Below are 72,089 nucleotides of genomic sequence, written 5' to 3' on the forward strand. Positions count from 1 at the left end.
TGATGCACCTAACCCTCAAGAGACTGGAGGCCCCAGGGAGTTTAGAGGTCAGGTGGGGTGGGAGGTCAGGATATCCATGTGGAGACAAGGGGGAGGGGAGGAGTTATGGGATGCGGAACAGTTGAAGGGCAGATGGAGGTGGCGGGGTGGGGAATAAAATATGGAGCGTATAAAAATAGTTCATTAATTAAAAAAAGAATATATTGTTTGAACTGCTTGTCGACCTCATCCCATCTTCTTTGTTGTAATTTTTGGTCGTCCTGCCTGGGAGGAGCAGTCCCACTGGACTGCTGGGATTGCAGGTGTGAGTCAGTGTGCCTGGCTTTGCTTGGCTGAGCTCCATCTGAAATGTATGAATGAAAGGGAGGAGGGGCTCGAGGTAGAGCCATTGCCTCTTTTGTGTGAGGCTCTGGATTCAATCGCCAACAGAGCAACCCCATAAACTAAGATGAAACTTTAAAGGTGTGGCTAATAAGCTTGCTAACCCTGTTGCTATTCCCTGTGCCCGATCAGATGCCAGCCAGCCCTCCTTTTCTCAAGTCACAGTGTAAAGAACCTTGGCAGCCCTAACAGTAATAGCAAGTGCTTTTCAGAGGAAGATCAGTGTCTTTGGGCTGATTGGCTTTTAATTCTATCAGCAGCTCAGGCTAAATAAATTCAATACAGGTTCTATTGTCAGATCTCAGGTCCAAGAAGCCCTCTGCTAATATGGAGAAGCAGGCAGCTGTGGGGTTCAGCCATGTGGTTCTCATCAAAGACCTCAGGAGGGTGTTTTGCATTGTAATCTAAAGAGACGAGTCCAGATTAAATGCAGGCTCCACACACAGACGGTTCAGGATGCAGTCGATGTATTTCGATTGTGTAACACATGTAGTCATTTCTGGTACATAAATTGGATTTTTACAGGCCTGTACAGAATCCATAAAGAACTAGCCCTCTTTTTATCCCCTTCCTGGCAAGACTTTGTATGAAAGTTGACATTTACCCACTGAGTTGTAGGGACTGGCTGCTGTGGTATCTGATGGCCTATAGGATGGCTTGGAGGTACTAGGGTCAAGCCTCATTAGACAGTCTATTCCAGACTAGAAAGCTCTACCTTCACTGCCAGAGACCACCTACGCCTTGCCTACACAGCCCACAGAGAGCTCCCGAGAAACAGGCTATCTAACCCCAGGGCCAAGACACACGCCTCCTTGCATGGCAAAACAGACTTCTCAGACTGCGTTGAGAGGGGCTGATGACCCTAGATCAGCTTCTCGAGCCAGAGTAAGCCAAGGTGCAATAGGATCTTACTCAGAAAGAAAAACACTGACAGAGGAGGGAGGTGTGGGGAGAGGAGGGGCATCTCAAGGGTAAGCTTCTAGCTTTGAAGGCAGGTCCTCACCCAACAAAGAGTAAGGAAATAGCCTCTCTTAAAGGCGACCCTGCTGCTCCTTGTAAGAGGAGAGAGAACTCTGCTGTTTTAAGCCACCAAGTTTGCAGCAGTTTGTTACAGCAGATGAAAACTGATAATCACTCCCATAATGAAAAGTTCCTCCGCGCCTGTGGTTCTTAGTGTCCTCCCAACAACCCAAGTCCTCAGGGTTAGTATTTCAGTGACTAGCAGCTAGAGGACTCTAGGAAATCTTGTCAGGTTTTGCCTTGCTGAATGCATAGCTTTCTGAAGTAATTTTGAAACCTGATGCGAAAGTCTCTGGGAGGCAAAAGTCCTGAGGCTGTTGAGGAAGATGGCCTCACATCAGACAGAAGCATAGGGGTAACGGGAGCCCTGCACCATAAGACTTGGTAACCCAACCAGAGAGAGGAGGCCACCTTCATTGCACCCTTCATGTCAACCTGATGTCTGCCGCCTCCCCTCCCTCCCACCTCATGTGTCACCTCCTTCCCCTCTCCCTCCCCCCACCTCTGTCTTTTAAGACAGGGTCTCAGCCTCCCCTCCCTCCCACCTCATGTGTCACCTCCTTCCCCTCTCCCTCCCCCCACCTCTGTCTTTTAAGACAGGGTCTCATCCATCTCAGGGTAGCCTCCAGTTCACCTTGTACCTAGGATGACCTTGACCCTTCTGCTTCTACCTCTCAAGTGCTGGACCACAGGTGTGAGACACCATAGCTGGGATCTTCCTTGTCTTCCCTGAACCTACGTTCTCTTCCGAACTAGCTGATCAATCATTTTGAACTAGCTGAAAGATTTCACCCTTCACCCAAAAGTTCAAACACCCAGATAAAGACACATCCAGGAACTACAGGGTATCTGAGGAAAATCAAAGCAGGGAGGAGCATCCTAGGAAACAGTCTTCAAAGGAAACTAACATGACTTGGCTAATGCCTCAGATAAGTTCAGAGCCATGAGATTAGAAGACTTCACACCAAGTCCACAAGCTTCTATGGATGAGCTACAGGAAGGAAAAGGATATAAGTAGAGGGATCCCAGAGTCTACAACACAGCATAATGAACTGATGAGAATGAGTGAAGGGAGAAGGAATCAGATGAGTCTGCACTGAAAGCAGGGACTGCGGGGGAAGGCAGTGGACGTACATTTTAATGGCATTGTTTATGAATATTAAGTGATTCAAGTGTCAAAGAGGAAATGAAAAGGAAAGAAAAGGAACGGAACACGGGGGCAGATGGAGAAGTAAAGGAATTAAAGAGAAGAGACAGAGGGGGCTGGAGAGATGGCTCAGTAGTTAAGAGCAGTGGCTGCTCTTCCAGAGGTCCTAAGTTCAATTCCCAGTAACCACATGGTGGCTCACAGCCATCTGTCATGGGATCTGAGGCCCTCTTCTGGTGTGTCTGAAGAGAAAGACATTGTACTCATATACATAGGATAAATAAACAAATAAAACAGAGAAGATACAGAAGAAGGATGAAGTAGATTACATACTGCCTTTGTTAGCCTTTCTATTGCTGCAGTGAAACCCCATGGCCAAACGGAGGTTGGGAAAGAAAGGCTACCTTACATACCGCCTCAGAGCCCGTTACTGGTGGAAGTCAGGACAGAAACTCAAGCAGAGCAGGAAGGAGGTGATGCAGAGGCCCTGGAGGGGTTGTTACTGCTCAGCCTTCTTCTAGGACCTAGGACCACCAAGCCCAGGGGTGGCACCATCCATAATTATTCTGCCCTCCCTCACCAATCATTAATTAAGAAAATGCCTTTCAGCAAGATCTTAAGGAGGCATTTTCTCAATTGAGGTTCCTCCTCTCAGATAACTCTAGCTCATGTCACGTTGACATAAAGCTAGCCAGCAAAACTACACACGCCAGAGTGGACTAGCAGTGACTGTGCAGCCGTGAGAAACTGACTGCAGCAGGCTTCTCTCCCCCAGCAGAAAGAAGAATGCCGCCGGTGACGCGGCTCAGCAGGGAGGAGCCCTGCCTCCTCTTCTGGAGAACCTGGCTTCAACTCCCGTTGCCCACATGGCAGCCTATAGCCATGTGTAACTCCAGTCCTGGAGCACCCAACACCCCCTTCTGGCCTCCAGAGGCAGTAGGCATGCATGACGTACAGAGACAGACACACGGACAATACACCCATACATATACTGTTTAAAAAAGAAGTCAAATATAGAACCATACAATGGTGTAAGTTTTTACTCTCCGGGTAACAGTATGCTTGTGAGGACGGAGGACACCTTGCAGAACGGGTCCTCCCCTTCCACCAGGTCGAGTACCGGGGACTGAACTCGTACTCTTTCAGATTGTTGAGTTATGAGATAGGCGTGTAACAGAGGGTTTTCAATGTTCATGCAAAACACAAGCTTATTAGTTTCAAGGCTAGAAACAAGATATATAGCTTCCAAAGCCCAAAATTACTTTTTTTTTTTTAAAGACCAGAATCACCAGGAAGGGAAAAGAAATAAAAGGAGAAAATAAAAAACACTCCATAGATGAAGGAGAAAGCCCAGTTAGGAGAGCTCTGGGCACCACACTCCACTCCACACTCCAGTCAGCTGCTGCAACAATGGTAAGTGGGTGAAACCCAGAAAATAAGGCAGATTCTTACCAGGAGCTAAACAGAAACAGAAGTGAAATTCCATTCTATGTGGTTTACAGAACATATAAATCAAAACGACGCAAGAATCAATGTGGTAAAGTGGAAAGTGATAAACTTGAGAGATGTTAGCACTTGGGAACTATTAATGTCATGCATGATGTAATTAAAGCAGTGTGTATTTTGCTGGAAAAAATACGAAAGTGATTTCTTCAAAGCAGGGAGACACTTTAAAGTTCGGAGAACTCCAAAATGAAAACTTCATTCCATAAAATTTGCAAAAGGAGCAGTTATAAAGCCAGGCTATGGCACTTTCCAAGCTCTGAGATGGGTGGGGCATGACGGAAGGGGCTGAAGAAAAGACACTGCTAACCTGCCCCACCTGGAGGTTAGTCTAGGAAGCTTTAGGTAGGAAAGCATAGAATGCAGGGGTTTTTTTTTCTTTCTTTCTTTCTTTTTTTAAAAAGGGGGTCTTATTTTTCAGGTGTGTGTGTGTGTGTGTGTTCTTCCCCTAAGAAGCCATAACATGACATCACATCACATCCCCTGGAGCTGGAGCTGGAGGTGTAGATGGTTGTGAGCCACCTGACTTCAGTATTAGCACTCAGATTCCTGTCCTCTACAACAGCAGTCAAGCATTCTCAACAAGTCATGTCTCCATCCCAGGATGTAGTTTTTTATTGAGGTAAACTGTGTGGGGATGGACTGCACAGATCCTAAGAGGACAGTTTGACTGGTTTGGGAAATGTTTTCCTCTTAATCAATCCACAACCTCCTTAGATCATCAGTATACTAATGCCAATCATTTAGTTCCTGGTCTTTTATATAAATCACTCAAAGATAGAAGCCCAAGTTTGTTCATTCAACATGGTTTTTGAAATCTGCCATGTCCACGGTTCAGAAGCCCTTCCCTACCTTAATGCTGACCCATGATGCAGTGTAAGGCTGCGTCAAGTGTTTTGTCTGTTTTCCTGAAGAGCTGGGCTATTGCAAATGCCACTATGACTATTCGTGTGTAAGTGCTTCTTTGACCTTAGACTAGATGAATATTGAACTCTTTTAAAAGCACATTTTCTTTCATAGTGGCTGTATATCCAAGCACTATTTCCTGTGTGGCTTGGACTTGTCTTAACTTGGGAATAAAGAAAGGGCAGAGCTGCCCCCAGAAAGGCCAGGGTGAGGTGGGCTGTGATGAGTTGGGTGTGGAAGCTCGGCTCTTTCATTACTACAGCCCTGGGGCCGATCGCTAAGGCGAGTCCGATCGCCTCTAGAGGTGAGCAGTCTCACGCTGTAAACATCTGGGTGAGAAGGTACAGTTTCTAGTTTTTGCGCACACTGGGTTTGCATTTTAAATGTCCTGCTTGGAGCAGAGGAAGGCAGAGTCTGACCTGAGCAAGGCCTGGCCTTCTTCCCCTGGGTCTGGGGCAGTCTTCGCCGTGGCTGTGCGCATGTCAACTAGACACGTTCATTCACTCGTCACTCTTTACACCACTCAGTGGAGGTTTCCTCAGCTCCTACAGCACAGCTAAACGGACGTTACTTCCACCACACTCCAAGAAGCTTTTGCATTAACTTCAGATACTTCCATGAGTTCAAAGTGAGTTTAACTTTCACCTGTGTTAAATAAGGGACACTGTGTCCCTTCAAGTTTGTCGCCCATTTCACTGGCTGTCTTTAATTTCAAAGTTTGGAATTTCGAGATAGGAGAGTAAGTCTTTTGTGAGATCTATGTATCTCAGGTTCTCTCAGCCTGGGGTGTGTGTTTCTGTATTTGTGTGTGCCCCTCCATGTTTTTGTGTGTATCTCCCCACTTCGTGTGTGTGTGTTCTCACACACATATTCCTCACTCTACCTTACTTTCTGAGGCAGTCTTTCAGTGAGCTTTGAACTGACCGATTCAGCTAGACTACTTTTGACCAGTGAGCCCCAGGACTCCCACTGTCTTTCTGTCTGTCTGTCTGTCTGTCTGTCTCTCTCTCTCTCTTTCTCCAGGCTCCTGACTATTTAGTGAATATTTAGTGGCTGTTGGAGGGTCCAAACTTAAGTCTGACTAACAATCTCTCCAGCTCCACTTCTTCACAGCTGTGTCTCTTGTAGTTAACAGCTTTCATTTGGATGGCTATTTGTTTGTTTAGTAGTGTGGGGACTGTGTTTGCATGTGTGGATGGCAGAGGACAACCTCAAGATTTTTGCTTTGTGAGACAATCTCTCGGTCTCCTCAAGCTTACCTTGAGGTAAGTCATTCATTGTCCTCAAGGTGGCGCTGACTGGTCCACGAGAGGCGGGACCAGGGCTCTGCCTGTCCCAGCTTCCCAGAACTGTGATTTTAAGTGTGTAATACTACTACTAGGCCTGGGTTTTGTATTGTTTGTTTGGTTTTGTTTGTTTTGTTTTTTGTTTTGTTTTTGTTTTTTTTTTTGAGACAGGGTTTCTCTGTATAGCCCTGGCTGTCCTGGAACTCACTCTGTAGACCAGGCTGGCCTCGAACTCAGAAATCCGCCTGCCTCTGCCTCCCAGAGTGCTGGGATTATAGGCCTGCGCCACCACCGCCCGGCTTGTTTTGTTTTTTGAATGTGGGTTCTGGGGATTCAAGTTAGGGCTCCAAGCACTTACCAACTGAGTCATCTCCCCAACCCTGATGAGTCCTTTTTGGATCCTTTCTCAGAGATCTTAGACACCTAGAGTTTATAACAGTATTTTACATTTTCTAAAAGCTTTGGTTTTTGCTCTTCTGCTACTGATTAATCTATTTTGAGGTAACTATGAAAGCACATTTTACAAGTGACTGTGGAAAGCCTTCTTCTGTTCAGTACACGGTCATGGAGGCTTCCTACAAGGTGGTTTGGTGGCTTCCCTAGGCTTTCTATCTTGCCATGGAAGAGCATTCTCTCTCCTTACACAACATGTGCTCTTGACTTTGAGACTCTACGGCACAGCTTACATCCCTTTAGTAGCGGTCCCCTTATTTGTCAGCCTGTTTGTTTTGTTTTGTTTTTTTCCTTTTGCAATGTATTCATTTCATTTCATATAAATTTTATAATTAGCCTGTAAATGTTAGAAAAAAAGTAAAGTCATCAACCAACCAGACCACCCAGAGCTCCCAGGGATGAAGCCACCAACCAAGGAGTACACATTGCTCTGGCTACATTTGTAGCAGAAGATTGCCTTGTCAGGCATCAATGGGAGGAGAGGTCCTTGTTCCTGTGAAGGTTTGATAGATGCCCCAGTGTAGGAGAATAGAGGGTGGGGAAGTGGGTGGGTGGAGAAACACCCTCATAGAAGCAGGGGGAGGGAGGGATAGGAGAGGGGGTTTCTGGGAGCGGAGGAAACCAGGTAAGGGGATAACACTTGAAATGTAAATAAATTGGAATTGAAAAAAATAACTCAAAAAAAGTAGTCTGTTGAGATTTTTCTTTGGATAACTGTACCTGTACCTGTCCAGACCAAGTAAGGAGAATGGGCATTGTGGAAAATCCTGAGCTTCCCACAGTTGTTTTCTCTGTTCGTGAGGCTGACATCCATCTTTCTTACCTTGCTGTGCTCAGTTGCAAGGACTTGCATGTCTTTTGGATCATTTATCACTAATGCTTATTACGACTGCGGTTTATTAGAGATGCAACCTTATCACTTCAGTGCCCAATTGCTTCCTGCTAGTAAGATACAAATAAATTTTATTTCTACACACTGATAAGATCTTGCATTGGGTCTCAGTTTCATAGACAATCTACATAAATGCTATATGTAAATAAAAGCAGTTTTATTTCATCCCACACAATTTTTATGCCTATTTCCTATCAAAATCCCTAGTATGATGGTAAGTGTAAATGATGAGAGACTGTTAGCCCACTACTGATCTTAGGAGGAAGTGATTCTCATTGGTATTATTGAGACATCTCTGTATGTATCTCTTGAGCTCTCCTTCCTGACTTGACCTTTTCAGAGCTGGGATTAAAGGTGTGCCTCCCATGCTTGGCTACCCACACTTCGATGTGAAGGAGGCAGAGGCAAGCAAATCTCTTTGCATTCTATGCTAACCTGGTGGACGTAGTGAATTCCAAGTCAACACAAGCTACATGGTGAGTCTCTGTCTCAAGCTTAGCAAAAACCCTAAGTTTTCATATGTCCTAGTTTGCCTTACAGTGCTGGGATAAACCTCACAAGCAATAGCAGCCTGGGGGCTGGGGGAGTGTACTTCAGTTTACAGCTTATAGTCCATCACCAAGGGAAGCACAGGACAAAGTTATAGCCTCCACGTGTGTAAGTCTTGGCTCAGTTTTTGAGATCAGGATAGTGCAGATTCAAATGAAGTTTTTCGGAAAGCAATGGATTTTCCTCAACCTTCTAAAAGCATTTCATTATGTTGAGTTTAAAAAAAATTATTCTTTAAAGAGCTAACCTAAACCACTGAAATTATCTGACTGTAAGGTTTTCTTTATAGGAATATATTATCTTAATTTGTTTTTGTGAATACAAGGCATATAAGTACACATAATTAAAAATAAATATATCATTTATTTAAGTGAGGAGGAAGAGACTCTTCTGTATTTCCCATACGCCGACCACTTGAGTGTTCTTCATCCCTTCCCTAGCCCCAGATTTCCACCTGGCCTCAGGAATGTCTTTCAGGGCCACGGTGTAGGTGGTCGGACAGAAACATGCCTGCCTTCATTGATATCAAAACTCCTTCTTCTCAGACCACTCTGAATGTCAGTCTAGAGAGATATACGATGTGGAGTAGACATACTTTCCAGTTTTCTTCAGTGGCTCTTTTGCTACCTCTGGCATTTATCATTTTGATGAGAAATAAGATTTTATTCCTTATGTGCTTTTTCAATTTTTTTCTCTCCAGATTTTGCTTTTAGAGTTTGATTACTACACACACATATGTGGCTTTCTTTGTTTTACCTTAATAAATTCTCAGAACGTTCATCTTGAGCTTATGGACACTGAGTTGGGGTCTACACCTCTGGACCGGCTCGGTCATCGCGCTGTCTACCTTTCTCTCCATCCTCATTCTCCTCAGCTGAGACTCAGACCCCCATGCATATCACTCATGGTCAATGCTGTGGTCCTCACCATGTTGCTCAGTATAGGATTTTGTTCTTACTGGTCCTTAGGTCGAGTCCTTCCTACTTGCTTATCTCCCTCTTCTGTTTAGAAAACACCATTTCCCACTCTTCATTTCTGAAGCCCAATCTGATTCCTCTCTCATCATAATCCTCGGACATAGTGGTCATCTGCATTCTCATGATGGACATTTTTCCTTAAGTCTTTACGTATATTTACAATGGCCACTTTTGAATTCTTCTCTGCTAACACTGTGGTCCTCTCAGGGTAGGTTCTCTTGACTACAGACACATGTTCTTGAGTATCCACTTTCCTAGTAAATTTTAATTGTGTCAAAGAGGTGTTGAAAGCTGGGATCTTCAAAGGGTGTTTAAGTCATGTGGGCTTAGCATTAAGGAGTAACACAAGGCCATTATCACAGAAGAAACATTGCTCCACAAGCATGTGTTCCTTATAAAAGGATGATCTGAGGTTCTATTCTAGGTCACTCCCTGTCTCTCTCCTCCTATACCCTACCTCATGTTTATGAGGAAACAAGGTTCTTGTCAGATTACTGGTCATCCCAGCCTCCAGAACCATGGGCTAATACATTTCTATTCACTATAAATTACCCAAACTGTGGTATTCTGTTATAAATTAGATATCATTACTAAATGAAATTGATCCCAGATGTGCAAAGTAGGTTCAACATAAAGGTGGATTCAAAAATAAATAAATGTAACTCACCATGTCAGGAGGCTAAAAAAGAAAAATCGCATGATCATGTTAACAGGTATAGGAAAGCATTTTATAAAAATCTAACATTCATTCATAATCTAGGAATATAAAGACAACACACTGATTTAATAAAAACCATCTCCAAAAACATACAACAAATATGAGCCTCAATGGCAAGAAAATAGCTTTCCCCTGAGATCAGGAACAGTGCAAAGACATAGTGTTAACACAGTCAACCAGTCTACAAAGCCTGCTCAACTCAGCAAGGACAGGGGTATAAATCAAATGACAATGAATGAATGGATGGATGGATGGATGGATGGACTGACAAAAAGATGATAGGTAGATAGATAAACAGACAGACATAAAGATGACAGAGATACATGTAGGTAGCTAGATTATATGATTGTCTATATAGAAAATCTGAAAGAACTGATGAGTAAAAACTAAGTCCTAGAAGTGGTAAGGAATCTTAGCAAGGTTTCAGGATATAAAACTTACATACAAATGGCAATGTGGTCAGCCATTTAATGTAATGAATTTAATGTAATGTAATGTTATGTAATGAAGTCATCAAAATTTAAATTAAAATGTCACATGTATACTGGCACCCTCAAAAAACCTTAGACATAAATATAAAAAAAAATGTGTATGCTATCCATATGATATGAGCTACAAAGTTGATGAAGGAGAGCCCAGGTCTAAATAGAGCAGGAGACACTCCATTTTTTAAAATATAACCCTGCATCACACAGTTCTCCCAGCTTGATTTGGAGATTAAATACCATCCCAAACAATGTCTCATGTCTCAGAAAGTTATTTTGTGGACATTTTTAACAGTAAAGTTTGTGTGACTTGGCAAAACAAACAAAACTACAAAAACAACAAAGTCTGAGGGGTGGGTGTCTCAGTGGTTGACAGGGGGCAGGATGTCTCAGTGATGGGGTGGGTGTCTCAGTGGTTGACAGGGGGGCAGGATGTCTCAGTGATGGGGTGGGTGTCTCAGTGGTTGACAGGGGGGCAGGGTGACTCAGTAGGTAACAATGCATAATGTGCAGACCTGGTCATCTGAGTTCAATCCCCCCAAATCCACAGAAGGGGGGAAGGAGAAAACTGACACTTACAAGTTGTCCTGTGGCTTCCACATATGGGCTGTATCACACACACAATGATAGTAAATACTTTTAAAAAATGTATTATAAAGCTATAGTAATGAAGACAGTGCAACATCAGTGTGAGGTTACATCAATGGACCAGGATGAAGAAGTTAGAGATCCTCGTAGGCCAGGAGTGGTGGTGCACATCTTTAATGCCAGCAGTCAAATCTCTTGAGATTAAAGCCAGCTTGGTCTACATATCAAGTTCCAGAATAGCCAGGGCTATGAAGAAAAATACTGTGTCTCAGAAAAGAAGGGGGGAAGGAGAGGAAGGAAGGAAGGAAGGAAGAAGAAAAAAAATATGTATGATATGATGGTTTTTATATGCTCGTTCCAGAAGGTGTGGCCTTGTTGGAGGAAGTGTGTCACTGTGGGGATGGACTTGGAGATCTTTCTCCTAGATGCCTGAGGATATCCAGTCTGTTCCAGGCTTCCTTTGAATAAAGATGTAGAACCCTCAGCTCCTCCTGCACCACAACACAAATGATAGCATTCATGAAAGAAGAATATTCTAAACCTCATTAAAGTTCAATTTTTCTTCCTATAAAAGAAATGGTCAAAAAATGAAAAGACAAACTCCAGTAGGAGAAAAGTCACATAAAAAACACTCAGAGATAATGAACTGTTATGCAAAACCTGCAAAGAACAGTTACAGCTCAGTAATAAGCAGACAACACAACTGAAAAAAATGACTCATAGTAGCATACTTAAGGATACTACGCAAATAAGAATACGGTCAACATATGTTACTGAAAATGACAAATTAATAGGACACTAAGCCAGCACCACACACCCACTAGATTAGCCATTCTGCAAAGCACTGACAGCACTACATCCTGGCGAGGACGAGGAGCATTCTCTTTCATCCAGTGAGAAAACAAAAGACCCAGCCAGTAGAATGGCAGCTTGGTAGCGTCTGTCTAAGTGTTTCTCCAAATTAGAAGCACATGTTTATGCAAATGGCCCCATTCATGCTTCCTAGAATCTGGAAGCACCTGAGATGCCTTTTTGCAGGCAAGCAGATACGTAAGTTATGGTACAGCTTGAGGATGGAACACGTGTCAGTGCTTAAAAGTGCCAGCGTGACAGGCTGAAAGAAGATAAGAGAACTTACAAGCAGATTACCAGAGGAAAGAGGCCAACAGGAAAACATGATACTGCCATTATTTCAGGGAACAGTAACAATACCTGTGGCTGGCAGGTGTGAAGGCAGAGCGTGGAACAGAGACCTGCCAGGACAGTACAACTGTTCTGCATGATGTTTCAATGACAGAAAGATATCATTAAACACTCCTCAAAGCCCACAGGAGTGCAATACCAAAATCAAACTCTAACAGAAACTGTGGAATTTGATGGAGAAGAATTCTAACAAATACAACACATGCTGGGGGCAGGGGTGGAAAACTGCTCTTGCAGCTTGATTCTTCAGTGATGGGGGGGAAGGGGGAGATATAGGAGAGGGGTGAGAGGTGGGATGGGAGGTGGGGTGGGAGGGAGGGGGAAGGGGGTGGAATGGGGTAGGAGGTGGGAATAACTAGTCATTGCTAAAGAAAATTTAAAGTGGAAATATTGGCAATACAATATATTTTTCTATTTTTAAAATTATTTTTCATACAATATAGTTTAATCATATTCTTTGGCAAATGTGATAAAGAATACTAGTGAAGGGCAAAGAAAAAAGAGAGAGAAAGAAAGAAAAAAATAAGGTTTGGAATGGAATGTTAGCTGAAAAGACTTCTGAGCTTTCTACAGAGATTCTAACAGAGAGAGCTACTCACACCGAAGATGCCTGTCACTGCCCAGAAACAGTCATTAGCAGAGAAAGGAAGAGGAAGGGGGAAAGGAGGGGGAAGAGGAAGGGGGAGGGGAGGGAAGCACTGCCAAGCTCTGAGGAGGAGCACAAGGACAGAATTGTCTCCTAATCGGAAACATTTGGAGAAGGAGTCTGCTAGGATGAAATATATTCAACACACTGGAGTCCAAATCACCCAACAATTCCCTTTAAAAGATTGGTGGAATATGAAACACAATTTAAAAATATGCTTTAAGTGTTTCCAGAAAAGTTCTTTCCTTGAAAAAAGAAGCCTTGAATAATATAATTTTAAATCTTCAAAAATGAGTTTAATTGACATGTGAAAATTTTAAACCCCTAAAGTAATTTAGTTTTACAAAACACTTGTTTTTCCTGCTAACACTTCTTGATTTCCGCCAAACTCTTTATAAGTAGACCATGCTTCTCTAAGCCATCCTAAATAAACTCAGTGGCTTACCAAACCAAAACCTGGAGCCCTAAACAAACACACACTGATCACATACCACAGCAAGCAAGTCGTTCTCTCCTTCAAAATGCAAGATTATGCTTCCTTTCAGTCAGTCTCTTTACATACCTGCCTACTGCCTTCAGCACAGACAAGCCATTTCAGGACATAAAGGCCCAGTGCTGGCAAAAAGTTGAGTCACAGATGGACTTGGCCAAAAAGAAAACAAAATCATAGACTAAATCTGTCAGAAGCAAGCACGCACTTGTAAACATTCTTGGTTGGACAGTGTCTCGGGCTGCTTTGGACTTGGCCTTCGCCATGGACTCATTTGGGTTATGAACAGCTGTTGCCACCTCCTGGACAACATCAAGAGATCCTTTAGAAAGGATTCTGCCTCATGCTGGCCCCTTTTTTCATTATGTGTGGATGTGTGGGTGCATGGTGGCATTATGTTGCTGAGCACATGTGTGCATTGGGAGGCCAGAAGTCAACCACCCTTGTTTTTGAAACAGGGTCTCCCCCCAGCCTGGAACCTGGCAATTAGCCTAGGGGCTGGCCAGTAAGCCCAGGGTTGGATGCCCATCTACCTCACCACTGCTTCAGTTATAAGCAGGAGCCAACAGGCCCAGCTTTTTAAAGTGAGCTCTGGTACCAGACTCGGGTCTGCATGCTTCTATGGAAAGCTCTTTACCTACTGAGTGATACCCCTAGTCCCTGCCCTTGGTCTTTTACTGGAAAAATGAAGAGTTCACAACCATGACATGCGTTTCTTTAGAGAAGATCATCTCTTCCTGGCCTATAATTTCCCTTTAAAGTAACAAAGCCAAGCGTTGCATCTCTTCAATAGCAGTGATCTTGGTTTGTGCTATAGCTACATAAATTTAAACATTCATTCCACTCTTGACAGCCATATAGCACATTCACAGGAAAGGAATAAAACATGGTTTCATCTTGAGCAACGGAGGTAGGTGATCATTATATGGATTTAGACATGGCGTCAGCCAAACCCTGCTCCTGACTGTGCAGAAAACTATTGTGAGGGCAATGCTGCGGTTTGCCCTTAACACGTGCTTTACGGCGCTCATGGCTAAGCTTCACTGATGGAGAACACAAAACAGAATCTGAGGCTTCCTGACCATCTTCTCTGTAACATCTTGACAGCAAAAACATGGTCTTTCTCTGCAGAAGTGCCACAATATGGGGCAGGATCCAGAAGCAATGTCAGTTAGCAAGAAGGGCTTTTCACAGATGATACTCCCCTGTGGAGATCAGAGTGTGCCTTTGAACAGCTGCTCTGTGTCTTCTCTTTGAATCCTGTGACAAGATCCAATCCCCTGTCTACTCCATTACAAATCTGTAGTTTTCTTCCCTCCGATTGTTCCGTTTTACAAGAAACTCTGGAGAGCCTGCAAACACATCTAAATGCCTAGTCTCATATTTTGCTTCTCCTTCAAAAATGCTTCAAAAGGTGAGAAAGAAAAAAAATTACTTTAAAATTTATTATCAAGATTAATTTATACAGAAACTTGAGAAGACTTCAAAATTGAGTGGAGCCACCCACATGTGTAATACATATGCACACAGACCCACGCTCGAAGTAGGGTTTCAATAGTTTGTCTTCACATTGCACTTTATATTTGTGTTAGTTATACATTTTATAAAGATGAAAATTATCCTAACAAGCAAAGGAATAGCAAAGCAGCTCCATATACGGAGACCCAGAGGGATTAAACTAGATGGTGATGAAGATGAAAAGTAAAGGGGATTGTGTTTTCCGTGTCTTCAGCAACACGAAGCTGTCACAGTAAGCTGAAAGCAAACGTTACCTCTCTAAGTTGCTTTGGTCATGGTGTTCCTCATAGCAATAAGTACCCTAATTGAGACACGCACATCCACGTGTGCCAGGTGAACTACGCCTGACCTCGACTTCCCTGTGCAAAATAAGTAATGAAAAAGGTAAGCCAAGCCAGACACCAAGTCAAGTTCTTAGCCAAGAAATCCTTATTAGTTACCAAGAAGTTCAGAACTCTCACGTTTCCTATTCTGTTCCTATAACAACTATAAACTGTAAATTTACAGTTTGAAAAATAACTCTAAGGGAAACAAGTTCATACAATTCCCTCTTCAAGACAGTTCCCCACTCATAACTATAATTCAAAATGATACTATGATTAAAAGACTACTAGACACTAAAATGTTTAGAACTAGGTACAGAAACATGTACCTATAACCCCAACTCCTTGGGGAACTAACACAGGGTTCAAGTACACTCTGGGCCATTAGAAGACCTGTGTCGCAGGCAAACTATACACTGAAGAAAACATTGTTTAAATGCTACTATGCTCACAACTTATTCATTTCTATTAAAATGCTACTGCCCAGAAACATGCCCTAAAATAAGTGAATGAGTAAACATAACTGTGGTATGACAGTCACAAAACACTGCTAATATACACATCTGGGGTGGCACTCAAAGCCATGAGCTAAGTGGTAAGGTCTCATCTTGAAGTGTCACTTACATTCCTGTCACTGTGAGGATGCACTGTGAGAAAGGCAGTGTCAGAGAGGAAGGTGAATTAGCATCAGGAGTTGGAGGGAGACGAACATCAGCACAGGGAACGTGTGAGCACGTGCGTGGCAGAAGGTTTTCACATCTTGATGAACAGGTCCCAGAGAACCAGACTGAAACTGCCAGACTGTAACCCTCAAACGCCATAACCCAATAACCAGGCAGGCCCTTACCCCAGAGGATTCTGTTAACCTTCTCAAATTGTACCAACACCAATTGTTAGGGACCAACCATGTATGCAAATACACTAGCTTGTGGGAAGCATTTTATATCATGCCTCAAGGATCATATGACACATGATGCTCTAATCTCTTAGCACTGGTGACTTAGCCTAGTTCTGAGAGAAGGCTACTTGATCTACCATTCACCAATATCTCCAGCTGCTTCTAACCTTCTGAACATATTGTGTGTGTATACATATATATACATATATATATATATTTATATACATATATATGAGAGAGACAGAGAGAGAGAAAATCTAAGAATACATGTGTGCACCAGCACCAGTACCCTTGGAGACCAGAAGAGGGTACCAGATCACCTGGAGCTGGAGCTATAGGCAGTTGTGAGCTGCCCAGTGTGGATGCCAGGAGCTGAACTGAGGGCCTCTGCAAGGACAATAAGTATTCCAGCCCCTCTTAGCCCTTTTTGAGACAGGGTCTCACTAAGTTGCCTGGGCTGGTCTTGATCTTGCCATCTTCTGGTGTCAGCCTTCTGAGTAGTGAGATTACGGGCCGGTGACAAATATGCCAGCCTTTATATTAACATTCCTAAAATGGCAATATTACATAGATGGAAAACCAACGAGTTACTGCTATGAGGTAAGTTAATGGGGAAGGGCAAGTATAAAGGATGAAAAAAAGAGGGAATTTGTGAGAATGAAACTTCTCTGTATCAGATGCAATGGCAGTAAAGCTAATTAATCTACATGTGATAAAATAGCGTGCATGTGCGCATGCGCGCATACCCACACACCCACCCACAGACACACACACACACACACACACACACACACACACACACACACACGCATGCACCAAGCAACACTGACATCCTAGTTTCATTCATGTGCTCCACAGTGTCTCTGCAACCTTCTGTAAATCTATAATTACTTCAAAATAAGTCTACCCAAGTGGGAAGAAGATAAACAGTTATGAATAAGAAATGATAGAACCCCAGTTACAAAAGAAAGTCAAACAAATAACAGCAATGACATTTAAATTGTATTTAAATTGACTGGCTGAAGTCTGAACAGAGGATGCCTCTGGGTGGCCACAGTTCTGCCGACTTTCCATCAGACACCACTTGCACAGTCAGTCCATGTAACCCTTAAAAGTCTGCAGGGAGGACAGAGCCGGGAGCATGGGCCATCCTTATAAGATCCTGACCTCCACAGAGCTTGTAGACACAGAAACTATACAAAGCAGAAGAGCCAGCTCTCAGGGCCCACATCCCAGGCTAACACAGGACACACAGTCCTCACTTCTCTGCATAAGCAAAAGGGCAAGCTGGCCCACCAGGCCCTGAAGGGAAGGCGAGCTGGCCCACCAGGCCCTGAGGGGAAGGCGAGCTGGCCCACCAGGCCCTGAGGGGAAGGCGAGCTGGCCCACCAGGTACTGAGGGGAACAATGCAGACAGATGCACTTCAAGCTTGTAAATGAAAGTTGGTAAAATAATTCACCAAATTACACCAAGCAGCAAAATGACCTGACCATATTAACTGACGGGGAAAAAATTAGTTGTTACTCACTGAATGACTGAACATTATTAAAATAAATCTATTTTCTTTCTTGAAGTAAAACAAAAAGCAGACAGTATATCATAAAATGAACAGCAGATAATTCCTTCTCATGTTACGAGCCTAGAAGACAAGCTGGGTGTTGTGGTTCACACCTGTAAACCCACAACTCAGGGCTGAGATGGGAGGGGAGCTGAGGTCCAGCCTGGACTACATTAATTTGAGGCCACCTGAGCTATTTAGAGAGATTCTGTCTCAGAAAAAAAATCTAGAATACATTAAAAAGGGCTTAGTATTTATAGCAAATCTAGTAAAAGGTTTATAAGAAATATGAAAATGGCAGTTTTATTATAGGGAAAAATGGGGATAAGAGTGAACATAAAGGTTGATATACAAAAAAAGAAGATAAAATACACTAATAAATATAGATGGCCAATATGAAACCCTAAATTTTTATTAAAGGACATAAAAGCTAAATAAATGGAAAGGCACAGCATGTTTCTGGATGGGATGAGTTCTGAAATGTCACTTTAATAAAATAATGTATAAATTTAATAACAGCTCCTGTCAGAATTCCCTGGGTCTCTGTTATGGAACAGCAGGATAGTTGCCAGCATGGCTTAAAAAAGAAAAAGAAAGAAAAAAAGAAAAGAAAGAGAAAAAGGAGAGAATTGGGTTCTTAAAAAAAAAATCTTTAAATCAGAATACTTTTAGCAAAGAACTACATTGATGGATAGGAATATTCTAGAAAGTCAACTAATTTAAGAACTTTCCTTTGATCCTTACAGCACCTTGGACTCCTAACCATCAATGTCTTTCCTTCAGTTCACCTCAAACATATACATTTGGCCTGTCTCCCACACCTCAGAGTCACACAGCTATCTGACATCCTCTATCTTTCCAGTTCACTCAACTTGGAAAACCTTGCCAAAAGATCTCCCCCAAGAGAAACCCTGTCCTTTGTGTCACTGTATCTACTGGCCTTGCAGAATTCTCTCGTCTGCTTCATATCTGCTCCTAACACTGGCTTTTCAATACCTTCTACATCTATTACCATTTCAGGCCCTAAAGAAATCCCAGTATGGTCTGTTAAAGAGATGCCTAGTTCCCAGCTGGAGGCACTGTTTTAGAGGTGTTACAACTCTTAGACAGATCCTTGGAGGTATCTTGCCCTTGGCCCATCTCTCTCTGCTTCCTGCCCATGGTGTTCAGAGTCAGTAGAGTCTTCGACCAGCAATGGCTTCTACATACCTGACTCTGTCACTCTAGCAGATCCTTCCTATCAGTACACATTCTATAATAGCGCCCACGTTAATATCTACAACTCCCAAACTGTCTCCTACTAATGGCTTCAATATTCCCAAATCCAAACCTACATTTTCTTTTCTTGTGTTGTATCTGAGTAGCCAGGAATCTGTGGGCTCTGGAGCCACAGTGCGCTTGAGTCACCTGTGAAAGACGTGGGTGGGTTAGACTTCCTGGTGCCAGGGTTTCTTTTTAACAAGGAGAATGAGAACACTATTCTAATGTAATGCCAAAGGGCTCTGGAAGGGTTCCATGGTTCTTGTGGACAGCTCTTGGGAAATGTCTGCCAAGCTCCCAACCTTCATCCACTGTTGGCCACTGCCACCACTGATTTTCAGTCAAACACTCTTCTCTTGGACTATCGGAGCAACCCTTTCTCTGTCACCCTTGAGAAACTTTCTGTCAGGTCTTTGTTTACACCCCTGCTTCTAAAATTCAGTTAAGCAGGTTTTGAAACAAATACCAGATTACATTACTTCTACAACACAGTTGGTTAGTCATCTTCCCAATCACCTCATTCTTAACAAAACTTTTATATTTATTTCTTGTGTGGGGGCACATATGTCACTGCATCCACGGAGAAGGCAGAGGACACTTATAGGAGTCAATTCTTCCTTTCAACCATGGGAGTGCTAGGCACTGAGCTCAGGTCACCAGGCTTGGCAGTAAGTGCCTTTATCTAAGCACCAGCTCACTGGTCTCTTATAAAAAACTTCTGTGCCACGGAGATAGCAATGTGGCCAACCTAAACTTCCTAATGTTCTCTATAATTAGGTATGGCTAAGTGGCCACATTCCAGGTAGTGATACCCATGGGATATTTCACTTCTCTAAAGGACGTGAGCGCTGTCAGGCAGTGTGCTGGCCTCTCCTTCCTACTACATAGAATGCAGACACGAGCAATGGAGCGCCACTGTTTCGTAGCAGTATGAGCCACAGGTCTTCCTGAGGAAGAAAGTCTAAGGATGGAGATGGCCAATGCACATCACTGAATCACCATTCCTGGTCTGCACTTACAGACTAACTCTGCATGTTCAATGGATCTTCTTGAATCTTGTTAAGTGACAAAACCTTTCTGTGTGACATTAAACTCTACCAGGTTTATGAAGTCCATGTGATCTCATTCCCGTTCACTGCCATGCTCCATAAACACAGCCTTGTTATTTATTTCCTGGTACCCCAGGCTGAGCCTACCCTGACCTAAATGTTCCTCTCCCAGACTTGCATAGTAGGCCTTTCCCACTATCAGTCTCAGCTCAAATGCTGTTTGGCTAAATACCAACTGACTGTTGTGTGGTATTTTCTCCTACCCACTATTGTTTCCAGATAACACACGTTGTTTACTCTAAGTCATCCACTCTACTAAACTGTGCACAAGGTCTGCTTTATTCACTACTCTTCCTAGGACCAAGAAGAGTGTCAGGCAAACATGAAGGATGAAATAAACCACTGCTGAGTAAGTCAATGCATTATGGCATTTCAAGATAATATATTTCATGGTATATTTGTGATTAGCTTGGAAGAAAACAAAAACAACACAAATTTCAGGTACATTACATACTGTGAAATGGACACCAAAGCCAGTAAATAATTATGAAATAATAGGACCAACTTTATAGGTATTTATTTATATACTCTTGGGATGGGGTTGCCCTTTTAAAATTGTATTGATGTGTGGGTGCATGGGTATGTGCATTGCCACGGGGCCTGTGCAGAGGTCAGAGTTGGGGAAGCTGGTTCTCTCCCACTGTGTGGGTCCTGGGATCTGAACTTAGACTGGCATGCTTAGTGGGAACCACATTTACCCTGTTTGGAGGCAGGCTAGATCCCGTCTCAAAAACTAAACCACACCACTGCTTTACATCTCTCTAGCCCATGTTTGCCTTCTGTCCACAAAAATGAAAATGGATTTTTAAAATCACTGCTCTGAAACAGAAGACATGACTGTAGTGGCTATTCCTGGTTGTCAACTTGACCACATCTGGAATGAACTACAATCCAGAATTGGAAAGCTCACCTGTGTGATCCTAATATGGAAGCTGGAAGATACAAGTTTCTGACCCAGATCTTGGCATGGAGATCTTGAGGCATAGTGGCTATGAATCCCAGAAGATTAAGACAGGGAGATCTCTGAGTTCAAAGTCATCTGGGACAGAGCAAGCTCCATATCTAGGCGTGGTAGCCATCTTTAATCTGGGCCACACCTTCTGCTGGAAACCTACATAAGGACATTGGAAGAAGGAAAATTCATTCTCTTCTTCATTTGCTTGCCTTGTGGGACTGAGTAACTGCTAGATCCTTGGACTTCTAGTCACAGCTGCTGCTGACCATTGTTGGGTAGTTGGACTACAGACTGTAAATCATCAACAAATTCCCTTACTATATAGTCTATCCATTAGTTCTGTGACTCTAGAGAACCCTGACTAATATATCAAGCTCAAGTTGGCTCTTACGCTAAAATATCAAATATGCTAAAGGGATTGTAAAAATGCCTCAGTTGTTAAGTAATTTGCAACCACAGGGACCTGAGTTCATCTCCCCAGAACCCATGCAAAAGGCTGGGCACACGTGTAATCCCAATATTGTGGACACAGATTCTACTTGTAAAGCTCCAGGTCATAAGAAAGCCCATGTCAAACAAAGAGGAGGAAGGAAGCTGAGGACTGACAATGGAAGCTGCCCTCTGACCTCCACGAACATATGCATACATGATCAAGCAAATACAAAAACAAGCATACGCTTCCACCAAACATGTCGAAGGGCTTAAAGAACAAGTTACACTAGTGAAGTCCAAGAAGAACATTATGTTTAAGTCCAAGAAGTCCAAGAAGAAATGTTACAATATTTATACAGGTTATGCAAACTGGAAGAGATAAATGAAAGAGGATAAAAAGGAAGCTAAGACTACATAGGTGAAAAATTCTGAAAGTATCTGGGAAAAGCGGCACACTCCTGAAATCCCAGAACACTCAAGTTTTCAGGCAGGAGGACCACTCTGGCTCCATCTCTTCAGGCTAGATCCTGTCTCAATAATTAAACCACACCACTGCTCTATAATAACAGAACCCTAAAAACTGCGGTCACCTCAGGTATAGCGGAAGCAGAAGGAAAGAGAAATCAAACAAAGTGTACAAGCAATGTGTACTACTAGGAACAACATATGGCTTGATTTTGACACTTAGAAGTACACATATCACATATTAAAACATATCCAAGTCTCTTTAAAATATGACTCAATGCATTTTTTAGTTACCTTAGAAATATATCCTCTATATCCCTTTATTTGCCACAGAAAAACAATGGTAGTATTCATAGCTAAGTAGCAGCTTAACAGGACACTGTGATTTAATGTGGAATCTAGAAATTGTACAAGCGCACACACATAGACATACACCGATACACAGACATACACAGACACACACACACAGACACACACACACACACAGATGCAGAACTCTACTTAACTATGATCTCATGTGTTTATAGAGGGCAGCCTCCATTGCCAGTCCTCAGCTGCCTTCCTCCTCTGAGGCAGGCTCTTAGGACCTGGAACTTTGCCAAGTAGAATCTGTGTCCACAACATTGGGATTACACGCGTGCCCAGTTTTTTGTATGGGTTCTGGGGAAAGATGAACTCAGGTCCTCGAACTTGCAAGTACTTTACCAACTGAGGCATTTCTGCAGTCCCCTTCAGTACATTTTTCACATATAAGAATGGGAAGACAGCTCCATTGGTAAAGTGCCTGCCACCCAAGTATAAGGGTCTGAGTCCAGTTCCAGAGGTCCAAGCCAAGAGAGTTCACACTCATGTGAAACACCAGTGCTTGCAGGGAGAGAGCTGTCAACAGAGAGGCAGATACTTAAGCTCTTTAGCTAGCCAGCTAACTCAATCAATGACCTTCATGTTCAACGAGACACTAGCTCAAAAACTAAGGTGGAAGACATCCTCAGGCCTCTATACACATGTGCATGCACATAGGAACACATACACATAGCATATACAAAAAATACACTGCAAATTTCATCATTAGTATAAAGATACACATGCCAACTTGAATTCCAGTCTTCAAAAATGTATTAAAATGATCATATTTTTGGTTTAAAATGTCTAAGTAGTATTCTGCAGGGGGAGGTGGGGTGGTAACCTTTAATCCTTGTACTAAGATTAAAGAGATAAAGACAATGGAGGTACATGTATGAGTTTGAGTCTACCTATCTCCTATAGTTCAGCTAACGTAAGGGTTCAGATCCAACCTGCTCTACTAGAGAGCTTAAATACAGAAATACCCAGAGAATAGATTATCCAACCCCACCCCTACCCCTAGGAATCAAAGAAATTCAAACACAATGTCATCATTTATCAGGCTGAATAACAAGGAAAAATGATCTATGTGATTGTTACAATGAAACTGGCCCCCATAGGCTCATGTATTTGAATGTTTGGTCCCAAGTTGGTGGAACTGTCCTTGTGAAGGATTAGACATGACCTTGTTGGAGCAGATGTGTCACTGGAGTGGGCTTTGAGGTTTCAAAAACCTACACCAGGTCCAGTGTCACTTTCTCTGCCTGTGGATCAGAATGTAATGCTCTCAGCCACAGCTCCGGTGCCGTTACTGACTGCTTTCTGCCACGATAATCATAGACTAATCCTCTAACACTGTACACAATTAAATGTTCTCTTTTGTTAAGAGCTGCCTTGATCATGGTGTCTCTTCAGAACAATGGAATAGTAGGAAAACTGTGTGGACAAAAGAGAAAAATAACTTGCTAAATATAAGTAGTAAAGCAGACAAAAGAAATATTAATAGAAGCCTAATACTTGAATACTAAGAAGACGTCTAAACTATAACACCTATTTTTCCTGACCCTTAGAAAATACTCTGAAAAAAAAGCATATACCCAAACTGTACTTCAAAGTTACTATGGATCTGACTGTCTGGGTTATCCCCAGACAGTCTACCACTGGTGGCAAGTATTACAGTACATTACAGTATTACAATGAGCAGACAACTATTCCTCTTGAGTATGCACACATAACCAAGTCTAACTTGGCTGCATTTAACCAGAATGAATTTACACACAGCAATTCAATTTTTGACATAAACCCCCACCCCTCCTCAGTCTTGATTTTTTAAAAACCAGATCATTTCTAGACTGCATTTCTTTGTTATAAGCCAAAACAAATTGGAGTATTGGCACTGTAAGTCTTGGTATCTTTCCTAAGTCTCAGACCTTTCCTCCGCATGCTCTGCTGCCTGAATCTTTAAGTCAATGATCCTAAGCTTCTATCTATGGGTCTTCTTCCACAGTGAACACATCTGAACCACTTCTATTACATATAGCCAAGCACATTGTGAGGAAACATGGGCCAACTCAGCTCAGCTAGGTCACACTGCTAGGAACTAAGCAATGAGACCAAGAGTTCAGGGACAAGAATAAAATGACAGGAATCCAGCTGCATCACTGAGCATCATATGACCTCAGAGAAATTGTATTACGTACCTGTTTGATCACCTTCCTCATTAAAAAGGAAACATCCTGACATGGTAGACACACACAAACACAATCCACCCCTCGGGAGGATACACTAGGGAGACTGAGAGTTTAAAGTCAGTCTGGGGCACACAGTGAGATGATCTAAAAGCAAGCAAGCAAACAAACAAAACCAAAAACCATTAAACAAAACAAAACAAACTTCAACAAAACGAACTTAAAAAATAATAATAAAATAGGCGCAATAGTAGTACAAATTATCACTAAGTCATTCTAAGGCTTTAGAAGATAATTTAGTACCTAGAACACCAGGCACCAAAGATGCTTCAATAAATTAAATGCTCACTACTACTCACTAAAAGATAATTCAGCAGTTTAAGTCTATGCTGGGTCTCTATGTTCTAGTAGCATCTACAAAGAGCTTGAGATTATGTAATTCTGAAAATAACTAGCAAAGCTGTTATATAGGTGTCTGATCCTAGGTACATTTAGAGTAATCACTTATAAAACCATCACTAAGAAACACTGATCTTTCAACATGGTGAAATGAAAGCCACATTAAAGAATTTTAGTACTATATTCACATGTCCTCGTGCTGATGATACTAATGGGAAATGTGTAGCTCCTGTTCAAATCCATCTAGATATTAACAAATAGAAGTTTCTAAAATAAATCTGTCAAAATTAGTGTATGTGTGTGTACTCAAGTACATGGGGTGCACATGTATGTCCACATGTGTACAGAGACCCACAGCTGACACTGAGACTTCTGTTGCTCTCCACTTGATTCTCTGAAGCAGTCTCAACCGAACCCAAAGTTTGCCGACATGACTACTCTAGCTGCCTGCTTGATTCTGCAGCCTCTGCCTCCACCTTCTGTTTGGAGAGCGATAGTTGACTGCTACAGTCACCTGGCATTTTAGGTGAGTTCTAGGGATGCAAACTCCAGTCTTCGAGCTCTGCAACAAATACTTTGCCCAATGAAACATCTCTCCAGACATAACAATCAAATTTTCAAAGTTATATTTATGTGACTCATATACTCAAGTTCTCATCAAATCAAGAAGATACAATGGTAATAAAGACAACATAACTCACAGAGCAAGAACAAGCAGAAGTCTTAAGACAGACAAAACACAAAATGTACATAAATCTAAAATTTAATGCAACGTGGCTAAATTATAAATGCATGTGTGAGCTACCTTCCTCTAACATTATAGAAGCAAAAGTTTTACACTTAATAAAATATACAGAATGTATAAAAGCTCTAATCAGATGTAGACTACCAAGTATAAATGAAGACACCCTATTCAGAAAGAAACCAATCTGAAGTAAACCCATTAACACACATATTGCAAAGGTACCCAAAATGTTTATCATTTACCATTGTACATAGATAATAAACTGTAAAAATTAATCTCAGAATCTTAATAAAGGACAATACAGTGACCAGTCTAAGTACATTTTACTTACGGAGCATAAATAGCAGATGTCAAAGAAATTAAATAATGTATGAGTGAGAAAACATACAGTGTACCATAACAAGGAGTTAGAAAACTGAATATTGTGGAAAAGGTTTATTAATCTGTACAGGTTGGTTTTTAATAAACTAGTGGCTACTTTTACAGTAACTTATCAACGATCTCACTGCAATAGCCTTTTCCTGCCAGTCAGAATTGGAACAATACACCTTTCTCAAACTGTCATTTAGTGTTTTCATTCCCCATCTTTAAATCACAAAAATATGTTTTTGAATAGCAACTAGCCATTCATAGAAGCCATAAGATAAGACAGTCATTACGCAACAAGTTACAACTGAGGCACCCGGACAAACACTACCAATCCTGTGAAAAAACATGTTTGTTTTAAAAGTGGAAGCATTAAAGGAGCTGTAATATACTGTTCATGTTCTTCTGAAACCCAAATGGCAGACAGCCTGCCCGATGCCATGTAACAAAAACATTGCACCAAGATCAGGAACCCAGCGTGTGCAACACAGGATTAATGCCCTGGGTAACTGAGCAAATCACTGGAGTAAATTAAAATACCAAACTTCTTTAACTTAGAAATACTATTTTGGAAGCATCATCAGAACAAATAGAGGTTTAATTATGAATTGGCCTGGGCTATAATCTGAACTGAGAATTTTACTTAGTATTAAGACTCTAAAACATCCTATAAAAGCTGTGACTCATGCTTTGTCATTCCTCAAGGGAACCTCCCCATGTTCTAGTTCTACACCCAGTAATTCAGTAATTATGCAAAAGGGAGAACAAAAGCGACTTGCAGCAACGCTTACTAGACAGATGATAGTTTAAAAAAATGACATGATAAATGTAAATCATAAAATCAAATGTACTCATGAAAGTACATCTATTTTATGTTACATAAAAAAAAAAAAAAACCAAAATAAGACAACGAAAAAAAAAAAAAAAAAACCACCCCCAAAACCCCTACAGACTGCAAACTGTGCATGCTTACCATACCATTTCACCTGGGAAAGCCAGTGAGGGGCTTCTTGCAAATACTCACTGCCATGATAAAAACACTTATGTACAAACTGCAGGGTCCCTAATAGCAGTTAAGAGTTTATATACAGAAAGATGTCACTATCTGACAAATATGCAAGAGATGGAATTCCCAGAGTTTATAGCACAGAACAGTAACCGCCACAGGCTCCACCTCCATGGCTCTCTTCCCTGTGTGACAGCTTGACTCCTTTGTTCTGGTTCTCACTTTCCCACAGTCCAGGAGTCTGAATGATCTTTTCCACAAGCTCTTCGAAGGCACACTGAACCCCGTCACAGGTCTTCGCACTTGCCTCTGGAGTCAAGGAAAAGGACCACAGGGTGATTATATTACACAGTATCTTGTGTTTCTAGAGAATAATTACGGCATAAATAGAAACCTACAAGATACTGACAATCAAATCAGAAATTTCTGCTACATTAGTAATTACTAATTAGTAAATTTCCTCCACTGCCCACACAGAGCTACTTTAACTCTGCCCACTAGTTTATTAGCTTCGCCCTAAGGAATATAAGGTGATTACGACCTACTGTGTCTTCTATATTTTCCTTAGGTTTTCAGTTAACTCTTCAAATGAGCATCCAATGCAGACAGCATTCCTACTTTAAGATAAGGAAACCAAGGCTTCAGCACAGACGATTACCTTGCCTTTTCTGACTGTGTAACTAAGTAGTCATTCCCAGGGATGAAGTGTCTGTCTCTGGGCTCTCACAGGCCTCCAGGCCCAGTGCTACCTGTCTTTCCCACTCTCAAAGGAGACTACTTTCTTGTGTCCCGATCTACTGGGTATCTGAACACTGCCTTGTCCTGTGTCTGGGTAAATTCTTGATTCCCACTTCCCCACACCAATCTGCTTTACTTCAGTCTGCCACTACAAATAATAGGAGTATAAGCCACCTACTACTTGACCAAACTAAAACCCTGGAGATGTCTTTAACTGTTCGCTTTCCTTGGCATCCTCATTCAAGTTTTCATGTACCCAACTTTCCACGACCCACTGGAAGTGACAGCATTCCTTCATTCCTCTGGGCCACAGCGAAAGAAGAAGCAGCTTCTTACTTTCATTTCATAGAACATACTCTACATGCTTCCTTCCTGTTCTAAAACCCACTACACCACCAGCCTCTGGAAATACTTGCTACTGTCTCCACATCTAGGTGTTACCCTGACATTTCTGTGCAGCAAAACCTTTCCCTGAGCGGTCACTGTGTGTGTTCTTCTTGACACCTTTCATTCCTATGTAGCACTGCTTACTTATTAAACCGGCTTTCTATACTAGAAAGCAAGCTCTAGGAGGCAGAGCATTTGCCTGTCTGTTCAGTGTTCTATCCTCCATGCTCAGGAAAAGTGGAAAGATGATTCATGGAGATGTGGGAGACGCAGCAATCAATAGTAAAGGTGGCATGCAATTCCCGTCAGAACTGCAGCATACCAGCCACTTACTACATTCTGTTCTGTCTATGTCGGAGTCTTCAAGTTCACCTGCAAGTTCCTACTATCTGAGTAACACGGATATTACTAGGTCAGTAATTCATAAATTTGCTGCCATAGCAGAAATCAGTGTGGGTAATTTTAAACCAGACTCTCTCTTCCTCCCTCCCTCCCTCCCTCCCTCCCTCCCTCTCTCTCTCTCTCTCTCTCTCTCTCTCTCTCTCTCTCTCTCTCTCTCTCTCTAAGTGTGTGTGTGTGTTTGCATGTACATGCAAACTCATGTGCTGGTGCCTGCAGAAGCCAAAGGATCCCCCTGATCTGTAAGTCACCTACGTAAGTCTTCTGCAGGAGTGTAAGCATGCTTTACTGCTGAGCTGCCCTCCAGCCTGAGCCTATGTTTAAGAAACATTTGATCCTGTGACAGCAGAGAAAAAAGTTCATAGGTGATTCGGGTACAGTCAGGCCGCTCCTCTAGAAAGGGTGATAAACTTCGGCAGAAGGCTAGAGTAAGGATTTTTGGCTCTGTGCGCCATAAGGCTTGAAGAGAACTACCAAATATTTACGCAGCACAAAAGCAGCCAAACATTGTAAGTATATTAATAAGCATGCCTGTACTTAATATATGTGGGGAATGAGCCATGTTTTAGTTGCCAACCTTGTGGATCAAATTTTTAATGCATAGAAACCATACAAAAATACCACTAAAATTTAGGTTCCAATTAAAAACCTGGGGCGGGGCCTGGGGTGAAGCATTTCTATTAGTATGAAATCCCCAGATGGTGCTGATGCCTGTGTACTAGTAGAAACAAGAGAAAAGGAATCTCATTTTACTGTTAGACTTTGTATCATAAGACAACAATGAACTACATGTATTTCATGGTTTCTTAAGGAAATAATTCAACAGAATCGTAATTTAAAAGTTATTTCTTAAGACGGGAAATGTTCACTTATACACTTACCTATGAACAACATAGAATGCTTGCGTGCAAATTTCAAGCCTTCATTTCTATCAACTTCGCGGTTTTCCTGTAAGACAAAGGCAGTGCGTTTTAAAGGCTGCCACCTGCATGGGTGGTGTGCAACTATACTCCCAATTACTTACAAGGCCAAGAGGATTTTAATATGGGGACCAGCCTGGGAAAGTTAACAAGACAAAACTAAAATGAATTGGGATATAACGCCATGATAGAACATGTGTTTAACATGCAGAAGTGCTGGGTTCAAATCTCTTATCTCCTCCTCCTCTCCCCTCCCACAAAAGAGCTACCCAAATGTCAAGTGTCTACTTGGTTACCTTATCAATTTTATTTCCAACTAGCATGTTTACTATGTCATTTCTTGTACAGTATGTTTCCAATTCATTTAACCAATTATCCAGTTTAACAAAGGTGTCTCTTCTTGTGACATCATAGACTGAAATAAAAGCAAAACCACTAGTTTAAAAGTCACACAAAATAAGAGCAATGACTAACTTCTCACAGTCATTAAATTCTAACATTAGTGTGTAACCAAGTCAGTTTTATATTAATCCTTCACTGCTTAATAGTAAGTATTTAAAACAAACTTAAATCATTAACAAACATAGTAACAGAAAGGAAATTATATCCTGTTGGCAACTGACAATCAGTTACAACAAAACTGCAGCTTGATAAGGAGAGGTCATTTAAGCACAAAATATCTTAATCTAAATCTTAGTAAGATATCAAAATATGACATGACTTCAAACATCTGTTAACCTCTTTTTTTATATATAACAAGGATCAGAATTTGCAACTTAAAAAAAGTAGGTATAGTTATTGTGCTTCCTAGAATTATGTCACTGGCACAAGCTAGAATTATCTGAATTAATAGTTAAGAGAATACCTCCATGAGATCAGGCTGGAAGCCAGCCTGTAGGTCATTTTCTTAAACAGTGGTTGATATGGGAGGGCCCAGACTACTGTAAGGATTGCCAAACCTGGACTGACGAGCAAGGTACAGGAGGCCAGCCAGTGAGCAGCACTCCTCCATAGTTTCTACATCAGCTCCTGCCTCCAGGTTCCTGTCCTCGTTGAGTTCCTGTCCTGACTTTTTCCAACGATGGACTATGATGCAGAAGTGTAAGCCACATAACCCTTCCCTCCCTAGCTTGCTTTTGGTCAGGGTGTTTCCTCACAGCAAGAGAAGTATGAGCTCCAATAGAGCCTCAGTGAAAGTGATCCTGCATGGCTCCCCGCTGTTACTTTTGTCTTGTGTCATCTTGCATCATAAAACTGTTTGCTACCCTTAAAAACAGCACAGCCAAATGGAGGATGTCTCTGAACTTCTTAGCAGATTATCTGAAAACCAAATTCTCTGGTTTCTAATTTTGATTGACTATGAATCCTTAATGGTGTTTAATGCTACTTTTGGATAAAAGCCAATTCTAGTAACAAATACTCTCTTCACAGACTGAAGCAAGTGTTAATTTATTAATAAATGAGGACTAGTTTTGACAATGCTCTAGGACAGATGTGGGTTCATTTTCAATTTATATTCTCATCAACATTATTTAAACCAAAGATAATAGACTTCTCTTTTTGAAATTTCCAGAGTTGAAAAACTGTTTAACATTCAGTAATATCAAATAAAGTCTCTATAACTTAAAAGTACATATATCTGAACATACAAACATAAAAAAGTAGCCCTAAAGAAAATGAAAATGCGATTTCCCTGAAACTCCAATGTACAGTATTTTAAACAGTATATTAAAGTAAAATACTTACCTAATATAACTCCCTGTGCACCTCTATAATAACTGGGAGTTAATGTTCTGAACCTCTCTTGACCAGCTGTATCCTGGAAATGACAATCAATCATTACTAAGTAAAGCAAAGTGTAAATAGTATATCTTCAATGCTACTGAACATATTTAAGCAAGTCAAAAAACACATTAAAAATACTGAGTTAAATACGATGTACGCTTACTCATATTATATAAGTAAAAATCAATATTAGGTCATCTCAGAAAAACACAAGGGAAGGTTTTCTGTCATTACAGTCTCACAATTTTCATCATACATGATAATACATTTCTTTCAAAGTCATGATTCATTTGCTTATTTTTTCTTTTATCTTTTTTTCCCCCTGAGATAGTGTTTCTCTGTATAGCCCTGGCTGTCCTGAACTCACTCTGTAGACCAGGCTGGCCTTGAACTCAAAAATCCACCTGTCTCTGCCTCCCAAGTGCTGGGATCAAAGGTGTGCACCACCACTGCCCGGCCAAAGTCATGATTCTTAACTTCAGCTCCACAATCAAATATATGTCTAATCCCTAAAGGTTCTGACTGAATCAATCTAGGTTAGGAACAAGAAAAAAATCCTCCGAGGTTATTCTGCTGAAAAGCTGAGGACCACTGACTTAAAGAGAGACAATGGACTATCTTATTTGAGGAAAGGGATTTCAAAGTTATGCTTTTAAAAAGAATGCTGTATTTTCTCTTAGTTAAAATATAATAAAACAAAACATTACAGAGGGGGAAGGGGAGCAGAAGGGGAAAAAGAACAAAGGAGGAAGGGAAAGAGGGAGGGAAAGAAGTCAGAAGGTGGGGGAGGGATGGACTAATTTCATCTTCTTCCAGGCCTGGGTCCTTTCTGATCTTCTTTCCAAAACCCTTCAATTATGTTTCAAGGTCTCTAGGTCCTGACAGGGCTGCATCTGGCAAACTGCTGCTTTAGCCTATTATAATCTGCATTATTATGAAAGGTCTACTAAAGTTTTAAAAGCAGCCAGGCCCGTTCATTTAGCTATCTATATGGCCCAGTGAAAGAGTAGATTAAATATTTCTCTCTCTGGACCTCTGCTGTAAGGTGACCTGGATGACAGTGAAGATGCGTATCAAACCTCATCTCAGCTGCCAGGATCTTATGCAAAACTAAGTTTTGGTATGGAGAAAACACAAACTCCTGCAGATATCAAAAGTGTCCATAACCTCTAAGATGACTGTAAAACTGGAAAGGAATTTTGAAACACCAACTAGAGGTGCCAACAATATGGAGAAAAGAATGTTGTTAAGACAACAGAGTATCTAAAGAAATGCATAGTTTCACAAGAGGAAAAATCACTTCCAGATAAAGAGCTTTGAACATAGGTTTTTCTTTCAAATATAAATGTACCATCTTTGCTCCCAGATTCATAGCAGCAAGGACGCTACCCCTAGTTCTGCTACATTTGCTTAGATGAAGATATAACAGAGGTAAACTTTCTGAACAAATAATTGTAGTGGAAACCCAATTTCTCTCTTTGAATTCCTGAAGCTTCAAAGTTTCTTACAAATCACTCAATTTGCTTACATGCTTAAGTTTTAAAAAGCAATTATATAAACTAAAGCTTCACCAAGCAGCCTTACCATCTGAAACAGATTGTAACTGATAATGACAGTATGACTTTTAATAATCATAGTTTACAAAACTATAATAAGTGAACAAGGCTCAAGTTTATAAAAGAAGTCAAATGGGATTCATGATACAACTTAAGTGTCTAATTCTGACACCACAAGAGAATGCAACTGGTTTCAATCCACTATACAGAATGCAACTAAATAAAGAGGGTTTGTCATGTTGGACTTAAGACTTTTAATCACAAATGAAATCAATTTCATCAAAAGCCATGAAAATATATATTATCAAGTAGTCACAGACTTAAATCTGCATCTATTTAAGATAATTCCATTCTAAAGGTAAAATACGGGCTAAAGAGATAACTCAGAAGTTAAGAGCATTAGTGCTATTAAAGAAGACCAGGGTTAGGCTTCTAGCTCCCATGTAGTCAATCACAACAGTCTGTTAACTCCAGTTCCAGGGGAATCTAATGTCCTTTTATGGCCTCAAGGGGCACCAAATATGCACTTGGTACACAGAAATACCTGTAGGCAAACACATAAAAAGTATGCTACAAAAGGACACATTATCAAATGAGGTACAAGAAGAAAGGAGGAGTGGCCCCTGGTTCTGGAAAGACTCAGTGAAACAGTATTCGGCAAAACCAGAACGGGGAAGTGGGAAGGGGTGGGTGGGAGGACAAGGGAAGAGAAGGGGACTTACGGGACTTTCGGGGAGTCGGGGGCTAGAAAAGGGGAAATCATTTGAAATGTAAATAAATTATATCGAATAAAAAAACAAAAACAAACAAACAAAAAAAAAGGACACATTATTCTGAGAAATAATTTCAAGCAATTTACTTACATACAAAGAAATAATAAATTAGCAGCCTTCAGTATCCACAATACTGGAATTCTCAGAATTCCATTATGGGAAACATTTAAAAATTCCAGTTTTTTGTTTTGTATCTTTATTATTGTTTGTATCTTTGTTTTGAAAGAGAGGGAACAGGGGAAAAAAGCTGTTGATAGCAAATCAGCTTTACAATTGAAAAAGTTTTATAAAGATCAGTTGTAAACCAGGAATTTTAAATTTTTAAATAACTTAGTTTCTAGACTTAGCACAGTTCAGTCTAGTATGTATTCTTGAGAACAACTTCAAAAACCATTGGTTGAGATGGTTCAGCTGGTAAAAGTTGCCTGGGGTTAATCCCGGAATCCCATGGTAAAAGAAACCAGATACTCTTCCTGATCTACAAGTAGGCTCTGTGCCCTCATTAATACACACACACACACACACACACACACACACACACATACTCATACTCACACTTTCTTTCTCTCTCTTTCTCTCTCTCTCTCTCTCTCTTCTTCCCTCTCTCACTCCCTCTCTCTCCTCCCCACTCTCCGAAACACACACAAAGACACAAAGACACAATGTAATTTTGACAAATTTTTTGTGAAAATTTAACAAGGACCAGATAATTTGGGGGGTAAACTCCAAAATCTTGTACCACAGCATTAGACTAGATTTATAATAACTATGTACTAAATTATAATAAACTGTGTAAGTTTAACAGACATTAATTAACCTTTTGCTTGTATTTGTCTTCAAAATGAGACATATGTGTTAAGTATATTGACATCGTTGTTCAGATGAAAGAGGCCAATCCTTTTATATGTTATGGTTTTATTTTCTAATGGGGTAAGGCAAGGAAATTAGAGATTCCTAAAGATAGATATGGATATTAAACCCAAGAAAGGCTAAATAATAGGATTCAGAGCATCCAGGTGAGGCAAGTGTGTAGAAAGGAAGATAAACAAGCTCCCACAGGCTGTGTGGTAATGGTGAGTATGCATTTTGGAAGCAGTGGGGGCAGGGCTACTCAGCTAACAAGGAGAGGAGCCCATTCACCAAATTTCTATAAACCAACTTCAGCATAATTAGGGTAAACTATATATTCAGACATTTTGCATACTGTCTGGAAGCCCCTCTTTATCAAATCTGATACTAAGATGCTATAAGGAAAACAAATAAATACTGGAAAGCTTTGCTATGGCAAGAGTCAAGCTCTGAGTGGTATGACAAACTGGAACCATAGTGGGTAGAAAGCTTGGCCATCTATGCACATGCGTACTAACATGAGCACATATTGTCCTTAAGCAATATTTTAAAGATAAATGACAGAGTAGAAAAACCTAAAAGCAAAGAATTAACATTTTTATTATGTAAAGATGTTATTTTTTTCAGATGGAATAATTATTATAGTAAGATTTCAGTTCAAAGTAAAAGACAGATGTTTCAGCATTTAATGTTTAAGCATCAAAAAAACCACAAGTCATAAAATCTTTTTTATGCCTAGAAAACATGAAATTTTATCTATCTGATGTGACTGCTTCTATTATGAAAATATGGAACCAGCATGAATGTATCTATCAGTCCTCACATGCCAGATTATGTTTACAAAAAACATAACTCTTTATGTAAAAATTTTAAATCATGGAAACAAATGTTACTATATAAAATGGACTATTAATTAAAGTAATTCATTTGCAAATATGATCAATATCAGAAAATACTCAAATAGAAATACAAGTAAAAAGGTTATTAAAAAGACACAAATAGCCAGGCGATGGTGGCACACACCTTTAATCCCAGCACTTAGGAGGCAGAGGCAGGCGGATTTCTGAGTTCGAGGCTAGCCTGATCTACAGAGTGAGTTATAGGATAGCCAGGGCTACTCAAAGAAAGCCTGTCTCAAAAAACAAACAAAAAGACAGAACTAGGTCTCCTTTCTCTATAGCCACCAAGTCTGCTGCCTGCCTCATACCCCAATGTAACTAGATAAGCACATACAGATGCAGAGGGTGGGGTGCGCATGGAAACAACAGCTGTATTCTGAACAACTGGCACCAGGTCAAATACCTCTGACTAAGGCTTCATCAAACTAAAATACAGCACAAAATGGAGCATTAGGTGACCATTCAAACTGCTGTACTCTATATTTACTGATATAGAAATATGTTCACATGCAAGTGGATAGGTCAAAGAGGAAAATAAACTGGTTAAAAACACAAAATAGGCAGAGGTGAGATCTCCACCTTCTCTCTGGAGGGGACCAGCTAGAGCACACAGACCATAAGATCAGTGGAGCAGCTGGGATGGAAGTCTTCCTGCCCACATTTGCACCAGGCAGCCAGGAAACTCCACAGCCTTCTGTGCATAGCCACCAGGAGAGAAAGATCTCCCAGCAGTGCTTTCACTTCTGAGCTCAGAGGACACAGGCTTACAGGCACACAGGAGAAACAAACTCCAGCCAGAGACAACAATACCAACCAGCACCAGAGATAACCAGATCGCAAAAGGCAGAACCCTACCAACAGAAACCAAGACCACATGGCAACATCAGAACCCAGTTCTCCCACCACAGCAAGTCCGGGATACCCCAACACACCAGAAAAGCAAGAGTTGGATTTAAAATCCTATCTCATGATGCTGATAGAAGGCTTCAAGAAAGACTTAAATAACTCCCTTAAAGAAATACAGGAGAACATCAGTCAAAGGTAAAAGTCCTTAAAGAGGAAACACAAAAATCCGTTAAAGAAATACAGGAGATCATGGGTCAACAGGCAGAAGCCCTTAAAGAAGAAACACAAAAATCACTTAAAGAATTACAGGAAAACACAAACAATCAAGTGAAGGAACTGAACAAAACCATCCAGGATCTAAAAATGTAAGTAGAAACAATAAAGAAATCACAAAGTAAGACATCTCTGGAGATAGAAAATTTTGGAAAGAATTCAGGAGTCACAGATGCAAGCATCAACAACAGAATACAAGAGATAGAAGAAAGAACCTCAGGTGCTGAAGATACCATAGAAAAACACTGACTCAACAGTCCAAAGAAAATGCAAAATGCATAAAGCAGGTAACCCAAAACATCCAGGAACTCCAGGACACAATGAGAAGATCAAACCTAAGGATTATAAGTATAGACGAGAGCAAGGATTTCCAATGTAAAGGCCCAGTAAATATCTTCAGCAAAATTGTAGAAGAAAACTTCCCTAACCTAGACAAAGAGATGCCCATGAACACACAAGAAGCCTTCAGAACCTTCAGAACTCTAAACAGACTGGACCAGAACAGAAAGTCCTCCCAGCATATAATAATCAAAACACCAAATTCACTAAACAAAGAAAGAATATTAAAAGCAGTAAGGGGAAAAGGGCAAGTAACTTATAAAGGCAGACTTATCAGAATCACACCAGACTTCTCACTAGAGATGATGAAGCTAGAAGATCCTAGGCAGACCTCATATAGACCCTAAGAAAACACAAATGCCAGCCCAGGCTACTATAACCAGCAAATCTCTCAATCACCATAGATGGAGAAACCAAGATATTCTATGATAAAACCAAATTTACACAATTATCTGTCCACAAATCCAGTCCTACAAAGGATAACTGATGGAAAATGCCAACACAAAAGGGAAACTACACCCTAGAAAAAGCAAGAAAGTAATCTTCCAACAAACCCAAAAGAAGATATCCACACAAACATAAAAATAACAGAAACCAACAATCACTATTCCTTAATATCTGTTAACAACAATGGACTCAACTCCCCAATAAAAAGACAAAATATTTCTCATGTAAATCTTCTATTTTATCAGAAAATGTTTGTAATTCCCCTTTTAATTAATTTAGTAATGTTTTTTACGTCTACCATTTTATCTGCATTATTTTTCATGATAATCTTAAATTTTAATATATCTTTCTATATATTTCCTCTATTCTAAATTTTAATGTCTTTCTATATATTTCCTCTATTTTATCAGAAATGTTTTCAATGTAAATCTTTGATTTTATCACAAATGTTTCTAATTCCACCTTCAATTAGTTTTTATATCTGCCATTTTATATGTAAAATTTTCCATGAAATAGTCAATTGTAACGTGTTTATCTATATATTTCTTGAATTTCACCAGATTTTCCATGTAAATCTTCAATTTTATCTGAAAATGTTTATAATTCCACCTTCAATTAACTTAGAGTTATCTTTATACCTATCATTTTATCTGTATAATTTCCAAGATAATCTTTAATTTTAACATGTTTTTCTATATATTTCTTCAATTTTATCAGAAATATTTTCCATGTAAATCTTCAAGTATATCAAAAATGTTTATAATTCCACTTTCAATCAACTTGGGAAGACTTTAATGCCTACCATTATTATATCTATATAAAATTTTCCATGATAATCTTCAATTCTAACATGTTTTTCTACATTTTTCTACAATTTTATCAGAAATATTTTCCACGTAAATCTTCAATTCTATCATAAAATGTTTCTATTCCATATTTCAATTAATCTAACAATGTTTTACATGTCTACCACTTTACTCTTTAATTTTCCATGAAAATTGTCAATTTTAACGTATATCTGAAATATTTTCCATGTAAATCTTTAATTTTATCATAAAGTATTTTTATTTCTCTTTTCAATAATAAAAAACAGCTGAATAATAAAAAAAACACAAAATAGACTCCTTTCTTTGCAAAATGGTTTATGTGCATATTTTGTAGTATATATCACAAGTCTTGGTATTTTCAAGTATGTTTATTAATAAAAACACAGTAATTAAAGATAAACTTTTTCGCCATTGATTTCCTACTGTTAATCATTACTTTAGAATGGTCCAATATTATTGTTCTGTTCACAGGGAAACCAATGTTTTAAAACTATGAATAAGCCTATGGCAATGATGCCTCTTCAACTATACAATCTACTGTTCAATGAAGCATGGAAATAGAAAGTAATTGTAGAATAAAATACAAACGTCAGAGCCCACCCCAGTGCTCACCTCACAAAGCGATAAGCAACAAGGACAAAAAGAGATCACAATCCAGCCAGGAAAACATGGAGAGCTAAAGCTTAATACAAAAGCCAGAAATGGCAAATGTTTAAAATACTTTATGATGTCACAGCAACATTTTTCAGAGTGTTTTCTGTTAGACATTACTGCTCTGATATTAAACACACTCTGGGGAGAGGCAAGTAGACTAACAGTTCAGCAAACCTCAAGAAGATGAGTTACATGACAACCAGAAAGCCCTGCTGCTCCGTCTGTAGATGCCACCTGAGTGGGCAGTTTCCTTTTAAACATTATAATGGGACATGTTTGGCAGCAGCAACCGTCCTGGCACACTACAGAAAAACTTAGTACTCTGTTCTACTTTGAAATATTCTAAAGGCATTATACATTTCAAAAATATTTTAAAAGCATTCTCACCCAACTATAGTTATAAGATGCAACTACCATTACTGCATATCCCTTCAGTATTATATAATCTCCCAAGAAAAGCTATTCAATACAAACTGCCCATTCACCTATACAACAGTAAACAAAATCTGCTTTGTTGCAAAGTACAAGCTGGAGAGACTGTGCCTCACAGTTGTCTACACCTTCAGTTCCAGAAGATCTGCCACCTCCTCCTAGCCTCCTGGCATGGCACCAGGCACATACATGGTGCAGACATACATATAAGTGAAACACCCATCCACATACAAACACACACACACACACACACACACACACAACACCCACCCATACACATACAATTAATTTAAATAAATACAAAGTATATACCAGAGGCTCCCAACTCATAACTTCCCATAACTCCTGCACACTATGGTATACAAACATATACATAAATAAAACAAAAATAATTTTTATAAAGTACATTTTAAAAATTCTTACCCATATTGCAAGTTTCGCCTTATTTCCATCCACTGAAATCGTTTTCACCTTAAAGTCAACACCTTGAAGAAATGAAAGTTCTGGTGAGTCATCAGTAAAATAAGATTTCTACATTCATTAAGAAGAAAACCAGAAAGACAATAAAATATTTTATCAAATGCCTAAATTCTGAAAATTCTAGACCTGAATGAAGGCTGAAAGTATCAATACTCAGGATTGATGGTACAAATGGGAAGAGCTTTAGGATTCAAGACATCTACCTGTGCTTCCAAAAAGGAAAACTCACATTCAATTAGGATGACTGTTGTGCATAGTGAAAATCAGCAGCTACAACTAAAGTACTAATCCAAAAATGAGTGGTTTTTGCTGATCGTGGATCATGGCTGTTTTCAAGGACTCCATACACCTTTGTTCAGAGTGCTGTCTGCCCATGACAAGAACACCACACCCATGAACTCTCAGCAACATGGTTGTCTGACACACCAACACAGAGTGGGTAAAATGTTGTAAGGCCCTGTCCCTATATGAAGACTACAGGGTCAATGGCTGCTGAGAGACGGAGAAAAGTTTACTTCAGAGACAAACCTTCTGATAGGCTTCTAATCCAATGTGGTTGGGCTTAAACACATGTGCATACAGGTAACTAACTGAACTCAGTAGACTGTGTATGTAGGTAACGATAATTTAAATATAGAAGCTATGAATTCAAGAGGAGGTATGGGAGGGGCATGGGATGAGTTGAAGGGGGAAAGGTAGAAAGGATGTATACACAACATACTCATGCATGAAATTCTCAAAAGCTTAAAATGAAGAAATAAAAAGGGGGTTATCTACTGAACTCCACCCCGAGCGCAGCTCTTAGCTGCAGGGAGCTGGGGCACTAGCAAACACAGATCAAAGGGCTCCTACCCTTTGTCTTATCAACTCAACTTTTTTTTCCCCTGAAAAATAAAAAGTTTTATATAACCTACCCAATGATCACTTGCAACTGTATTATTTTTTTAATGTGTATAAAACCATTTATGCCAATCCCTCTACCAGTCTTCATAAGTGAAAAGAACCTTGGCCCCAAGGTCTTTTTGGTCTTTGAAAAGCTGCTATAGTAAGGAAAGCTTCATAAAAAATCAAATAAGGTCACAAAACATTCACTCCTTTACAGGAAAGGGAGACGACACATACATCTGGCCCATGTGAACGGGAACTGCACATGTCTTTAACATAGCATCAGAAATAATGTATAGGCTACTCTACTGGCTAGAGGGAAACATTAGCTCAAGATAATATCTTACAAGCTTGTCACATTTAATGCACAACAGAGCAACAAAGATGAGCAGCACCCTCACATAATAAATGCTTCCTTTTCATGTTTTTGTTGCTGTTTTTCAAGACAGGGTTTCTCTGTGTAGCCCTAATTGTTCTAGAACTCATTCTATAGACCAGGCTGGCCTGAAACTCAGAGATTGGCCTGCCTCTGCTTCCCAAGTGCTGGGATTAAAGATGTAAGCCACCACAACCAATCTACTAAATGCTTCCTAAAAAGTTAAAGTTTTACAATTATTAAAAAAAAAGTATGTCATCAATATACTAGTATATTTGTAATCTTTAGAAGTCTTCTGATAATCCATTACATGTTCAAGTTAGGTAAAAAAGAAATATGCATTAAATCTAGTCTTCCTACAGGATAAAGATCCAAAGACATTTATGTACACACACACACCATTTGGTGTGTCAAGCTTGAAAAATAAAAGGATTGATCAAGCTATGCTTAGGGAAAAAGAAGCAATAATTAATGAAATGACAGTGCTGATTAAAAAGTCCAAAAAAAATTAAAGTACAGAATTTCTTCTACCCAATCATGCAGGAATTCTCCAGGCCCCGTCCCTTACTAAGGAGCTATATGTAGCAAGTTATTGCTGGAGGAGGGAGAATCAGTCTTCTTTGAGGGTACGGCTACTGGTACCCTTTCCACGCTCCAGTATAAGTCCTATAGCCATATGGACTTAGCATGGCAAACAAATAAGTAAAACCACTCAATAGGAGGAAACACATGCTTGCTACTAGAAACCTAGCCAGCTTCTCAGGCTCAGAGAGGTCACAGACTGTAAAAAAGAATTTAGTACCTCCGCTTTGCAAGGCCAGCATAATTTCTTACGGTTAGGCCTCAACAGAGAACACATGCACTCGGTCGCTGTGGCTCCTTCCAGCACTTCTCACCCTTCCCTCTACCTTAGACTCTTCCTTCCCAGTGCTGGCCTTCCACTCTCCCCACCCACAAACCTGGTTCCTATATAAATCAGCTATTTTGTCTACACTGCTTTCTCTCTCTCCTCTCATAGTCCAGTTAACTGGACAGACATGTTCAGCTGGGACTCCTTCCTCTGCCTCCTTTAAAACTCTTCTACATACTTTAGGGGTGGCCATATCCTCCTGCTCCTCTTTGTTTTTTTTTTTTTTTTGTTTGTTTGTTTGTTTTTCCATTAGCTTACACATTCTAAATCTTATCCTTATGGCCACAGATAAGTGTAGCTACCACCCATGATTAAAGAAACCTCCCTTTACAGCAAATGGAGACTATCACAGCAATCTACAACTGGACACAATGCAGAAATCAACAGATCACAGTAAGTCTGGCCCCAGTTGATACATCTACAAGACAGCTCCTGAATTTATAACTTAAGAGACTATGGTAGAAGAGGGAGCAGAAAGAGTTTAAGAGCCAGAATACAGGGAAGTCTGCTGTGATGCAGTATCTCCTAGAAATGGCTACTTAAACAAGACTGGAACAATGGCACTATCAATGGACAAATTAATTTGAAAAGTAGAAATTTTCATGGGATCACAGGCCTAGAGAACTAGCTATAGGCAACTGATGACTGCAGAGAGAAGGAGAATTCATTCCTGGCAGAAATGAGCGCCCTGATTGGGGGTTTACTACTTTTAAGCCCAGGCTTGGAAGGCAGAGGAAAAAATGAGGAGGAGCCCAATGGATAGCTGCATGTGAACCCATAAAGAGATTCTAACGCACTCTTATTTGGACAATTAGGTTTCTCCTGGCTCCCAGCCTAGGACCTGTAATGCTAATAACTTTTACTTTTATTTTCCCCTTCCATTTATTTCCAGTCATTCCCTTTCTCCCAATAACTGACACCTATATAAATAAAAGAACTGATAAACTTCTGAGGTCTTTGAAATTGGACCACTAAAGGTATAGCTAAACTGCCACCCCACTCAGCTCTAAGAAAGCAGACTGGTGCTTACCCCAGGCTGCCCAGTGGCAGTTAGAGTTACCTCTTCAGAAGGAATGATGACAACAGGAGGGAGACACTGGCTCTACCACTGAGGATAAAAGACCCCAAAGAAAAGTGGCTGGTTTCTTTCTTGAACAAAAGACAAAAATGTCGTTGGTTCTGTCCTGCCTGGTGGCCAGAAAAGCCTGACTTGTAATGGGCTCTGGGCTCTGAGCTCTGATCAGGTTCCTAAATAATTTTAGTGCTACCTCTTTGGAGGGTGAGTATGTTAGACTGGCAATAAAAGCTCATTTACGCTCAAGACAATGGAATCTCTGGCCTGGGTGGAAAACTAACATTTTAGCTGGGTGTCAGTCATCTGACCAAGGGACTACTCCTAGGAAGGCAGATTAACCTTAAACCATGCTAAAAGAGAACCAGAGTAATTATCCCTTTAATAAAATGTGCTTTTCCCTCCCAGAATACCTGCCTCTAGTATACCTTTTAGGGTTACAGCAGCTCTGTAACTCTGCCCAATTTTCTAAATTTCTAGTACAGCGTAACTTCTCCTTTTCTTCTATTTCTTTTAAGCATGCTTTCCCAGACAGACTTGACCCTCCCTAACCTGGGTTGGTTACTCTTTCTCTAAAGCATCCCTCTCTGGCATGTGGTTGCCTACCACCTAGTGACTGACCTTCACAGCTGTTTAATTCACAAGACAGGCCTCTCTGACTACCGTCCTCCAAGAAGCTGCAAAGTTCTACAGTTTGCATACCCTGGGGAGTTTCTTTTAAACTCTAATAAAACTGTCCTTGATCTTAAAGAAAAGATGAACAAGCCTATAAACCAGCCTAACAAAGAGAAAATTCAAATCAGAAAAAAAAAATATGAAAGCTGTATTTCATGTTTGGCAATCCTTATCTGATTGCATGCCATGGAATTGCTTGTGATTCGAGGTTCCTGGATGTGGGCCTGTCTGCAGAGTAACACTGCAGTGGGGCTTAGCTGCAGATTTCTCAGCTCTTCAGGTTTCACATTTTTGGATCAGTGATGCTCAACTTCAGCTGCTAATTTTACAGAAGGAAAAGATGATTAAATAAAAACTGGACAAATTCAATAATCTAGGTAAATGAGCAAATTCCTAGAAACACAATTTGACTAAAATTGACTCAGAGAAAATCTGAACAGATGCAAAAATTAGTAGGGACACAATCAGTAATCAATCAAGTTTACAGAATGCAAGTATGGCTGAATATAAACAGTACTGCATTAGTAAAGTGGAGAGGAAAACCACATGATCATTTTAATTGACACAGAAAAGGCATTAAACAAAAGACAATACTCTTTCATGATAAAAAAACATTCAACAAACTAGGAATAAAAGAAAAGTTTCTCAAAATGATAAAGGTCTGTGTGTTAGTCAGATTTCAGGTATTGTAATAAAATACCTGAGAGAACAGCTTAAAGTGAACCAACATTTCATTTGGCTCACTTTTCTGGTGGCTCAATGGTTACTTGGCCTCATAAATGTCAGACACAGTAGAGGCAGAACACCATGCCAGGGAGCATGTGGTGCAATGAGTTCTTCAGCTCAAGCAATCAGAAAGCCAAGGGACTGAGACAGGAAAAGGAGCCAGGACAAGCTATACCTTTCTGGTGGCCTGCTTCCCTACCTTCGCAAGTCTCCGTCATCTTCCACTAACATGGGAAGTGTAAATCCATTAGTATATAGTATATTATTAGAACATAGTATAAGATCATATTCCTTATAACCTAAAAACCTCCCAAAAGCTCATCAGCTGAAAGCGTGTCTTAACCACATGATTTCAAGGACATTCTTAGATACAAACCAAAACAGCAAATTCACAGCTATTAACATACTCAATGGTAAAAGATGGTCTTTCTCCAAGATAAAAAAACAAAGGAACACTTTTCCAACTTTTTCCACTTCCATATACAAAGTAGCAAAAAGTTATTACAAGACCCCCTTAGAAAGAATATAAAAAAAACAAAGGTTCCCAAATTGAAGATTTGGATATATAATCTACCCAAATGTTTGTTAAATATAATTGTAGACAGCCCTACAATATATACAGAAACCCCTGAAGAACACAGAACTATTAAAATTAATTCTATAAAGGAATGGCATCAAAGGATATTGCCAAGATGTAAAAGACAATCCTCACAGCAGGGGAAAACATTTGCAAACCATGTATCTAGATACAAATACAACACATGTCTAAGAACCTTTACGATAAAACAATAAAAATACATAACTCAAAAATCACCAAGATTTCAACAGACATTTCTACAAATAACACAAATGGTCAATAAACACATTAAAATACACTCAACTTCCCCTGGCCATGAACAGCATGCTTATTAAAAATCACAATGAGCTTAAAGTTCTCTCCTATTTCTATGACTATTTCAGATATTTTTTAAAAATGGAAAGTAGTAAGTATAGACAAAGCTTCAGAGAAACAAGAGCTGTGACAGCTGTTGTGAAAACAGTATTCTGCCAATATTAAAAGTACAGCTATCATAAGGATAAAAGCAGCAGGACCACACCTAAGTATAGACCCAAAGTAGTGACAGTGGGGACATAAGAACATTCATGGGCAGGCAGCACAGTCATAGTAGTATTGTCTACAACTGCCAAAACCTTAAAGCAATGCAAGTCTTCAGCAGTGGATCAACAGAATATGATGCACATACAGTCAATGAAACAATATTCGAACTTAAGAAAGAAATTGACACAACATAGCAAGGAAAGATGCCACAACATTGACTGGCCTTGAGAACAGTCACTAAATAAAATAAGTCAGATACAGTATGACAAGTGCTGCACAATCCTACTTGCTCAAGGCACCCAGAACAGGCAAACTTCAGAGTCTGAAAGGAGAACCAAGGTCGCCAAAGCTGCAGGGGCAATGCAGCCAACAGTTACTTAAAACAGTCTGAAAAGCCGTGGTGTTATAACAGTGAATGTAAGTGAACTACATGTGTAAAAGGGTTAAAATGGGATGGCTCATGCTCCACCCACTTCATCACAGCATCAGTGAACACTGGCCTCCATAACCCAAAACAGCTAAGTCAGTGCCTGACCCAGAGAGTTCCTGAGCCTATAAGGAAATGGACTCTGTAATGACATCTACCCAGGAAAAAGAAATCTCTGAGGCCCATGTGAGTTCAATTAAATTGATTATAAACAAACTCTTAGAGGAAACTGAAGTGGATTCTTCCTTACTTCTTTAATCCTACTCTAAGCCCTACATAGATCTGCCACCAGAAGTGGGACCAGAAGATAGAGAAGTTAAAGAAAACTGCCACCAAAGTCTTTCACAAACACAAATGGAAATTCTAAAAAAAAAAAAAAAAAAAACAGACAAAAACCACCTGGGTCATCTTAACATTGGGAATAAAGCACTGTACACTTTAGTATGTTAAACTGAAGATCAGCTGGACAGAAAGCATGCACTTCTAAAGTACCCTGTTCATAGCTTGTGACGGAAAAGCATTTCTTCACCTGATAAAGGGAATCTACAAAACACGTACAATTAACATCACACTTAAGTTAGGAACGTTCTCCCTTTTTATCAGTTATGAACTAAGGCCATCAACCCTTACCACTTCTACACAGTATGTGTACAGAACTACATATTTTTAGCCAGAAGAGGAAGATAAGTAAAGATCACAGATTGTAAAAGGAGAATGTAAAAATCTAAATGAACAAGAATAAAAAAACAAAAAACCTCTTAGATTTTACAAGTGTCACAGTGTGTCTTATGGATTTTACAAGTGTCACAGTGTGTCTTATGGATACTACTGCTGTGAGAAAACACAATGACCAAAAGCAAACCAGGGTGAAAGGGATTCACTTCACTCACACTTCCAGATAACAGTTCATCATCAAAAGCAGTGAAGGCAGGAACTCAAGCAGGGCAGGACCTGGAGGGAGGCAGGAGCTGACACAGAAGCCAAGGAGGGTGCTGCTTACTACTGGCTTGCTTCCCATGACTAGCTCAGACTGCTTTCTTAGGACTACTGGCCCAGGAGTGGCCCCACCCACAGTGGGCTGTACCCTCCCATACCAATAACTAAGAAGATGGCCTATGGGCTTGCTGCAGCCCATCTTATAGAGGCATTTTCTCAGTTGAGGCCCCTCCTCTCCAATGACTCTAGTGTATGTGAAGTTGACATAAAACTAGCCAGTACACTAAAAACAAAACAAAACAAAAAACAAACAAAAAAAAAAGAAAAGAAAAAGAAAAAAACAGATTGGAAGATACAAAATTAATATTTGAAATATCAAAAGTATTTTTTTTCTCTCTGTACCTTGCCTCAACCTAGAACCTAGAGTATCCTAAAACATGTAGCAAATTCTTCTGCCTTAGGATTCTTCTTAATACCTGTTAGGATTACAGGTGTGATTACAATCTGCTAAAAAGTATGTTTGTGTTAATAATAAAAAGAAAACAAAAATAAACTTCTACTATCTAGAATGAAAGTCCACAGTTAAATCTCACAGAACCTGTGGCTGACCTTGGAATGTCAATAAAAACTGTCCCCAATAGACTCACTTATTTAAACAATTGGACTCCAGGTGGAAGTGCTGTCTGGGAAGTTACAGACCTTTTAGAAGGTGGAACACTGCTGGAAGAATGGACTCTTGATGCTGGTGCTATCTAACCTTTACAAGGTAGAGCCCAGCTGGAGGAAAGGAATCACTGACAGGAAGACTTTGAGAGTTTGTAACATCTTTGCTACTTCCTCTCTCTCAACTTCTTCCTCTGTACTGATGAAACATAAAATATCTCAAGTCCACAAGGAAGCAAAACAACTCACTTTTGGAAGGGAAAAAAATGGGAAGACTAACAACAGCTGATTTATAGATTTATTATAAAACTACAGAAAGACAGACAGTGAAATCCTGACATAAGGACAGGTGTATAAAATCCACACTGTATTGGCTGGTTTTGCGTGTCAACTTGACATAAGCTAGAGTTACAGAGAAATGAGCCTTCCTTGAAGAAATGCCTCCATGAGATCCAGCTGTAAGGCATTGTCTCAATTAGTGATCAAGGGTGGTAACCTGAATTTCTTTTTTTTTTTTTTTAAGATTTATTTAATGTATGTGAATACATTGTTACTATCTTCAGACACACCAGAGGAGGGCATCAGGTCCCATTAAAGATAGTTGTGAGTCACCATGTGGTTGCTGAGAATTGAACTCAGGACTTTTGGAAGAGCAGTCAGTGCTCTTAACCACTGAGCCATCCCTCCAGCCCAATAACTTGAATTTCAATGCAGTAATTTGTGCACTTAAAAATGTACTATTAGAAAAATGATGAGTAAAAGAATGGATCAAAAATACCTACAAAGCAAATAACACCTACAAAAAACTTTCATGCTGAATATATAAAAAGAGCTCTTAAATTTTAACACTAAGAAAACAATACACGGGCTGGAGAGAGCTTCATGGTTAAGAGCACTTGTCCCTGGAGAAGATTTGGGTTCACCCTCAGCACTCTCAGGTCAACTAACAACTGTCTGAAACTCTATGCCAGAGGACTGAAGATTCTCTTCTAGCCTCCACCAGCCCTATGCACAAAGGGAAGAAACACCTATACACAAAACATAAAAACAAATTTAAAACAAAATAAAGAAAACAATTCCACAAATTCAAAAAAGTTAATAAAAGATGCAGATACTTTACACATAAAAATACATAACCATGGGAACAAATTAGAACTGAACATGCACAACATCAGCAGTTACCAAAGCAATCCAAATTCAACCACAAGACGCCACACACCTATGCAAACGGTTACAGTTACAGTAAGTGCATCATTCTCAACAGCCCCTGGATTAGAACTGGGGGACTCTCCACACTGATGAAGAGCTGTCTGCAGGCGTGGCCTGTCTGTGTGAGTCCTCAACTTCATCCTTAGCAAGCCTTCTGTACTGTGGTGCCCTCTCCACGTCCTCCCATCTGCTGTAGCTTGACTCTCCACTGTTTCAGGTACTGAGTCCACCTGCCCTGTGGCTTCAAGGTTTTTAACTGTCTTCTAGTTTAGTGAGATACTGGGATTGTAGTTTAGTATTTCCCTCGGTTATTTTGGCTAATTATCATGGAATAAAAGAAAATACCAACATATCTTTACCACTGTGAAACACTATATGAAACTATTATCTTACAAGTTTCTCTTTACATGACAAACATTTTAATCTCTAATGTACTATGGAAATGTAAGAATGTATGTCTATAACTACTCTACTATGAGGCAAATACTGTGTATGAAACAGTAATTTTTACAAGTCCATTAACAACTGAACCAATTGTATTTATCTTTAAAACCCTTATATCTGATGGTTGCAACTAAAATCAGAAGACAATCTAATACCAAATGTTAAGATAAAAAAAAAAAAAACAAGGTCTATTTGAGGAACAAATTATAAATATTTTCATCAGCATACAGTATTTTAGTATTTATTTATCTAGCTAAAAGATACAGTCGTTTTTAGAATGTGGACAGTTCATGATGGCTGTCATTCTGCTTGAGTCCTTGTGTTATTTCAGTTTTAATTGTCACTTTTAGATCATGCATGACTCATTTCTTGAGTAAAAACTCCATTTCAGTCAAGTTTGTCCTTGTCAGTTGATACTATCTATTAGTGTGCAAAATAAAATAGCCCATGCTCTGAACAAGTACGTTTTACTACATAGTCGAGAATGAGCACCAGGTGAGTCGACTAGAGAATGAGTCAAGTTGAGAACCAGAACAAAATGCAGTTTGACTTGCTAGTATCTTAAATGGTCCCTTTTTGGCACATACAAGATATATCTGTAAAACCTCTGACCCAAAGATCCTAAGTAATGCCTGACAGAGCAAACTAAAATTTAGAGGCATTCTGAGTCTGTATTTATAGAAACAAATAACAATGAGTGCTTCCTTATAGAAATCTAAGTAATGAATGTGGACAGCAGAAGAGCATTATAAAAGTCGCTTGACAACCAGAGCTGGGAAGACAGAACCAAATGTTATCTTCCTATCTGCTACAGGTTAAAACAAGAGCACAAACCCAAACCCACAAGAAGAAACAGAACATAAATACAATCTCGAAACGTTCTGCCACAGGAAAGCTGTGAAGGGGAAAGTAAAAGCCTCACAGAGAAGTCCAGAACTTATGTGACTAAAAGCCACCAGCAGCACCACAACAATACACACCACACACCTCTTGCTCTAAGAAGCATTTCTGTGGGATTCCTACCAAAACAAACAACAAAAGCTACATAAGGAGAATCTACCTCGGAACACATTTGGCAAGTGAAATGAGGGGCAGTCTACAGAGCGACGGGCCTATAGTCTTCAAAACTGTCAGACATGGACAGACAACCAAACACAGGTGAACTGTCAAAATTAAGAGACTGAAGAGATGTGGGCATGGTGGCTCAAACTTAAAATCCCAACAAGCTGAGGCAGGAGGGCTGTCACTAGTCTGAAGCCACTCTGGGCTATAGGGTAAGATCCAAGGCAAACTGAGCTAGTGTGAGAATCTTCCTAAAGGTGGGAGAGTGAGGGGTCAAGAATTGGAGATGACGAAATTTGTTTGGCTCAAATTAGAATTTAGTCCTAACTTTCCTTTTGCTAAATAGGGCACTGATAGGAAGCTGAAGAAATCTGTCAATGGACAAAATTTTACCTTCTTTCATTTAGGAAACATACATTAAAATGCTTAAGATATTGAAGACAAGTCTGCAGCACATTCTGAAGCAATTATTTAAAACAGATCCTGTGTGCAATACAACATAAGAACGATAGAGCAAGTTCGGAGAGATGGCTAAGTCTCTGCAAACATAATAAGGACCTGAGTTCCATCCCCAAGACCCAGTTAAGACCCGGGCATGGTAGTACACACCTGTCATCCTAGTACTTGGAAAGTTGTGCTGGCTACTTTTATGTCAACCTGACACAAGTTGTTTGGGAAGTGGGAACCTCAACTGAGAAAATGCCCCTGCCAGACGGGCCTATGGAGTGTTTTCTTGATTAAAGTTTGACGTGGGAGGGCCCTGCTCACTGTGAGCAGCGCCGTCCCGGGATAGGTGATACTGGGTGTATGAGAAAGCAGGCTGAGCAAGCCATGAGGAGGAGGCCAGCAAGCAGCAGTCCTCCATGGCCTCCGAACAGCTCCTGACTCCAAGTCCCGACTCTGTTTGAGTTCCTGCCCCACCTTTCCTGGATCACGGCCATGATGGATGTGGAAGGAGAGGCAAGATAACCCCTCCCCTCCCCTCCCCTCCCCTCCTCTTCCCTCCCCTCCCCTCCTCTTCCCTCCCCTCTCCCTCACAAGCTGCTTTGGTCCTGGAGTTCATCACAGGCACAGAAACCCTAAGACCCAGGAGCTTGCTCACCAGCCAGCCACACTCTTTGGCAAATTCACAGCCAAGGGGAAACCATGTCTTAAAAAAACAAGAGCCTGAAGAATGATGACTGTATTCTCACCTTCACAAGCACACATGTGTACACATGTGCACATGCTCATACACAAAGAATAAAGCAAAAGTGATAAATATTAAAATGTAGAGAACAAGTAGGATCTATAGAATTCTCTACTTCCCCTCTAAACCTGAAGTTATCTCACAATAAATTAAAACAAAGCCAGTTTAAAGGAATGTCCTACTTTCACTCACAATGACATTAAGATTCTTTAAAAGTCTAGGGCTCTGGGGAAGTGGTTCACTCAGTAACATACTCACTGCATAAGCATGAAGACGTGAGTCTGTATCTCTAGCACCCACGTAAAGGCACAGTGGCTTGTGACTGTTATCTCAGCTTTAGGAGAAAGACTCAAAGGATCTCAGGACCTGCTGATCATCAGTTGAGCCAAATCAGAGCACTTCAGGTTCAGAGAAAAGTCCTATCTCAATGACTAAGGTGGAGGCAATAGAGAAAAATGCCCAGTGTCAACTTCATGTCTCCATGCATCTATACACTCACACGTGAACAGAGACCCATCTATATGGGTACCACTACTCCAAATAACTAATAACTGTTATCAAGTACATAAGTTAAAAGTATACACTAAATGTATAAATTAACAGACTCTGCGGTTAGAGTAACAGAGACCAAGCCTGTATTGTGTGTGTATCACTGTAATGATAGTGGCTGACATGCAATAAACATTCCAATTACTACTATGTGCTGCAAAATAAAAAACAATCCATAGTACTGGAATGAAATGTATGTGCAAACAATCATTTGTACTAATGAAATGACAAAAGACAAGGCTTTATGGGTTCCAAAGCTAAGTGTTACAGACAAGGTCTCCACAGAAAGTACAAGTTGCTGAGAAAAGGGGGCAAGGTAAAGCCAAACAGAGCCCACAGGACAAACGTGTGGCATTTCTACAAGACTTTTAAACTTAGCTCACCTATTGTTGCTGCAAGTTCTGGATCAAAGGTGTCATCTGTGAACCTCAGGAGCAGGCTAAAAGAGTTAAAAACAGGTTAGATTAGGAGTTTAACTGTTTATTTCTAATCATCTGATATATATGCTGACATTTTATCTTATCACATATGATTACTTAGATACAGACAGTAGAGCTGATGTAGGTCTGCAGGGGAACTAGCATATTGTAAAGGCAATAATGAACTGTAACTTCTCAAGACTCCCAGGACTAAAGCAATCCACTAACAAGTATATGCCCTATGCGAGCCTACACAGTCCCCAAAGAGCCAACACTTTGCTTTTTGTTCAAATCTGATTGATGTGCTCTTCTCAGAAAAATGACACTGTGATATTTTACACTGATATTGCTGGTATAGGAATAATAGTCTCTTGGAATCAATAGTTCACTACTTCACATTAAATAAAAACAGTAAGGTTGGAGCAAACAGTAAAAAGGAATAAAACATCAAGGTATGTATCAAACAGAGGGCGAATGATGACAGCCAGGTGGATGCTGGGTAAGGCCCAGTCAGGCAACTGCAACAGCACAGAGCTGTTAAGGAAAAGTATGACAAGAACTGGGCTACAGTTTGAAAAATTATTAGCCTTGACCAAAATGCAGGGAATCAACAGATAACTGGCAATAAGAGTGAGCAGAAGGACCGTAAACAGGGTAACAGAATGGATAAGGGGCTGATGGCAGAGATGCGAAAGGCCTGCTGTGGCTCTGCAGGTCCCAGTCCTGCTTGACTCACTAGCAAGCAGTGTCCCTAATTACAGGCTCTTCAGGAATAAACTCTGTAAGTTTTCAGTAAACCCCACATTTACAAAGCTAACTGTCTCCTGCACACTGCCTACTGAGGTAAATCTTTCCACCAGCCGGAGTCTCAGTGAGAGCCCCGACAAACAGCTCAATAGGCTCTGATTACTGCTGCTAGAGAGGTCCCCACAGAACACAACAGCTTCCTGATTGTCTCCAAACCAGCACTATCAATTATAGTCAAAAATTAACTCTCTTTTTCCTGGTTCTGCTCTTTTACTTCCTATGAAACAGACACAATATAGTCAATGTAACAAAGAATGGTCAAAATCCAGTGATTTCTGCTTAACACTTGGACATAACTTTTTATTTACTTTGAATATAAGTTAAGTGACACTGGGCATATGAACCCACTAAAAGCGAGGGCTCAGACCTGGAAGCAGACAGCCAATACAAAATGTTCTCCATGGCATTTTGGGAGATTTTTTCCCCCAGTTTGTTTGTTTGTTTTATTTTTACTGGTCTTTTGCTTATAACTCAGAGGTTCTGATTCTGTGTTTTTATAGTGTGTGTATGTTTCTTGTGCCCTTTTTTTAACTCTGATTTGTTTACTGACCTGTCTGTTTTCTTTCTAAAGAAAGAAAGAAGGCACTGAATTAGATGGGGTGGGAATGATATGGGAGAAGACAGGAGAGAAAAAAATGAACAAAATATGTTAAAAAATATTTTCAATAATTTTTTTTCCAGGGCATGGTAGTGTATGTCTCTAATCCTAGCACTTGAAGTCAGAGAAAGCTGAATCTCTAAGTTTGGCTAGCCTGGTCTACAGGCTAGTTTCAGGGTAATCCAGGGTACAGAGAAACCCTGTCTCAACAGAACAAAAACAAAACATTAAAAATAATAAATAAACTTTTGACTCGTAATAGCTACTTGTATAAGACATCTTATCCCAAAGCCCCAGCTACTTAGAATTTAAGAATACTTGGGTCATCACAGAAAATACTGCGACAAAAAATGAAGGCTAGCCAGCACTCTGGAGAGAGAGGCAGGCAGGTCCCAACAGGCCAGCCCCATCTACACAATGGAGTTCTAGGACAGTCAGGGCTACATGCAGAACCCTGCACACATGCGCACGCGCGCGCACACACACACTCACACACACACACACACACACACGTAGGCTAATGTTACCTTGTATAATAGCAGTCATAGCAATACTATAAAGTATGCAGGTGATCAGGACGGGACTGAGAATCTTAACTGAGCTTAGCAACACTATGCCAGACCCTGAGCCTGAACTGTCTCGTCTGCACTTGCTAGGCCTTCCTTACGAGAGACCTTTTCACTAAAGGTACTCTGCCAGCAAAGACAGGGAATTGGTACCATATGAAGCAAAACCCTGAGTATAGCCAGAGATATACCAACAGCCCTAAATATAATCTAAGCTGTATGCAGGCATTTGTATAGGCACAATCTATTTCTCTATGAAACAGTGATTATGAAGGAATTCATAACCCCCCATAATTAGAATTCACTATTCTTACATATTATATTTACATAAAACATTGCTATTTTCAATGTTAAAGGAGGAAAATATTCTGTATGTAGGAAGAGTGTACCAGGTAGACATTATTAAATTTATAATAAGCAGTGTGAAGAAGGCAGACTTTTTCTGGAGGGGGAAGAGCGCAATGCCTGAAACGTTAGAACTTGGAAGGCTGAAGCAAAAATAAAACAAAACAAAGCAGAACAAGAAAAAAGAATTACTCCAAGTTTGAGCCAGCCTGGGTTACACGGTGAGTTCCAGGTCAGCCTGGGCCAAGAGTGTCTACCCAAAACATTAAAAAATAAAAGTGGGAACGGGACTGAAGAGATGGCTAGGTGGTACAGAGAACCTGGTGTTCTAACAGAGCACCCATTCCATTCCCAGCACCCACAGTCACAGTTCAATACCTTCCTGTAACTCCAGATCCAGAGGAACACACACCCTCTTGTGGCTTCTGAGGGGTCCTGCACTCACACACTCAACAAACACACAAATAAAAATAAGTATTTAAGATCAATGAAGAAATACTGTGGGCTGGAGAGATGGCTCAGTGGTTAAGAGCACCCTGAGTTCAATTCCCAGCAACCACATGGTGACTCACAACTATCCGTAATGAGATTTGATGCCCTCTTCTGGTGTGTCTAAAGAGAGCAATGGTGTACTCATACATAAAATAAATAAATAAATCTTTAGAAAAATACTATGATTATAGCTCATCTATATTTCCTACTGAAAAAATAAAATCCACTTAGAAAATTGGGGGAAGGACTGTAGAATGGATAGCAATTTACACAACAGATTTCTGTATTTCATTCCAGACCTGATACACTTTGCTACATTTGTATCTCACCGAGCTGAGCCACAGACACATAGCCCTGAAGTGTACATTTAAGGATGTTTGAGGTTCTGTTCCAGCCAGGCTGTTATCATATGCAAGGCTCCAAACGGAGCACACATCTTTCACAATCCTCAGCTCATGCCTCTTGTCATTTTCAAACAGCCTACAACCAACTTACAAAATCACACTTGTTCAGATTAAGGTTACCCTCTGTTGTGTAATTCTTCAACAACTCCTGTTACCTCAACTGATCTAGCTCCATAAAGAAACAGAAACACCTGCTGTTTAGAATGACCCTTCAAGAATTATGTCTATGACAAATATTTCTCTGCTGATTTGCCTTCAAAGACAGAAGCTTCTATTAGAGCCATTTATTCTTATAATAAACACAAGGATAAGTCATAAAGGCTCTTTTCTGTTCTCCACAGTACATCACAGACAACTACCCTACTTCCCTAACTCAATACTGGTTTGTTGTTGCTGTGGTTTTGTTTTCAGAGGCAGGGTTTCTCTGTGCAGCCTTGGCTGTCCTGGAACTCTTTCTGTAGACCAGGAAGAAGAGTGACCTTAAACTCAGAGATCTGCCTGCCTCTGCCTCCCAAATGTTGGGATTAAAAGCATGTGCTACCATGTTTGTTCCAATAGTGTTTTAAATGGGCAAATTGTTAAAATTTTTCAGTGAGCAATTCATAATTCATCATTAGGTACTTAAAAAAAGAAAGAAAAGTTTTAATTACATTTGACTCTAGTAAGATTGTCTTGGGGTCTAAACAGAAGAGAAATCCATTCACCCCACTTTAAAAGGGTAATCAAAACCAGGCCTGGTGTATCCTGCCTATGTTCCTAACACTGAGGTAGGAGAACTGTAAATGCCATACAAACATACACAGCAAGTGCTGGGCCAGTCAGACGATGTAACCAGACCTGTCTCTAGAAACTAAATAAAATAAAAACAATACAAGGAACTCCAGTTATGGAGTCAACTGTACCTGACTGGCCTTCTAGAAAATCCTAACAAACCTCAATTTCACCCACTTAATACACTGTCTCAACCAACCACATACTGGGTTGGGATGGCAACCTGTTATTCTTGATTTCAAAAACAAGCTTTAAGCAGGCATGGTGATACATGCCTGTCATCTTAGTGTTCTGGAGGCTGAGGGAGGAGGATTCCTACTTTGAAGCCAGCTAAGTCACATAAAATTTTCCAGGCCTGCCTCAATCACACTTTACTTCAAAAGACAGAAAGCAACAAAACAAAATATGAGCTCTTTCACAAGTAAAAATGGTAAAAAGAAAAATCATGAAGGTGATTCCTAGTAAAACTACATCCAGTACATAAATGTTTTAACAATCAAGAATGTGCAAAATGTAATCACAAAGATTTCTTTCATCACCTGAACACACACTACTCTTTTTATAGAAAGTTCCTCAAATTTGTTCCTTGATACCCAGAAGCGTGTCATGACAGGACACTAACAATATACATTATTAAAGAGGAACAAACAATAAAAACAGATTGCCAAACTTTCAAAAATACAGGAAGATTTGGGTTTATTTCTTAAGATTGCACATTATTTTAAGTACCTAAAGATTTAAATCTTTATGAAGTGCTTTAAAGTTATTTGAAAGATCTCACAAACTAAACCCAAATAAAGTGTTAAAAGGCTCTCTAGGACATAAATAGTGTTTAAAGATCAAGAGAAGCTCAAATAACATTTATTCATAATCAGAGGGTGAGGATGACTTCACCTGAAGAACTTTGTTCAGACCCGGATGAAAGCATAACCTCTGGCAACACCCACCTAGGTCCACCTCTGACCTAATACACAACTCCACTGCCAATTTAATCCTCCCCAAAGATAGAGTCAAAGTGTAGAAGGCAATACAGTGTTTTTTCTTTCATGTCTATATGACGTGGCAAGGCAAGGACAATCTCACTTAAAGATGTCCATTGCTCTAGTACCCTGTGCTTTAAAAGTCGTTTTCAAGCAGTTACATTGCTTGAAAGAGTTCTTTCACTATGAACTTAATTAATTAATTAATGCAACAATAGGCTGCGCTAAAATAGGCCAGGAATGTGACCTAAGACGTCACCAAAGTTTCTGTGTAGAACATTAAGTATTTGAAGGACAGTTCTATGGAAATCACAAAGTGAAAAAGTTACTATTGATCTCAACTCCTGGGGTGACGACTGGCTGGACTCTTGGGGTGAAAGGCCAGCTGGATTCTAGGGGTAGACAGGGTGACTGGACTCTAGGGTGACAGACAGGCTGGACTCTTGGGAAGACAGACAAGCTGGACTCTAGGGGTGACAGGCCAGCTGGGCTCGGGTCGCCTTGGCCACATCAGGCCCGAGCTGAGACTCCCAGAAGTAAGAAACCCTGCTGCGAGGCCTGCTCCGGACGCGCCCGGCCAGGGCGGAGCCAGCAGGGCCGAGGCGACCGTTCCGGGAGGGCAGCCCGCAGCCCAGAGGCCGAGGGCCCGTCGCACACCGCCTCACCTGGACTTGCCCACCCCACTCTCGCCGATGATGAGGATCTTCAGAGTGGTCAGCACGTCCTCGTCCATCCTGTGCCCGCTCTACTCCGACCCTGCCCCCGTGCCCGTCAGTGCTGCCCTGTGTCGGCAAAGGCGACCAGCGCATGCGCACCTCCGTGACCACGCCTCCCTCTCCTACAGGATGTTTGGGCAGCTGAAGCTACAGAGCGTCTGGTTCCGCCCAGAAGTGGCTCTGCATCTGCGCACTTCCTGGAGCGCAGGAGTTTTTTCGCGTGGCTCCTGCGCAGGGGCAGATATGTGTAAATCCTCCTACCTCCTTCCAAGCGCTAGCTCCGCCCCAGCCTTAACTCCTCCCACTTCCGTCTGTCCACTTGGATTACTGGATATTGCGTCTGCAGCCTCAAGGCAGCTGTTGCAGTGGGCAAACTTTGGATCTTCGAGGCAAACGGTCTTAGGTGGAGGTGGGCACATGTATCGTGTAACTGCCTTGTCGCATTGCTGAGCCTCTTCAAGTGTCTCCCCACATCAGGGACAACAATTTTAAAGTTTTAGAATTGTTGGATACACTGAGACCAGGGAAGTGCTGAAGGATAGTTGTGAACAAGCACTAGCCTCTTGACTTAGGTCAGTTATGCTTAAGAATATAATCCACATATTAATTTATCTTGAAAGGAACTTCGGGTAGATGGAGTATATGTAAATCTTTGATGCAACTTCAACTATTTCTGTAATAAGAGTGACTTTGTCACTACTGTGAGAATTACATACATATGCCCATGTCTCCACTAAGCTATACCAGAACTCAATAGATTACCTAGTAAAGTGTCTATCCTTATGGTTGTGGCTAATGTCATGCGTGACAGACATTTGGTAAAAGAAAACATATAAATAAAATTTAGAATCAAATTAATTTCCTAGCCAGGCATTGTGGCATAGACCTTTAATCCCAAAACTCAGGAGGCAGAAGCAGGTAGATTTCTGTGAATTGAAGACCAGCCTAGTTTACACAGGAGTTCCAGACCAGCTACAGCTACACAGTGAGATCCTATCTCAAAAACAAAACAAAAAATAACAATTTGTTAAATTAAATGCTTGTAAATCTCTTAGGATAACCAAATGATCCCTTCAGAGATTTCTCCTTAAAGCAAGGTTTCTTAATATTTGGTAAAGACAGAGTGAAGAATTGGTGTGAGATAAGAGTTGTTTTCTGGTAGTTTTTACCTGGTGACTGTTTCTAGAGTTTCGTGTACTCCTGTTTATCGTTTAGATTTTTTTATTCTGCTCTGCTGTTAACCCACTTTATCTTCCAGTGTGTGTGTGTGTGTGTGTGTGTGTGTGTGCGCGCGCGCGCGCTTCCCATTGATGTCTCTTGGATCAACAATGCTTCTTCCATTTACTCTGATGACTCTTATAATTATATTTCTGGTTTAGCTATTTCTCCTCAAATTCAGGCCAACACGCACAACTGCCAAGGTATCTATCTCCTGGATGTATGCCAAGAAAAACTGCCATGGACCAAACTTGACACTGAACTAATTATCTTCTTTCAATGTGCAATTTTATCTTGACTTCCTTCATAACAAGTACCAGCAACACCCATTTAATTTCCTTTCCCTTATTCCCACATCCTCCAGGTTCTCACAGTTGAAGCGTCCCTGAGATTGCTTTTCTCATGTCTATCAGCATCACCACGACCATCATCATCTTTAAGCTGGGTTACCATCTCAGCTGTGCACCAGGAGCCTCTAGTTTCTTCTCACCTCACATCATAATCATAATATTACAGCCGAAATGAAACTTTTAGAATGCTGATTCAAGACATACGCCTGTTATCCCTCTGGGTTCATCGCTTGCTGTTCTATGCCTTGCATTTTCTATCCAGCCAAACAAAACTTATTTTCAGTGATCAGGACCCTTGTGCACAATTCTTCTGCCTCGAGGAGTGCTCCTCCGGGTCCCTTTCCACCCCACATAATCACACAGTGCTTTGGAGACAGCTCCTTCAATTCCATCTCTTCCAGCAGATTTCTTATTAGACCTCCTCCAGGAAATGCTGCCAGTGTCCTGTGTTTGAATGGCAGTATGTGTGCTGCAATATTCCAATTGTGTTTGTGCTTCTCTTCTTTATGTGTATGTGTGAGGAGTTTATTTATGTATGTGTGTGTGTGTGTGTGCACATGAATGCAGTTGGCCAAAAAGGGCAGAAGAGGATTCAGATCTCCTGAAGCTGGAGTTACAGGCAGCAGTGGTCAGCTACCCAGCCATGGGCACTGGGAAATGAACTTGGGCACTCCAGAGGAGCAGCAGGGCTTTTAAGCACTGGGCCTCCTCTCCTGCCACACACCACTTGCTTCTTAAAAGCAGAATTACATAATGCCCTGTCATTGCTTTTGTCACTAGAATTTAGTGCAATCCTTGCCCTGAAGAGCTTCCTTCCTTCCTTTTTTTGTTTAGCAGTTCTTCGGATGGGTCCTAGATAATCATCTGTGTCCAAAAGTATTTGTTGATTTAAAAAAAAAAATCAAACCAAACTTGGGAATTTGGAACAGTGTAGTTTTCCTTACCTGTTACTAGAATCAATTAGAATAGCTTTTTTTTGGGGGGGGGGGGGATTTTTGGATTTGGGTTTTTGGAGACAGGGTTTCTCTGTATAGCCCTGGCTGTCCTGGAACTCACTCTGTAGACCAGGCTGGCCTCAAACTCAGAAATCCGCCTGCCTCTGCCTCCCAGAGTGCTGGGATTACAGGCATGCGCCGCCACCACCACCCGGCTAGGATAGCTTTTAAAACTCTATGCTGATCATTTCAGTTGGGAAAAGGCCCCTCAATATCATCTGCTACACACCCATTATCAGGTCCTGCTGGACAGAAATAAGCAGTTGTGTACTGATAAGTCAACTGTGCCTTTGCGGAAATAATCTAAAAAAAAGTCTATACATGCTCACCATAGGTGCAATTTAAATGTATGAAAAGAATACATTTAAATTGCACCTATGCTAAGCATATATAGACATTTTTAATACATTTAATAATCTCTAGGGACCACTCTGGAAATCAGTCTGGCAGTTCCTCAGAAAACTGGGCACGTCACTTCCGAAAGATCCTGCTATACCACTCCTGGGCATATACACAGAGGATTCCCCAGCATGTAATAAGGATATATGCTCCACTATGTTCATAGCAGTCCTATTTATAATAGCCAGAAGCTGGAAAGAACCCAGGTATCCCTCAACAGAAGAATGGATGCAAAAAATGCGGTATATATACACAATGGAGTACTATTCAGCCATTAGAAACAATGAATTCATGAAATTCTTAGGCAAATGGATGGAGCTGGAGAACATCTTACTAAGTGAGGTAATCCAGTCTCAAAAGATCAATCATGGTATGCACTCACTGATAAGTGGATATTAGCCTGGAAAACTGGAACACCCAAAACATAATCCACACATCAAATGAGGTACAAGAAGAACGGAGGAGTGGCCCCTTGTTCTGGAAAGACTCAGTGAAGCAGTATAGGGCAAAACCAGAACAGGGAAGTAGGAAGGGGTGGGTGGGAGAACAGGGGGAGGGAAGGGGGCTTATGTGACTTTCGGGGAGTGGGAGGCCAGAAAAGGGGAAATCATTTGAAATGTAAATAAAAAAATATATCGAGTGAAATAAAAAAATAACATAAAAAAAGAAAAAAATAATAATCTCTAGGGAGATGGGTCAGGTGTGAAAGAGCCTCATGTAAGCATGCTGACATGAACCCGGCTCAGCAGCATCCATGTAAAAGCCAGATGTAGCAGGACTGAGTCAGGAACCTCAGCATGGGTCAGGGAGACCCCGTACATACAACCAGAGCCACGGAGGTTATTGGCCGTCCAGCTTAGCCATTCAGGGAACTCCAGGGCAAGTGGAAATCCTGCCTCAAAAACACATAGAGATGATGGAGCAACACAGGGGAAGCATCCATGGTGACCTCTGGCCTCTACACACATAAACACGTAGACAGACAGACAGACACACACACACACACTACATTTGCATTTTGTTTTTGTTTGAGGATCTGAAACCTGAAGACAGCAGAGGACTGATACTCGGTCACTGAAGCTTGACAGCAACCAGAGTTTCTTGAAAGAAGGAAAAAAAGTTCATTTTTGATAAGAACGGTGGACAGGATCATGCCCTGCTATTGTAGGAAACAACAGTATGAAAAGACCCAGCCCTGGGCAGTATAAAATCAAGAAATGGAAACTACAAAGAGTAAGAAGTTGGCCAAGTACAATGTTGACACCTTACCTACAGGGTTGTTGCTTTATTTCAATGACAGTGTTTGTATGAAAAGGTTTTAGACATCAAGGAGACAAGTAAAATATCTTTTGATGAAAAAGGGAGTGTATGTGTGTGTGTGTACATCTGTGTGTGTGCATCAGTGTGTGTGTGTGTGTGTGTGTGTGTGTGTGTGTGTGTGTACAATAGTAAGAAAATAGAGGAACAAAGGCATAGGGACCTCATAGGAAAATATCTAAAAACCTGAAGTTGTAGGGATGGTGGGATGGGGCTGGCAATAAAAGAACGACTACAAAAACATGGGGGTGTTATTTTCTGGCTAGTGAAGGAAAAGAAAAGGACAACTGAGATGCCAAATGTTTCTCCACTTTCCCATCACACAGGGCCATTGATAATAAAGAAAACCAAGAAAGAAGTAAGCAGGAAATATATATGGTTACCTCCTTAAATTTTATGTGACAGTCCTCCTTGGAAGCAAATTTTTCAGAATGTCTAGAAAATTCAGAGGAGCATTTAAAGAAATAATATTGTGTGTACTCTTTGGGATTTTTACACATGAATATAATGTGTCTTGATCACATCTACCCCTCCCTGATTGAACTTTCCCTGTTTACCCCATGATATCTCCCTCTTAACTTTATAATTTTTTTTTTTATAATCCAGCGAGTCCAGTTCATTCTGTTCTTCTGTGTGCAGGTGTGGGACCTTCCCCTGCATCCTGGGCAATGTGCCCTGGAAAAAAGTGGCCCTTCCTGATCCCCTAACCATGAACCAGGAGGTCAGTAGCTCCTCCTAAGGTGACAGGTTAGTGTTCTGAACTAAGTAAATGCACTAGGTCTCAGGAACCAACTCAAAATAAAGATAGTCTCTCCTGCTGAAGTTGAGTGCCCCAAAAAGAAACTAAATATTAATCAGTGGGAGGAGTCCAGATTAGAGAGCAGCTTCCCAGCAGGCCAGCATGACTCAGCATGACAAGGAGGTTTCCTTGCCCTCCTCCTTACCTTCAAAACTTAACCCAAACTGGCCCAGGGTCTGCTGTCGATTCATTATCTTGTCTCTCTGAGGTCAGCAGTTGCTTCTTGTCTTTCTGTCCTGCTCCCTACAGCCTGAACCAAACTTCTGTGATTACCCATCCACACACTTACTCCATGGAAGCAACTATCATTAGTCTAGCACTGAAAATAAGCCCAGTTAAAAGCGTAGACAAGTGGTGCTTTTTGTTCTTCCGTGGCAGAGAGCAAGACACTAAAAAGATAGTCAAGGAGATGTCATGCTCAGGGATGAATCGCTCTTGATGGTTTTCTTCTCTGTGACACTCCGTTAGCTTTGAATAGCTGGGAAAGAGTCAGATTCATTTCCATCCTTTGGACATGATGGACTGTTCCATGCCCTCGCATTAAAGCTTCCCACTACATTCTAAAACCATTAGCTGCTAACAAGGTTACATCTTTACTAAGATCCCTTTCCTGTCCTCCTTTTCCTTCTTACCTTGTTCTCTCTTCCCTCCCCTCCTCTTCCTTTCTCTCCCTTCCTCTCCCCTTCCTTCCCTCCCCTTCTCGCCCCTCCCTTCTTTTAATTCCTTTTGTTTTCTTTTCTCCTCCTCCTTCTGTAATTAGACTCAAATCCAGAACCTCATGGACATTAGCCAAGCACTGTGACAATAACATTTCATACCATATGATTCCAACTGTGATGTATGACTTTCTACTGAAAACAAAAGATTAAGATACAAAGCTAAACAAAGGATTCTCAACTGAAGAATCTTAAATGGCCTAGAAGTAACTTAAAGAAAAGTTCAGCTTCCTTAGTCATCAGGAAAATGCAAATCAAAATGACCTTATACCAATCTGAATGGCTAAGATAAAAAAAAAAAACTCAGCAGACAGCAGACTCAGGCAAGGATGTGGAGAAAGAGAAACACTTCTCCGTTATTGGTGGGATTGAAAACTAGTATAAACACTTTGGAAACCAATTTGGAGGTTCCTCAGAAAACTGGAAATAGCTCTACCTGAAGACCCAGATATACCGTAACTCCTAAGCATATACCCCAAAGATTACCCAACATATAACAAGGACACATGCTCCACTATATTCATAGCAGCTTTATTTATAATAGCCAGAAGCTGGAAACAACCCAGATGTCCCTCCATGGAAGAATGGATATAGAATGCTACATTTATACAATAGAATACTGCTTAGCTATTAAAAATGATGATTTCACGAACTTTGTAGGCAAATGGATAAAACTAGAAAATAATATCCTGAGTGAGGTGACCTAGACCCAAAAGGACATATATGGTTTGTATTCACTGATAAGTGGATATTAGCCCAAAAGCTCAGAATATTCATGATACAACTCAAAGACCATATGAAGCTTAACAAGAAGGAAGGCCCAAAGTGTTGATGCTTCAAACCCACTTAGAAGGTGGAAGAAAATAATCATGGGAGGTAGAGGGAGGGAAGGACCTGGGTGGGAGAGGGAAGGAGATGGAAAAGAAGAGGGGCAGGGCCAGGTATGGGAAGAGACAGGGGAGAAGTCCAGAGGGCCAGGAGAACAAATAGAAATAAGTAGCAGTGTGGGGTCGGGAACTTGGGGAATCACCAGAAAGTCCCAGACACCAGGGTTGCGAAAGGCTCCCGGGACCCACAGTAAATAGAAATGGCAGCCAGTGAAGGGATGGGACTACCCACCCATCTAAAATCTTTTAACCCAGAATTGTCTGTCAAAAAGGAAACACAGGAACAAAAATGGAGCAGAGGATGAAGGAAAGGCCATCCAGAGACCACTCTACCGTGTGATCCATTCCATCTGCAGATACCAAACCCCAACACTGTTGCTGATGCCAAGAAGTGCTTGCATACAGGAGTCTGTATGGCTGTCCACTGAGAAGCTCTGCCAGCACCTGACTAAGACAGATGCAGATACTCAGAGCCAACCATTGGACTGAGCCCAGGGATCCCAATGGAAGAGTTAGGGGAAGGACTGAAGGAGCTGAAGGGGATTGCAACCCAATAGGAAGAACAACATCAATTAACTGGACCCCTCAGAGCTCCCAGGACTAAACTACTAACCAAAGAATACACATGGGCAGATCCATAGCTCCCACTACATATGTAGCAGAAGACTGCCTCATCTGGCATTGGTAGGAGGGGAGGCACTTGGTCCTGTGGAGGCTTAATGCCCCAGAGAAGGGAGATGCTAGAGGGGGTGAGGCAGGAGTGGGTGGGTAGATGGGTGGATGGAGGAGCACCCTTTTATAGGCAAAGGGAAGGGCTGGGGAGGTTGTGGAGGGGAGTCTGTGAGGGGAGATAACATTGAAATGTAAACAAATAAAATGATTAATGAAAAAAATACAGCAGAAAGACTGGAAGGGGTTGGAAAGTTGGCTCGACAGTTAAGAATGCTCAACCATGGGGACCAGAATTTGGATCCCAGACCAGTGGCTCAAAACTTCATCTAACTCTAGTTCTAAAAGATCCAAAGCCCCCTTCTGGCCTCTGTGGGCATGCAAATTCTCATTCTTCCTTCTCCTCCCTCCTCTCCTTTCTCTTGGAATCGTAGGCACAGATGCATACACATAAACAAAAATGAATAAAATGGTTTTCAAAGACTAGGAGTTGTGAGGAGGGAGGGAATTAAGTATTGTCTCTTTCTAAACTCTATAGCTATCCCACAAATTAAAAGTTAAAGCTTAAAAAAACACAGCTTTCAAAGCACAACTTATAGACATGATCAGTTTGGAGTACCATCGGATTGCAGCAGGACTTTAGGATAGTAAAACCATTTGCATATTACTAAAACAGTGACACTTGGTTCTTAACCTCTCCAAACACATAAACAGTGCATGACTAAATCCTAAAGTAAATTATGGAATTTGATTGATATGCGCGTGCTGCATATGGAGGTCAGAGGACAACTTGCAGGAATTGGCTTTCTCAATCTATGTGGATTCTTATGACACAACTCAGGTCTTTGGGCTTGGTGGCTACTTCTCAAATTCTATCTCTATAAAGACTTCACTGTTTCCATAGTAAGAATCCAATTTTATGTTTTATCTATATGCTACAATCTGATGGTACTCTGATATGATCTTATCTATAAGTTGTGCATTGAAAGCTGTGTTTGTTAAGCTTTAACTTTTAATTTGTGGGATAGCTATAAAGCTTAGAAACAGACATATTCACAAATAAATAGCACATGCATAATATATTGTCACACCTGTCACACGGTATGTAGTAAGTCTTTGACAATCCATGACTGAAGGGGATATGTTTTAGGTGATTTTGATAAAGTTTAGGATGTTTCTACATTTTCCAGGTAAATTTTCATTTTGAATGGCTTTTGTGCTTGTTAAATGTGTCTTCTGCTTCAGTTGATATGACATGTCCTTGCTGATGCAATGAATTACATGGGCTGATTTTCACCAGGGGTCCAGTCTTATATTCCTAGATAAGATATGGTTAGCTATGAGTTATTATTTGTTTGTTTATTCTTAGTAAGTTGGAGTTAACTTTTCCTAACATTCTTGATGATCTTATATTCATTTTTAAAGGATATTGGTTCTAACTTCCTTCCTTTGCACTACTTTTGTTTAGTTTTAGTATCAAGTGAATAATGACTTAATAAACCAAATTATAAAGTACTCTTTTATCTATTTTTTGAAAGGGACTCTAGAAAATGGCCTTCACATGTTATACTTAATTCTTTCCTAAATATTCTTAAAATTCACCAGCGTATCTATAAATGTGAATGAGGTTGCTATTCATGATGTTATTTAGAAGTTCAGCGGGACTGGAGTTCCTTCATGGCATTTATCAGCAAAACTATTTCAGTCTAGAAATATCTATAAATTTCTTATTGTGGATCTTGGTTTTGGACTCCAGAGAGATCGGACAGACTGAGGTACACAAACATAACCCGAGGCCAACATCGCGGGGGTCTAAGCCCTATGGGCATTGGCCTGCACCCAGGCCCTGGGCTGTTCGGGGGGCCATCGGGTGCCAACCCAGCCAGGAGGTTTTTTTGCCTACAGGACGCCAGAGAGCTCTGACAAGCAAGCAAAGCCGGCTAACAGGCATAGCCTGAGGCTAACAAAGTGGGGGTCTAGGCCCCAACAGGCCCTGGACTGACCCCAAGAACTGGGCGGCTTGGTGGGCCATCTGTGTGTCAACCCGCCCAGAAGGTTGTTAGCCCAGCAGACTCTCCCGGCACTTTCAGGGAGCCCGAGCACACACGCCCGCCATCCTGGCCACCTGACAGACCCAATTAACAGGGATAGCCCGAGGGGAACTTTGCTCAGACCTTGATCTCCCAGGCTTTTACCTGGACCCAGCCCTGAGCAGCCAGGCTAGCCTTGTGTGCATCAACCCGGTTGGGAAATCGGCTGCCCAGCAGAGTGATCAGCACGCAGAAAAGGTCCCGGCAGCATACACCATCAGCACTCCCTGAAGGTGCAAACGGGCTCTATCTGGTTCACAGACACAATCTGGGGCAAAGTGCACCAGAGCTGCAAGGACACCCAAGAGGAGGACAGCACTGTCAGCAATCTGCTACAGGGGAAACCCAGCCATATAGTGTTGCAGTAATAGCCCCAGAGCCCCTCAGGAGGCCCAAACACCAGCCAGGAACAAGACCAACTAACTCCAGAGAACAAGATGGCAAAGGGCAAACGCAGGAACGCTACTAACAGAAATCTAGGCAATATGGCAGCATCTGAACCAAACTCTCCAACATCAGCAAGTTCTGGTTATGCCAGCACACCAGAGAAAGAAGATTTGGATTTAAAATCACTGATCATGATGCTGCTAGAAGAACACAAAAAAGGACATAAATGAATCTCGTAAAGAAATACAGGGAAACATGAATAAGCTAGAAACCCGTATAATGGAAACAGAAAAATCACTTAAAGAATAAAGTGCAGGAGAATAAGGCTCAAGAGATAGAAGCCAATAAAGAAGAAACGCAAAAAAAAACTTAAAGAAATGCAGGAGAACTTGAATCAAGAGGCAGAAGTCATGAAAGAGGAAACACAAAAATCTCTTAAAGAATTACAGGAAAACACAAACAAACAAATGATGGAACTGAGAAAAACCATCCTGGATCTAAAAACTGAAGTAGAAACAACTAAGAAATCACAAAGGGAGACAACTTTGGAGATAGAAAACCTTGAGAAGAAATCAGGGACCATAGATGCAAATATAAACAACAGAATACAAGAGATGGAAGAAAGAATTTCAGATGCCAAAGATACCATAGAAACCATTGACTCAACAGTCAAAGAAAATGCAAAATGCAAAAAGCTTGCACCCAGAACATCCAGGAAATCCAGGATACAATGAGAAGACCAAATCTACGGATCATAGGTATAGATGAGAGTGAAGATTTACAACTGAAAGGGCCAGCAAATATCTTTAACAAAATTATGGAAGAAAACTTTCCCAACTTAAAGAGAGAGATACGTATGAATATACAAGAAGCCTACAGAACTCCAAATAGACTGGATCTGAGCAGAAATACCTCTCGCCACATAATAATTAAAACCCCAAATGCACTAAGCAAAGAAAGAATATTAAAGGCAGTAAGAGAAAAAGGCCAAGTAACATATAAAGGAAGACCTATCAGAATCACACCAGACTTCTCACCAGAGACCATGAAAGCTAGAAGATCCTGGGCAGATCTCATGCAGACTCTAAGAGAACACAAATGTCAGCCAAGACTACTATACCCAGCAAAACTCTCAATCACAATAGATGGAGAAACCAAGACATTCCATGACAAACCCAAATTCACACAATATCTTTCCACAAACCCAGCTCTACAAAGAATAATAGGAAGAAAACTCCAATACAAGGAGGGAAACTACACCCTGGAAAAAGTAAGAGAGTAACCTTCCTTCATCAAACCCAAAAGAAGATAATCACTCAAATATAAAAATAACATCAAAAATGACAGGAAATAATAATCTCTATTCCTTACTATCTCTTAACATCAATGGACTCAATTCCCCAATAAAAAGACATAGACTAACAGACTGGATAAGGAAACAGGACCCTACATTTTGCTGCATACAGGAAACACACCTAAATGTCAAAGACAAAAACTACCTTAGAGTAAAAGGCTGGAAGACAATTTTACAAAACAATGGAAACGAGCTGGAGTAGCCATTCTAATATCAGATAAAATTGACTTTCAACCTAAAGTCATCAAAACAGACACTGAGGGACACTTCTTGCTGGTCAAAGGAAAAATCCACCAAGAAGAACTTTCAATTCTGAACATCTATGCTCCAAATACAAGGGCACCCTCATTCGTAAAAGAAACTTTACTAAAGCTCAAAGGACACATTGCACCTAACACAATAATTGTGGGGGACTTCAACACTCCACTCTCCTCAATGGACTGATCAGGAAAACAGAAACTAAACAGGGACACAGTAAAACTAACTGAAGCTTTCAACCAATTGGATTTGACTGATATTTATAGAACATTTCATCCTAAAGCAAAAGAATATACCTTTTTCTCAGCACCTCATGGTACCTTCTCCAAAATTGACCATATACTTGATCACAAGACAGACCTCAACAAATACAAGAAGATAGAACTAATCCCATGCCTCCTATCAGATCACTATGGTGTAAGAGTGGTATTCAATAGCAACAAAAACAACAGAAAGCCCACATACACATGGAGGCTGAACAATATTCTACTCAATGACACCTTGGCCAAAGAAGAAATAAAGAAATCAGAGACTTTTTAGAATTTAATGAAAATGAAGGCACAACATACCCAAATCTATGGGACACAATGAAAGCAGTGCTAAGAGGAAAACTCATAGCCCTGAGTGCCTCCAAAAAAGAAAATGGAGAGAGCATATACTAGCAGCTTAATGACACACCTGAAAGCCCTGGAACAAAAAGAAGCTATTTCGCCCAGGAGGAGAAGAAGACAGGAAATCATCAAACTTAGGGCTGAAATCAATCAAGTGGAAACAAAGAGAACCATACAAAGAATCAATGAGTCCAGGAGCTGGTTCTTTGAGAAAATCAACAAGATAGATAAACCCTTAGCCAGACTGACCAAAGGGCACAGAAAAAGTATCCAAATTAACAAAATTAGAAATGAAAAGGGAGATATTACAACAGAAACTGAGGAAATCCCAAAAATCATCAGATCCTACGACAAAAGCCTATACTCAACACAACTGGAGAATCTGGAGGAAATGGACAATTTCCTAGACAGATACCAAATACCAAAATTAAATCAGGACTGAACAAATCATCTAAACAGTCCCATAACCCCTAAAGAAATAGAAGGAGTCATAGAAAGTCTTCCAACCAAAAAAAGCACAGGACCAGATGGTTTCAGTGCAGAATTCTATCAGACCTTCAAAGAAGACCTAACACCAATACTCTTCAAACTATTCCACAAAATAGAAACAGAAGGAACACTACCCAATTCCTTCTATGAAGCCACAATTACGCTGATACCAAAACCACACAAAGATCCAACAAAGAAAGAAAACTTCAGACCAATCTCCCTTATGAACATCGATGCAAAAATACTCAATAAAATTCTTGCCAACCAAATCCAAGAACACATCAAAACGATCATCCACCATGATCAAGTAGGCTTTATCCCGGGAATGCAGGGTTGGTTCAATATACGGAAATCCATCAATGCAATCCACTACATAAACAAACTCAAAGAAAAAAACCACATGGTCATTTCATTGGATGCTGAAAAAGCATTTGACAAAATTCAGCATCCTTTCATGCTTAAAGTCTTGAAAAGAACAGGAATTCAAGGCCCATACCTAAACATCATTAAAGCAAACCGGTAGCCAGCATCAAACTAAATGGAGAGAAACTTGAAGCAATCCCACTAAAATCAGGGACTAGACAGGGCTGCCCCCTTTCTCCTTATCTTTTTAATATTGTACTTGAGGTACTAGCTCGGGCAATTCGACAACATAAGGAGTTCATAGGGATTCAAATTGGAAAGGAAGAAGTCAAACTATCATTATTTGCAGACGACATGATAGTCTACCTAAGTGACCCAAAAAACTCCACTAGAGAACTCCTACAGCTGATAAACAACTTCAGCAAAGTGGCAGGTTATAAAATCAACTCAAGCAAATTAGTGGCCTTCCTATACTCAAAGGATAAGCAGGATGAGAAAGAAATTAGGGAAATGACCCCCTTCACAATAGCCACAAACAGTATAAAGTATCTTGGGGTGACTCTTACCAAACATGTGAAAGATCTGTATGACAAGGATTTCAAGACCCTGAAGAAGGAAATGGAAGAAGACCTCAAAAAATGGGAAAACCTCCCATGCTCATGGATTGGCAGGATCAATATAGTTAAAATGGCCATTTTGCCAAAAGCAATATACAGATTCAATGCAATACCCATCAAAATCCCAACTCAATTCTTCACAGAGTTAGAAAGAGCAATTATCAAATACATCTGGAATAACAAAAAACCCAGGATAGCTAAAACTATTCTCAGCAACAAAAGAAATGCTGGGGGAATCAGTATCCCTGACCTCAAGCAATACTACAGAACAACAGTGTTAAAAACTGCATGGTATTGGTACAGTGACAGGCAGGCAGATCAATGGAACAGGATTGAAGATCCAGAAATGAGCCCACACACCTATGGCCACTTGATCCTCAACAAAGAGGCTGAAAACATCCAATGGAAAAAAGATAGCCTTTTCAACAAATGGTGCTGGTTCAACTGGAGGTCAGCATGCAGAAGAATGTGAATTGATCCATCCTTGTCTCCTTGTACTAAGCTCAACTCCAAATGGATCAAGGACCTCCACATAAAGCCAGACACTCTGAAGCTAATAGAAAAGAAACTGGGGAAGACCCTTGAGGACATTGGTACAGGGAGAAAGTTTCTGAACAGAACACCAATAGCGTATGCTCTAAGATCAAGAATTGACAAATGTGACCTCATAAAATTACAAAGCTTCTGTAAGGCAATCGATACCATCAAAAGGACAAATCAGCAACCAACAAATTGGGAAAAGATCTTCACCAATCCTACATCAGATAGAGGGCTAATATCCAATATATATAAAGAACTCAAGAAGTTAGACTCCAGAAAACCAAATAACCTTATGA

The 72,089-nt window shown here is 40.6% G+C and overlaps 1 protein-coding gene across 1 annotated transcript; it reads right to left on the minus strand.

Annotated features, from left to right (window-relative positions):
- Positions 1 to 25,858: 25,858 nt before the first annotated feature.
- Positions 25,859 to 57,851, minus strand: Rab18 (RAB18, member RAS oncogene family). The gene is made up of 7 exons (XM_052156954.1): positions 57,684 to 57,851; positions 52,020 to 52,075; positions 39,358 to 39,419; positions 31,001 to 31,073; positions 29,551 to 29,669; positions 29,216 to 29,282; positions 25,859 to 27,119 (listed from the first exon to the last, which is right to left on the minus strand). The coding sequence occupies exons 1-7, from the start codon at positions 57,749 to 57,751 to the stop codon at positions 26,944 to 26,946; spliced, it is 621 nt and encodes a 206-aa protein (XP_052012914.1). The 5' UTR covers positions 57,752 to 57,851; the 3' UTR covers positions 25,859 to 26,943.
- Positions 57,852 to 72,089: the final 14,238 nt, after the last annotated feature.

This window comes from Apodemus sylvaticus, chromosome 14, assembly GCF_947179515.1.
Source record: "Apodemus sylvaticus chromosome 14, mApoSyl1.1, whole genome shotgun sequence".
In the NCBI taxonomy this organism is placed as follows: Eukaryota; Metazoa; Chordata; class Mammalia; order Rodentia; family Muridae; genus Apodemus; species Apodemus sylvaticus.

Excerpts from the sequence above, each read along its gene's own strand:
- Rab18 (XM_052156954.1), bottom strand. The coding sequence starts at position 57,751 with ATGGACGAGGACGTGCTGACCACTCTGAAGATCCTCATCATCGGCGAG. Across the intron at positions 39,420-52,019 it reads AGAACTTGCAGCAACAATAG|GTGTTGACTTTAAGGTGAAA; the intron begins GTGAGCTAAGTT and ends CATTTCTTCAAG. Across the intron at positions 27,120-29,215 it reads GCATTCTATGTTGTTCATAG|AGGCAAGTGCGAAGACCTGT; the intron begins GTAAGTGTATAA and ends CCTTGACTCCAG.